Source organism: Nyctibius grandis, chromosome 2 (assembly GCF_013368605.1).
Source record: "Nyctibius grandis isolate bNycGra1 chromosome 2, bNycGra1.pri, whole genome shotgun sequence".
Lineage (NCBI taxonomy): Eukaryota > Metazoa > Chordata > Aves > Nyctibiiformes > Nyctibiidae > Nyctibius > Nyctibius grandis.
Genome location: NC_090659.1, coordinates 102669558 through 102726410, shown reverse-complemented (window position 1 = coordinate 102726410; position 56853 = coordinate 102669558). Strand labels below are relative to the sequence as shown.

At 46.1% G+C, this 56853-nt stretch overlaps 1 long non-coding RNA gene across 1 annotated transcript; it reads left to right on the top strand.

The window, feature by feature from the left end:
* The first annotated feature begins 10171 nt into the window (after window positions 1-10171).
* On the top strand, window positions 10172-42130 carry LOC137676811 (uncharacterized). Its single transcript, XR_011050139.1, has 3 exons — window positions 10172-10290; window positions 19305-19419; window positions 42078-42130. It is a non-coding gene; the product is annotated as an uncharacterized lncRNA (long non-coding RNA).
* Window positions 42131-56853: the final 14723 nt, after the last annotated feature.

The following is a 56853-nucleotide window of genomic DNA, read 5'->3' as shown; positions in this document are numbered from 1 at the left end:
ACTGACGGTCCTCACTGCCGCCTGCACCTGCACACCACGGCTGCTCCACCACTGCTTCACTCCTGCTCCCTGCAACTAAGCCACGGAAACCTGCCACCCTCACTTAAACCTAGAGGCCGCACAGCTTCCACATGGCTGAAGGCGTTGATGGCAAGAACACGCTGCTACTCCACGGCTGGCGCTCCACCGAGCACAGCGAGACGCATTGGGGCTTCCTCGTCCTCGCACTGTGCCACGCGTTTCAGCTTGCGCATCATTCCCATGGGCTGTTATAAATCTCCGTGTGGGAGCAGAACTAAGATGGAAAGTGCAACAACACTAATTTTGTTTTCTCTCAGTGCTCAGGAAGGGCAGGATACATCATTGGAGAGCTCTAGCTCTGTGGCTATTTAATTTTAAAATACAAGAGATGGCAACTGATAGGAAAAAATGATGTCACTTGCATTGCACTGGAAATGGATAAAAAGATAGGAATGGAATATAGGTTACAACCCATTCAGGAGGTTCCTCCAGTGCACTGATGATGATAACTTTCTGATGCAAATGGTGGATGAGCCAACTAGGAGAGGAGCGCTGCTGGATCTTATTCTCACTAACAAGGAGGGTCTGGTTGAAGCGGTGAAGGTTGAGGGCAGCCTTGGCTGTAGTGACCATGAGATGGTGGAGTTCAGGATCTCATGTGGCAGGAACAGAATAGCTAGCAGAATCACAGCCCTGGACTTCAGCAGGGCCAACTTTGGCCTTTTCAAGCAATTGCTAGGGGAAATCCCATGGGACAGGGTACTAGAAGGTAAGGGGGCCCAAGATAGTTGGTTAGCATTCAAGGACTGCTTCTTCTGAGCTCAAGATCAGAGCATCCCAACAGGTAGGAAGTCAAGGAAGGGTACCAGGAGACCTGCATGGTTAAACAGGGAACTGCTGGGCAAACTCAAGTGGAGAGTGTACAGATCATGGAAGGAGGGGCTGGCCACTTGGGAGGAATATAAGTCTGTTGTCAGAGGATGTAGGGAGGCAACTAGGAAAGCCAAGGCCTCCTTGGAATTAAACCTTGCAAGAGAGGTCAAGGACAACATATAGGGCTTCTTCAAATACATTGCAGATAAAACCAACAGTAGAGGCAATGTAGGCCCACTGATGAATGAGGTGGGGGCCCTGGAGACAGAGGATAAAAAGAAGGCGGAGTTACTGAATGCCTTCTTTGCCTCTGTCTATACTGCTGGAGGCTGTATGAGGAGCCCCGGACCCCTGAGGCCCCAGAGGAAGTCAGGATAGAGGAGGAGTTTGTCTTGGTTGATGAGAGCTGGGTCAGGGACCAGTTAAGCAATCTGGACATCCATAAATCCATGGGCCCTGATGGGATGCACCCGCGGGTGCTGAGGGAGCTGGCAGAAGTCATTGCTAGGCCACTTTCCATCATCTTTGCTAAGTCGTGGGCAACGGGAGAGGTGCCTGAGGACTGGAGAAAAGCGAATGTCACTCCAGTCTTCAAAAAGGGCAAGAAGGAGGACACGGGTAACTATAGACCGGTCAGCCTCACCTCCATCCCCGGAAAGGTGATGGAACAACTTGTCCTTGGTGCTGTCTCTAGGCATATCAAGGATAAGAGGATCATTAGGGGCACTCAGCATGGCTTCACCAAGGGGAAGTCATGAATAACCAACTTGATAGCCTTTTATGAGGACATAAACCGGTGGATAGATGATGGTAAAGCAGTGGATGTGGTGTATCTCGATTTCAGTAAAGCGTTTGACACGGTCTCCCACAGCATCCTCGCAGCTAAACTGAGGAAGTGTGGTCTGGATGATCGGGTAGTGAGGTGGATTGTGAACTGGCTGAAGGAAAGAAGCCAGAGAGTGGTGGTCAATGGGGCAGAGTCCAGTTGGAGGCCTGTATCTAGTGGAGTCCCTCAAGGGTCGGTACTGGGACCGGTACTATTCAATATATTCATTAATGACTTGGATGAGGGAATAGAGTGCACTGTCAGCAAGTTCGCTGATGACACAAAACTGGGAGGAGTGACTGACACAACGGAAGGCTGCGCAGCCATTCAGAGAGGCCTGGACGGGCTGGAGAGTTGGGCGGGGAGAAATTTAATGAAATATAACAAGGGCAAGTGTAGAGTCCTGCATCTGGGCAAGAACAACCCCATGTATGAGTACAAGTTGGGGACAGACCTGTTGGAAACCAGCGTAGGGGAAAGGGACCTGGGGGTCCTAGTGGACAGCAGGATGACCATGAGCCAGCAGTGTGCCCTTGTGGCCAAGAAGGCCAATGGCATCCTGGGGTGTATTAGAAGGGGTGTGGTTAGTAGGTCAAGAGAGGTTCTCCTCCCCCTCTACTCTGCCCTGGTGAGGCCGCATCTGGAGTACTGTGTCCAGTTCTGGGCCCCTCAGTTCAAGAAGGACAGGGAACTGCTAGAGAGAGTCCAGCGCAGAGCCACGAAGATGATTAAGGGAGTGGAACACCTCCCTTATGAGGAGAGGCTGAGGGAGCTGGGTCTCTTTAGCTTGGAGAAGAGGAGACTGAGGGATGACCTCATTAATGTTTATAAATATGTAAAGGGCAAGTGTCATGAGGATGGAGCCAGGCTCTTCTCAGTGACATCCATTGACAGGACAAGGGGCAACGGGTGCAAGCTGGAACACAGGAGGTTCCACATAAATATGAGGAAAAACTTCTTTACGGTGAGGGTGACCAAACTCTGGAACAGGCTGCCCAGAGAGGTTGTGGAGTCTCCTTCTCTGGAGACATTCAAAACCCTCCTGGACGTGTTCCTGTGTGACATGATCTAGGTAATCCTGCTCCAGCAGGGGGATTGGACTAGATGATCTTTCGAGGTCCCTTCCAATCCCTAACATTCTGTGATTCTGTGATAAATGAACAAAACACCAGCTGGGGCAGAATATGTTGCCCTGTCTTCAAGGGGCAACATCCAGGTTAGGATCTGCTACACAGACAGCCTGTCCCTGTAGGAAAAACAGTCCTCAAATCTCTGGAGAATTTCTCCATATGTAGCAAAAAAAGAGAGAGTAAATAAAGCATTTCTAAGGAATTTTGCTGCATTCAATTCCTAGAATTCTGTAATATAAAAAAGAACATGTAGTTACTTTAGCAATCTCTTGTATCTGTTTATTACAGCTAGTTCCCACCCTGCAGGCTGAGTTGAACTCCCTTTTCCCTTAAGAGGGCTGACACTCATATCCAGCTCCCTTTCAGCCCAGAAGAGTGCCCTGCTCACCAAGGAAACAACCTCCTTGTCTCCGGTGGAAGCTGGGCCAACCCATGGGCAGGAGGCAAGGCACAGCAGCCACACAAACCTGTGCATGCATGCTTCAGAAGAGTGGGTAGTACAAGGAGCTGGGAAGCAGGAGGCAGACAAATTTACATGGTCTTAAAACTGCAGGGGGAAACCAAATGAGAGCCTCTCATTTCCTGCAAGAGTTTGGGGCTTCTGGCCTCATGCTGGTGACACTGAGGCTTAAGGAAGAGCTTGATGCCCAGTGCGTCACACTGGAGACCTTCTGAACATTGACAGGCACTGAATCTTGCAGCATACGGAGACGTTGGTGAATGTACACATACGTACCTACTGAGCAGTCGATGTCTCCAGAGCTAGGCTGACAAAAGCCTCTGGATCTTCCTCTTGGATTCAGGCACTTCAATTTTTACTTATCACCTACCCTGGACACCAAAACAGGTAATGTAGCTTGAGAAGGTGAATATAACATTACCCATATACCTAAGACATGTTTGAAACAGCAACTGTAGACCTCAGTCCTAAATCAGTGCTCCCTGACCCCCAGGCAGTTCTTTGAGGTCCTATTGCAAAAAGAATGGCTATTTCAAACTAATGGCTAAAAATGGTTTAAACAAACTACAAAACTTTTACGCACGTCAGCGATGGTAACATTAGTTCAGAACAGCCAAAGCAAGCCAAAACAAGTATGTCCAAAATTAAGGAAAAATTATTTTTAAGAAGGAATTCCTTCCTGGATTGTTTTCTGCGCAACACTACTCTTCAGCACCGGGGGTGAGGACGAAGAGATAGCTAGAACTAGATGAGGGTTTCTTCATGTTTTATACCTTTTTTTCATTATCTGTTCTATATTGTATTATACAGTTCACACAACACTGTAAACATCCAAGAAACCAGAAATACATAAGTCATAAACAGTGCTTTTGTTTGGTTTTTGTTGCTTGGGGTTTTGTTTAAATATTTGTTTTTCCTACCATATCACAGCCACATCTTTTAAGTAAATACACAGCCAGGGACAAGTGTTGTCAGAAACATTTAGAACAACCTACACATTACTTGTGACACCAACGTTTCATCCTATCGTTGTGTGGTTCTTTCCTGCACTAGACCGTAACAGCTCCATGGCACGTCAAGATATCCTTGGAGATTCCTTAGTTCACGGATCATTGACAAGAAGAGATATTACAGACATTCTTGTCGGCATAGCTGCCACACATGGGGTCTGAAGCACACTTGTTAAAAACCCTGCAGCAGCTAGGCTAAAAGGTCACAGGGGATATTAATCTCTCTTCTTTGGAGCATAAGCTGAGCTGATCCCTATCTGGGGTCAGAAAAGAATTTTTCTCCCAGAACTAAAGCAACGCACAATTGAACAAGATCCAAAAGACAGTCTCTGTTTTAACATTAAAGCCTTATAGACACAAACACATCCACAGGCAGATACAGTGAGTCTGTGAATGGTGGGCAAAGTGGGACAAGCTTGTTTAGCACACTATTCCAAACTTGTGTGCAACACCAGTGGGAAGGCAGGACTGCCCCCCTTCAGCCCGTCTCCCACTTCACCTCGCCCCAGTGCTACCAGAGGCAATAAATGCCCTCCCCTACAGACGGGGTCTGTAGCAGGGGTTTTCCTATTACTCAATATTGAACACTCAGCTCTGCAAGTGCCAAAATGAAAGGCATCTCTTCTATCTTTACGTGTCTCATTTATGCCTGTGTGTTTTGACACAATCAGTTACACAGCTGCGTCCCACTTTCTCCACAGGCACTTAACTCCTGCACAGGTTGGATGACACTCATTAAATGAGCAGTTACTCATTTTTGCTTTACTCTCATTGTTTCAATAGTCACACCAAGCCTTATTTACTGCCTGCTCATCAGACTTTTCTCCAAATCAGTTGTTAATTCCTTACTGATAAGGCTATAGCATACCTGTTTTTTTTCTGGACGTGTGTCTTTCTCTGACCAAAATTTTACCCAGGCAGACCAAAAATTTTCCACAGCTCCCTGAGATTGCTGGACATATGGTCTCACGTCATAGCAGCTGTGCAGTATTGCTGACTGGACAACTGAACATCTGGAAAGGCCAGGACAGGCATAGATGAAGACTGGTTACTAATTCTGTTTCTCATTTTCTGTAAATCAGCCATGCAGCATGATGTCAGGCATCCCGAAATGCAACGTCAGAGACCCGACTAACATCACAAGACAGAGCGCCATGCTGTTAGGCACTGTCTTCTGAAATCCAGTGCCGAACTACGACTATACATTTTCCACTTCCATGAAACAAAGCCAGGATGTGCCTTTGCTGCTGCACAACCCGAAAACAGGTTGATGGCCACACAGAGCAAAGCAAGGAAGCGAATTCCAGTGTTAAGAAGTTTTGATTTTTGGATTTATCCACTTTTCATGTGTACCCATTTCTATTGCCAAAGTCTAAGCAGTGAACTGAAGTTGTTCCTTTCTCGAATTCTTCTTACTGCTTGGAAGCTTTTCCTTACAATAAATCTAAACTTGCCCTTCTTAGTTTAAGGCCATATTGTTTTTGTAAGCCAGCTTTGACCAGTTTTGAACAGCCGCCTCTCCCTCAATTATGCTTTCACTTAAAATAGTACAACGATCCTATTTTCCATTTTGTCTTCAAAGTTAAAACTTGTTAAAATAGAGACATAGAACAATATGACAATACCTCACCTGGAAACGCATAAACTGCAACACTAACTGGAACATTATCAGAAGAAGAAAAAAGCATTTTTTCCCTGCATGACATGCGATTCTTCCTAGAAGCCTACAGAAGCCTATTTCTGACTGAAATACAGACTGTATTTCTTTTTCATGTGCTTGATGTATTTTATTTGATTTTTAAGAATAAGTTATTCAAAAATGCAATTAGTCAAAAACATTTAAATAAGTCTTGCCTGCTTTATTAGAAAGAGTATCCCTTTTATTTTGGACTTGGGTGCAGAACAACTGGTCTTCATTTCTAATAATTAACTGTCCCCGTTCAGAAGCAATCCCTGATGCCGCAGACAATTATCAGGCATTACGTTCGCATGACAAAAACAACATTTTAACTGATCATTGTCAGATAAAATACAAACAAACAAAAGGCTTGCCAACTTCCACAGCCAAATCTATCTTTCCCTGTTAGCTTGGCTTTGTTTAAACTTGCAGCTGTGGTCCCACGCACTGGTGTGGAAGTTAACGATCACTACCTCACAGCATCACAACTCCTGTTAAAAAAATATGTATAAATAAGAATGTGGCTGAGTTCCAGCAGATTAGGATTTAAACTGGCTTCTTGAATCAAAGACGCGAAGTGTGCTACGCTTTTCTTCTTTTCTTTTTTTCCTTTTGCTGTGCACATCAGCAGCGACAAGAATGGCTACAACAGCAGCAGTGGCACCCGTGCTTGGAGCAGGTCATGTCATTGGAGTGTTCGCTCCCCATTTGACATGTCACTTCAAAGCAGCACACACACCAGATAAAACATATACACACACCGTGGTCCAGGAAACCCAGCAGCAAGAGATCTTTCGATTGTTAACTGCTTTCTGTTGTCTGGGTTTTGGCTTCTTTGCACTTAAACTCTGCTTTCAAATAGCAGACGTGTAGTTAATGGGGAAATGTGTATGGAAGTGGGAAGGAGAAGCAGCATGCACACAGGCCTCAAACTATTTTTGTGTGGAATCTTCTGAGCACTAACTTGAGACAGAGAGTTGAATGTTAATTTAAATGCAAGTGAAAAAAAAAATCTTCAAATGAAGTAAAGAAAGACATTCACCACGAGCTAACAGTAAACACAAATACATAAGAAACCACTGAACTAAAAGTTGGCCAGTGTTTTAATTAGAGATAATATACTATTGCACTGAACAGAAAGCGCCCTGGAGAACGAAATGGCCATTTGCAAAGCCTTTGAACTACAATTTTCTGAAGAACTAGAAAGAAGAGAATCAGATGGCTGTGCTATTCCCAAAACTGACGGCAAAGTGTATCCTTCTCCAGACCACCTCGCGTACCAGCTTCAGGCATATCCATAAGGTCACATAACCGTTATTCAGGGTAACGAGGTGTTCATCAGCTAGGCTGGGTGACAGAAACGAAAACAGCTAACACAAACACTGTGGGGCACTCTGGGGAGTATAACTCCATACACACACAGTTCAGGCAACGAGAGGCTTGATAACTTCTTCTCCATCTTAGCCCTGCTGCACCCAGGCTGGCTCCACACATCTCTTCTCTCCAGCACGGTCTCCAGGGCTTCTGGCATTAGTACCACACCAAACCCATGCCAGTGTTCAGGTGGCACCAGCCCTGAGGTGACCGATCCCTCCTCTGACACGATGCAGGGCCTGAAGGATTCTGTCTGGAGCTCAACAAAGCAGAACTCAGCCCAATGCAATAATCCCTCTGGCCCTTTGTGGAGCCACTCGCTTCTCCACACATCATGTGTGTAAGCACTTCTGATAGAGCAAACCTGCCACCAAAGGCTCCCAAGATGTGTCTGTGCAGAGCCAGCTTGGGTTCAAAGTGTTTATTAGGTCGGGCTCTGTGACAAGAAAGGCAGATAAACTGCTTGTGCACCTGGCCCTGGATACAGTATATCCCCGTTCCCACGCGCTGCAGCGCACAGGCCCCGCCAGACCACAGTCAGCTCCACAAAGGTTCAGTTCTGGTGCTGCTACATTCCTAGCACAGCCGATCTGCAACCCTGATACACTTTCCATGAATAATTGCAGGTTTAATGGACTCACACATGTGTTTATAACCCTGACTCATAAGGTCAGAATGTAGGCCTGGATACTTTTCCACCTTTTGAATTCCCCTCTGAATTTCAAAGAATTGGCTCTTTAGAACTATGAATGTGTATTTTTTTAATTAGAATTCTGCTTTTTTAAATTGTTCTAAAGAACAGTATATATTCTTTAAAATATACATTTATATGCATATTGCTGTTAGTGCTACAGACATCAAGTCTTCGGATTTCTCAGCTCACCCCCAGAAGAATCAGCTTTCTTCCTTGCAATTATTTACACACCAAACCAGATAAAGGCCTATTATTCTTTCCTTGTCTTCCATTTCCTTTTCTAACTATCCTGAGGTTGTGATTAGCTCAGGGCAGGATCTATTCCTCTCCATTACCTGCTCAAAAGCCCAAGTGTCCGAGAGCAAAGCACCCTGGAAGCATGCTGCACCAGCAATGATCACTTCTGCAGTCTGGTAAGTACCAGGAGCTGCAAGAAGCCTAAGCCTGCCTAGGATGTATCTGACATGGGGGTGGGGGGAAAAGAAAAAAAAAGAAAGAAAACGCCCCAAAACCATCAACTGAAATAAAAGTCAAACATCTATTGGAAAGAAACGCATCTCTGTGACATTTGAAACTGTATTAGGAATAGACATTCAATATTCGTATACAAGGGAGTACTAATGCACTGATGCTTTTAAGATACAGATTTTCAGGAAGAAAAAAATAACTCCAATATACCAATCATAAATATGTATATTTAAAATATGATATGGAACAGGAACTGTAATTTTATTCCCCCTCATGCCTGTTGGAGAAGACAAGATAAAGGATAACACTAGAACTGCCATCAGAGGAAATGGAGAGGGGAAAAAGAGACAAATGCCAATACTGACATCATGACAGAAATAAGGGCACAATAGAAATTAAGCAAAATTATTTTTAAAAGTAACACCATGTCTGCTCATGTAAGGATCACCTAGTGCAACACACTCAGCAGAGCCCAAGTGTGGTAGGACACATGAAGCTGTAAACCATGAAGTAAACTGGCTGGAGAGACTTTCCAGGGCCCCCAGCTCCTGGCTCTCTTTGGCCGTTGCCTCCTCGGCATCCATCCACCCAGCCTCCAACCTACTCTGCCTTCTGCACAGCCCTCCCCTCGCATCTGCTCAGCCACTCCTCCTCCAGCAGATCTCTCCCCTTTCATCCATCTACCCATGTCCCCATGTGCCCCTTTCCTTGTACTCATTCTTTCTTTCACAGAATCATCTTCATTGGAAAGGACCTTTAAGATCATCGAGTCCAACCATTAACCCAGCACTGCCAAGTCCACCACTAAACCATGTCCCTAAGCACCACATCTACTCATCTTTTAAATATCTCCAGGGATGGTGACTCCACGACTTCCCTGGGCAGCCTGTTCCAATGCTCGATAACCCTTTCTGTGAAGAAATTTTTCCTAATATCCAATCTAAATTTTCCCTAATATCCAATCTAATTTCCCCAATCTCCAGTAGAGTCCTTCCCTTGCATCCACACGCCATCCAATCCATCCCCCCCTCAACGCACCTCCTAACTGCATCCACCCCCCCGGCTTTCTCCCACACACCCCCACCCCTGCATTCACGCCCCTCCTCCCGCAGCCACCCACCCGCCAGCACACCCCTCCCCGGGCGGCACAGCCCTCCCCTCCCCTCGCACCGCATCCCGCCCCTCCTCCAGCACGCTCCTCCTCCTGCGCCCACCCCCCCTCCGGCACCGTGCTCCCCCTCCACGCTGCCCCGCCTTCCAGCCCCTCTGCCCCCGGCAGCGCTAAAGGGGCACCCTTGCCCCCACCGCCCGCAGCGCTCCGGCTCCACCATCCCCTCAGAGGAGGCTCCAGAGAGATGAGTCGCCTCAACGCCCTCTTTCAGGCCGAGCCTCCCCCTCCTCACAGCGGTCTCCTCTGCGGGGGCAAAGCCCCAGCACCCATCTCCCCCCCCCCCCCCAGCCGGGCGCGCTGGGGTTTGTAGTCCCCACGCGCCGCCTCGCCCCTCAGCGCCCGGCGCCCGGCGGGGGGCGCGGACTACACTTCCCAGCAGGCCCCGCGGTGGGCTCCCTCCGCCAGCCGCTCCCGCTGATACCCCCCCCCCGCCCCCGCCCCCGCCTCCCTCAGCGCGGCGGGACGGGCAGCGGCGCCGCGGCGGGAGGGCGGCCGTCGGGCCGAGGTCCGAGCCGCCGCCCGCTCCGGGCAGCGCCGTGAGGGGCCGCCCTGTAACCGGGCCCTGCCGTTACCTGGGAGAGCGGGGTGCGTGTCCGCGGACGGGAGCGGCGCGGGGAGGGGGGCGCAGCCCTTCTGCTCTGTCAGACCGGGGAGCGGGGGGAGAGGCACGGGGACGGGGGGACGGGCGGGGGAGTGGGTGCGCGCGCGCGGCGGCGGGTGGTTGCCATGGCGGCGGCGGGGCGCGGGGAGGGGGCGGTGCGGCATCCCGCTACCCCGCCCCCGCCGGGAGGGGAGGCCGCCGGGGCCGCGGGCGGTGCCGCAGCGAGGGGGCGGCCAGGCTGCGGCCTCCCCGCGGCGTCCTGGGCCTCGCGCTGGCGGGGGGAAAGGGTGGGGCTTTTCCCGGCGAGCTGAACACAAAGGCAGATCCCGCTGCACCGCCGGGGGTGGCGGCGGGGGGGGCCTGCCCTCGCCACGGCCGCCACGCCTGCGTTTGGGCAGCCCGTGGAAGGTCTGTGCGTTAAACATCCCGGCTGGAGGCACGCAGGGAGCCTCCCCCTTTCAGCAGGAGCAGCAGCTGAAGTGGCGCAGTCGCTGGCGAGGGAGGAGGGTGTAAGTGCAAGAGAAAAGGCCACGACGTCCCGGCTGGCTGCCGAGCGCCGGCTGTGCAGCTTCCCCTGGTCCTCTGGGTGCTGTATTTCATCTGCGTTTGGGGTTTAGTGCATGAACACGCTTACTCTGAATGCAAACCTCATCTGCTTCCACTTCAGCTAGAGGAGTGGCTAGGAAGGGGGAAATGTGCAGTTGTCCTCTATGGGCACGCAGAAGGGGACTCGACAGGACTCTTTGCTAGCGGGTTTCATTGCTTTATATAACAGTAAAGGACAGATTTGGGGATTTGCCTGTTCCTCGGACCAAAGTGATACCTGGTGATCACGGGCAGCCTCACGGGACCACCACCCAGTTCGTACCGTCTCCTGAGGGTGAATGTTACCTGGCATTTCTGAAGCGTGCGTCTCACAGTTAATATGAACAGCCTGGTCCCTGTAAGGGGTGCAATGCGGTTATAAACCTCCCTAGGGATGTCGTTTCGCAGTTGATGCAAGCCAGCCTCTGTCTGTATTGTCACCAAAAGGGGCAGTCCTGCCTTCCTCTCTGATCACAGCTATGCTTTCCTGTTTGTTATTTACATGGCAATAACGCTTATGTTGCCATCTGGCAAGGCAAGCCTGGGATCTGATCTGGTGGAAAGCCAGCTATGCCCCTCCAAAAAATTACCAGTATTCAGCTGAATCAAGTTCCTGAACTAGCTGACCCTGTAGACTGCTGCAGGCACAAGAAGGAGGAGGCAGAGGAGACGCGGAGGCAGGAGCAGCCCATTGAGATCCCAGCAGATCTGAGCTGTGTTTCTGTGTGCAGCTGCACCACTGCAGTGATTCCTTATGCTGGAACTGCCTTCTGACAGCTCTGCGAGTGTCCCACTGATGATCATCTTGTGATTGCTCCCGATAACGACACAGGATTTCTTCAGAAAATGCCAACTGTAGTTACCTTAAGGTAGCAGCATGATGTTGTATCTCACAATAAGGTTCTCAGAAATGTTGACTGACACAAGTGAAAGAGCAGAGATTGAAGCGAAAAGCTCAGTATGCCTCTTAAACAATACAGCATGTGTGAATGTGTCACTCGTATATCTACAGATATTGCTTCCCTCAAAATCATGTGGAGATTCTTATGCCTTTGTGAGTATTTTAGAACTGGAGCCAAAATCGTGATGAATTCATACCAGCTGCAACTCTGGCATCCCCTTTTTCCAGATTTCTTCGAACTTGGCTGCCCATGACATCAATTCCTGCTGGTTTTTCACATACCCAAAAGCATAGATGCTGTGCAGACCTTTCAGAGCCCAACACTTCTTGGGGAGAGCAGGTCATAAGCAGCCTGCTCCCAGCACCACCATAGTATCCCTTCCCACAAGACTATGTACTTATCATATTAGGCAACACGTTAACTGCTTTGCCTGAGGATTGTATCCCCCAGCTAGGAAACTGTGACACAGAGAAGGCTGGTAATTTAGTCATAATTTCTTATTTGTTTGTTTTGGGATTTTTTTTCCCCATCCTTTTTTTTAGTAATGCTTGAATCGAGTGGGGCTGCTTCCTAGTGGCACAGCGTACCCATACTACCCCTGACCTCCCTTTGAAAAGTAGTTGCTCAACACCAGAGCAATACCAGTGTCACCCTAGTTGGATCCCTCAGAGGGAAGGTTTGGAAAGCATTGGTCTACACAGTTTACCAAGATCTGCTAATGACTGAGTCGGCAGGAAGAGAACCACATCTCTAGGTTCCTAGCCCTACACGTTAGGTATACGTAAGGATCATAGGATAACTCAGGTTGGAAAGGACTTCAGGAGGTCATCTAGTCCAGCCAATCAGAAGTTCATGAACTTGTTAATAAGGCAAAAGAATGGTAGCCACGAGTGTGAAATTTCATAGCCTTTTTTGTTGCTGCAGTCAAACTCCAGCAAATCTAGTTGGAGTGATGCAAAAAATACTGCTTCCCTGACCATCTATTCTGCCTCCTTACTGAAGGTTGCTGCCTCCACAACAGTTCCTGGATTGGAAAACACTAGTGTTTCTAATCCATTTTAATACAAAATATGACATTAAAGTAATCTTGAACAGCAGTTTAAGCTAATTTGCTGAACCTTGTATTGAAGCAGCTGGGACTAGTGCATGTGTTTCATTCCACCGACTCTGCTGTGAGGCAGTAATCTCAGGCAAAGAGAAGGTAAGAAATTGCTGAGAGGGCGGGTGACACCTTAAGCCACTGAAACTTGTTCTACTATGAGTATATTCTCATTGCTCACATCTTTTTATTTTTTGATAGAGGCTATAAACCTAGCAAGTCTGGATAAGACATGATGGTGGGTGTCAGCAGCTGTGGTTAGGCAGGCTCCAGCTGTGTTGGTGGAAGAGGACATTACTCACAGCCAAACCCCAGAGACTTATCATGCCCCTTTCCAGCGATCTGCAAATCTGCCAGCAGAGCTGATTGTGTGCCCTCTCTCTCTGATTTATTCTAGTCAGTTCAATCAGAAGCTGATATAAATTAATATAACTCTTTTGCCATGAACATTTGATTTGGTTCAAAAGTGTCTCTTGAGCTAGAGTAATTGCAGACACTGTCAGATAAGTTTAAAGCTAGCCACTCTTAGGGTCTGTGTCAGATTAACAAAGCTGGTTTCTGAATTGATTTGGTTATTACATAAATTCCATAGACTGTGTCTAACTCAGATGGCTGGCACAGGCTTTTAGCACAAAGTAGCAGAGAGCTTCATTTGTAACCTCCCACACACAAAGTTCTGCAGGAGAAGGTTGAAAACATACGAGATGTCTATGAATTATGAACTGCCCTTTGCTTTTGTCTTCTCTTCCTCTTGCAATTATATTTAATTTAAATTTTTAATTAATTTAATATTTAAGGAATTATTGTGCCTTCATAATAATCTTTAATGCTCACATGCAAACATAACTCTTTCCCAAAGGTCTTACAGGCTACGTTCAGAAATGCTGTAATAATGGAAGGTGAAAAGCAACAGGGAAAAGAAGGTGCATGTTACATATCCATGGGCATTAACGTTCCAAGGGAAGTTACGCACAACTTGGTAAAGGCATCAGTAGACACACACTCTTAATTTTCATACATAGTAATTGTTCTCCTGTGTAGATATTTTTATGGTATGATATTTATCAGTATGACGCATCCACCAGTTTCTTTCGAACCTCAGAGTCTGAACCTTGAGAAATTGTGATGGAGTGGCCACACAGAAGGATTTAGTCAACATCTTTCACACAAGGTGCATCTCAAAATTCTGTGAATTGTTACTAGAGAACAGTTCAAGGGAAAGCAGTTGATTTTCAAATGAGATTTCAGTTAAGCCAGAAAATGAGAGTAGGAATGGACACAGGTGTTTGTATTTATCTGGTCAAATGTAGACATCTGTCTTGTAGACCTCTGCCTCTGAGTTAGCTTTCTTCTAAGATTTTTCACGGTAGAGAGAGAGATAGATAGGTACTTTGGGGATACAATTCTCGCTTTAACCAAGGTGGTCTGGGCCCTGAATGTGTTTAATTTTTTCCAGTGCTGATTGCAGATTTAGCTGATCAGCATAAATACAAGTGTTTGCACTGTAGATGCCTGAAGGTAGGTGAGAGGAGTCCCATCTAATGTGTTTTTTGCATTGTTGGAGCCACAGAGAGAAAAAGCTGTCATGGCAGTTATGATTGGGTAGATTAAAGTGATGAAGAACAAACCAATGCCAGATTAATGGAAAATACAAGTAGAAGAGAAGACAGATCTTTCAGATGGGTTGGAGCAAGCCCACGGTAGGTTGGAAAAAAACCAGTTCTGCTTTGAGTCTGTGGACAGAAATTAGAACAATTAACAGAAACTAGGATATCATTTTTCTTTTCTGTGTATATTTAACAGGCAGAAGGATTTTGCATATGTTGGAGCATTACTCTTTGGAGAAGGAATAAGAAAGTAGCTTACAGGAGTCAAAACAAAGAGAGAGGAAGACTTGGACAGAAACTTCAGAGAAAGTAGAGCCAGACCCAGGCAGCTGTGTGTCAGCAACTGTTAAGTGAAAACTGGGACAGGGAAAGAAAAGTTTATTCACATAATCGCAGTCCTGTGGCAGATCACTAGAGAGTATCAAGCGGCAAAGTTCCCTTAATCTGTCTGCCAGGGTTGACAACTGAGAGGAAATCTCCCGTGATGCACAATTAAGCAAAAAAATGTTAGGCAGTATAACTCTTTCATAGAATCATAGAATAGTTTGAGTTGGAAGGGACCTTTAAAGGTCATCTAGTCCAAACCCCCCGCAATGAGCAGGGGCATCTTCAATTAGATCAGGTTGCTCAGAGCCCCGTCCAGCCTGAGCTTGAATGTTTCCAGGGATGGGGAATCTACCACCTCTCTGGGCAACCTATTCCAGTGTTTCACCACCCTCATTGTAAAACATTATTTCTTCCTTATATCTAGTCTGAATCTAACCTCTTTCAGTTTAAAACCATTACCCCTTGTCCTGTCGCAGCAGACCCCGGTAAAAAGTCTGTCCTCATCTTTCTTATAAGCCCCCTTTAAGTATTGAAAGGCCACAATAAGGTCTCCCTGGGGCCTTCTCTTCTCCAGGCTAAACAACACCAACTCTCTCAGCCTGTCTTCATAGCAGAGGTGCTCCAGCCCTCTGATCGTGTTTGTGGCCCTCCTCTGGACCTGCTTCAACAGCTCCATGTCTTTCCTGTGCTGAGGACTCCAGAGCTGAACGCAGTACTCCAGGTGGGGTCTCACCAGAGCAGAGTAGAGGGGCAGAATCACCTCCCTCGACCTGCTGGCCACGCTGCTTCTGATGCAGCCCAGGATACGGTTGGCCTTCTGGGCTGCAAGTGCACATTGCCGGCTCATGTTGAGCTTCTCATCAACCATCACCCCCAAGTCCTTCTTGGCAGGACTGCTCTCAATCCCTTCATCCCCAGCCTGTATCAATACTGGGGATTGCCCCAACCCAGGTGCAGGACCTTGCACTTGGGCTTGTTGAACCTCATGAGGTTCACACGGGCCCATTTCTTGAGCTTGTCCAGGTCCCTCTAGATGGCATCCCATCCCTCAGGCTTGTCAACCACACCACTTGGGTTGGTGTCATCTGCAAACTCACTGAGGGTGCACTTAATCCCACTGTCTATGTCATTGATGAAGATACTAAACAGTAGGGGTCCATAGGTCCATATTGGGACCAGTGGGATCGAGTGCACCCTCAGCAAGTTCGCAAGTTTTGCTTTCATGGTAGGATGTGAATTTTAGGCTGGTTTGCTAAAGATGTGACACTTCTGGAGTTGCACACTGTCCCACTGCAGTAATTTTGAACCTCATTGGCCAATTTCAACTATACTTGTAAAAGAGTGGAGGTCTTAATGGTAACGGAATTCCTTTTAGTTTTGTAGTAAGTAACATGGTAGAAAAGATGGGCTCCGCCGGTGCTCCTGCTGAGCACAAGGTAGGCAGAACTTAGCTGTTAAAAATTTCATCTGGTGACAAGCTGCCCAGTCTACATGCATAAAATGACTGACAGCTCCACGCTTAGTGCTGCTTGTGGCACCTACTTCTGTGCACAGCTGCAATACCATGTATGACCCATAGGCAGCTGTTATACTGAAGTGATGAGGGCTAAGTGAAATGGATACAAAGCCATAGGATACTAGGCTTTGATAGTTTGAACCAAACAGTTACATCAGTTGAGCCTGTTAACTTAGGCACAGCCATTAATTTTAAGTCATGCTGATATATATTATTCTCTTTCCCCTGTAGATACTTCTTGGACTTAAAAGTGGCAGTTTCAAATAAGGGAGCTGTTGGGCAGCTTTTTGCACACACTGTTTAGGTGCCCAAACCACTGGAATAAACAAACCACAGTCTAATACATATTAATGGCTTGCCCAGCGCTTTTGATTTCTTAGGCGTGTTAGTTCCAGTTCTGCAGTATGAGATATTAGAAGATGAATTGGCTTTTAATAATCCACTCCTGTAAACTCATTCATCCAGAACAGAAGATAGCTACATTTAAAGAGCATTCTTTAACGTATCGGTAATCCTTTCCAGAACTGCCTCGAACAGTCCTTTGAATAGTGCTGTGATCAATGGCAATGAAGGTAGTTATGTTGAAGAAAGACACGCTGAACATTTGTGTTCTGGTGTGTGCCTAAGTATTGAGATTCTGCAGGGCAAGAGGGCAGGAAGTGGAGGCCATGCATCTGCATTGGAAGAACAACTTCTGTCATTTAGCAATAACTTCTTAAACCCCCATCATTGAATGTGTAAAAAGTTCTGAGTAGGTAGGAGCAATGTCGTAAATGGCAAGATGTAATTATGGAGGAAAGTTTAGCCAAAGTTCCTAATTGAAAACTTTAAAAAAATGTTTAAGGAGAGCAAGAAAGTTAAATAAGATATCCTGGTGAACATTGTGAAGAATCTCTTTTCCCTTTCTGGTCCCCTAATGCGATTACTATAGGGAACACACAGTGGTTTCCATGTGAAAAACTTAATCTGGTTCATATTTTGAGAATAAAATTTGGAATCTTTTTTTAACTTCAAAATTTGGACTGTCTTTGGATGATGTGCGTTTTGTTAATGTTGTTCATTTATCTAACAAATGAGAAACATGATTGTGTCAGTAGAGGGTCAGTGGCACAAAGAACAGTACCTCATAAAAGAACAGACATTGGTATCACAGCTTTGGTTAAACATATTTTAAATTATTATAACATCCCATTCACATTCTCGGGGGGAATATTCACTGCCTATGTTTGAACATCTAACTTAGATGCCTAAATTAGGAGGCTTGTCTCCCTAGATGCCTTGCATAGTTGAAGGAGTGAGAGAGGCTCCTCCAGAGAGCAATTCAGACTATGTTTGTTAGGCTTCTGCTCTGAATTATCATCTGGAGGAGCCTCTTCAACTTTGAATGCTGTTCTGTGCTATTCTTTGCATCTTTTCCTTGGCAACAAAATGGACTTAACTGGTCTCCACCCCTCAATGCTTGTTCTTGCCCTCTGCTTTTGAGTATCACTGTCACTTGTGCCTGTACAGCTGTTGATGTGGTGGCACTGTCAGCTAGGTTGGTGAAATCATCTGGGTTAAAAGGAACCCTGAGAAAGAAGGTGTTACTTTTAACCTAGATCACGTCTCTGATCTGGTTTATCGCATGACCCTGTAAACAGATTAACCTGCATATCTGAGGAAGTGATGAGCTTTAGCAAGAGACAGAAATGAGCTGTTGAACTCAGGGACCTGTTTGCCAAGTGTGCCACCAAGAAAAACATACGTTCAGCTTCGGGATGTAAGTTAAGGAGATTGAGACTTGTATCTAAGCATCGTTCTGCTCAGGTACATGATATTTATACCATTACAGTTTCACAAATATCATGGAAGTATATTATGGTTAGCATCACTGTAAGAAAGAGATAATCTAGCCTTATATCTCTGTAATGTATGTAAAAATGGTCATAATTTAAACAAAATAACTTACAGGATTTACAAATATACCATGAAAAGGTATGCTAAACTTTATAAGTAAGCCTAAAAGCATGGTGTTGCCACTAACACAGAGCAAATGCAACCAAGTTTGAGTAGCTTGAGTAGTTCCCCACCAAGAGCTGCTAATGTTTCAACAGACACACTGGATGCAATTTACCTAACTTTTGAATGGTTTACAGTGCAGACATCTGCACATATCATAGAACCACAGAATCACAGAATGGTTTGGGTTGGAAGGGACCTTGAAGATCATCTAGTTCCAACCCCTCTGCCACGGGCAGGGACACCTTTCCACTAGACCAGGTTGCTCGAAGCTCCATCCAACCTGGCCTTGAACACTGCCAGGGAGGGGGCATCCACAACTTCTCTGGGCAGCCTGTTCCAACATGAGCTAGTTGCCTTAGATTCTTTTCAAAATCATTGTAAAATCTGGCCTTTTAGATGGTGCTTCATATGAACTGTATGAGATATTCATATTAGATATGAAATATCTGCATTTGGCCAGCTGAATCCCACCCACAGACTGTGCGGCTGCTCCTTGTACATAGGGAAATGCAGACTACAACAAGCTAGGTTCAGTTGCCTTGTGTACTAACCTCTAAAACCACTCGCACACAGCTGCACAAGTGACAGACTAGAACTTCGTTTTCTGATCATTAAAAGCCATTCCAGTTCAGAGAGATTTGATGCCACTAGTGACCACCACTAGGACACTTTCCCAGTCTCTGGCAGTTAAAATATTTCATGTTGTTACAGAATTAACTATCCTCTTTTAAAACAGTATTCTTTTAAAACCAGCATGTATTAGGAATGCTGGCCACAAACCCAATGAAGTGAGAGAACTGCTGACAGTTTTTAATAGTTATTAATTTTTATATGGCATCTTGTGCTGCTTTTTAAAGTTCAGTAGTCATCAGGTAGGCTTCGTAATAACCTGTGAAGAGATTGTTTAATTGTATTTATCTGTGACCTTCCATAGCTCAACTTGGCTAATTCCTTCTTTTAGATGAACTACTCACCTCTTCCTGGTCCTTCTCCATGAAAGTAAGAATGAAAACATTCCTAAAGAATCAAGTAAGGAAGAAGCTAAAATCCACAAGGAAGCGTAACTGAAACTAAAGGTCTATATGCTAAGCTGAAGCTAAACCTATGTATGCTGTTGTCTTCTTGTGTGCATTTGCTCATTCAAATAATTTTTTCAGATTACCTTAAAAGAAAAAAAAAAGAGGAGAGGGGAAGTGTTGTGTTTAATTTTCATGCTCGATGCATTTTTAAATGCAATGAAGTTACAAAATGAGCCTGTTGTGGTTTAACCCCAGAAGGCAGCTCAACCCCATGCAGCCGCTTGCTCACTCCCTGCCCAGTGGGATGGGGGGAGAATTGGGAGGGTAAAAGTGAGAAAACTTATGGGTTGAGATAAAGACAGTTTAATAGGTAAAGCAAAAGCTGCACAAGCAAGCAAAGCAAAACAAGGAATTCAGTCACTACTTCCCATCGGCAGGCAGGTGTTCAGCCATCTCCAGGACAGCAGGGCTCCATCGCGCATAACGGTTACTTGGGAAGACAAAACACCATCACTCTGAATGTCGCCCCCTTCCTTCTTCTTCCCCCAGCTTTATATGCTGAGCATGACATCATATGATGTGGAATATCCCTTTGGTCAGTTGGGGTCAGCTGTCCCAGCTGTGTCCCCTCCTTGTGCACCCCCAGCCCACTCACTGGTGGGGTGGTGTGAGAAGCAGCAAAGGCCTTGACTCTGTGTAAGCGCTGCTCAGCCATAATGAAAACATCCCTGTGTTATCAACACTGTTTTCAGCACAAATCCAGAACATAGCCCATACCAGCTACTATGAAGGAAATTAACTCTATCCCAGCCAAAACCAGTACAGAGCCCTAACTCTCCACATTCTTTTACAGTGGAGAAATACATGTGTGATGAGGGTACTTGTGCATAAGAAGGTATAAGATTGGGGTTTCCATAATTACAGGTTACAAAAGAAGAACAAAGGTTATCAAAAAATTGTTCCAAAAGCACACTAGAATAATATTCTACAGTTTTCTCAAGATGGGGAAGGTGATCCTGTGCTATTTTTCTGGGTCACCTTTGCCATTTGTATTCTGGGTTTCTGTTTTGCTGAGATACCAAAAAAATCCCCCTCCTACTGAGACAGTCCTTGGCACCTTTCTACATTATGAAAGCAGCCTCCAGAAGCACTGTTCAGTGCAGTGCTGGCTGATACAGGCAGACTCCCTGGGCCATTATTTGCAAGTGGCTCCAAAGTGTGTATCCACACAAGAGAGGGAGCAGTTTTCCATCCCAAGGCTCAGTGGTGCATGCTGACTCACACCCAGGCTGCTTGGGTCTACTACAGACTGCTCTGTCCTTGCCACATAGCCCTGTACCCTAGATCTCGTGTGTGCACCTTGTGGTGTCCCTCCTCTGCGCCTTCAAGGGTGCGGAGCCTGCGGGAATAGTGTTGAAAAACAACATGGGTCTGAGGGAGCCAACTATAATGTTCTTGGCCTTACTGCCATTTGGGGGGAATCGTGAGAGTGAACTACCCAAGATCTGTGCCTTATCTTGAATGCATGGGATGTACCTAAACAGGTCCCCAAGGAGAGAGCTAACAATTAAGCAGAGGGGACAACCGGATGCTCCGGCTTTTTCCCTTGACTTCAGTGTAGGACATAGTGTAGACATGTCTTAAGTGCCCAGTTTTAGTCCTGTGGTGGGATGAGTGAATGTAAACACATAGGTTCATACAGGTTAGCTGAGCACATACATTAATTGTATACAGACTTTGAAAACAGGAGTAGTTAATACTGTATGTCAGAAGCAGCTTTGTGTTTCGTAAATACTGCTGAAATAAAGCTGCTTACATTCCTAGTTAGCAGCTCTACCCGCAACTCTGCAGAGCTTTGGCTGGCTCTTAGATCTAAAAATAAAATTTTCCTTCCTGAGATACCATAAACTTCAGTGATATTCTCAGTAGGAATGGAACGCAGAAGTGGAATAGATTATATAAATTGTTGTCTAGAAGCTTTCTATCCACTGCATAGGAAACCTTCATTATATTCTTCATCACACCATATGGCATCTAAGTATAATGTGATAAAATTACTAATACAGGACAATAAATAACATTATGATTATGTGTTGTGGGTGCCACCTCATACTTGCACAACAAGTAATTATAGTTGGAATGAATAATGGAGATTTGAGTGTTATATCTAGGAATATATTAGAAAGGACACAATTTGTCATTAAGGGTGGTAATTGTCTCATCTGACTTCAGGGATTCAATAAGTAGGTGTCCACACCAAGCCAGTCATCTGTGACTGCATCTGTGATCAGCGGAGAGGAACAGGCACTTCAGAAGATAAATGGCCCCTCTGGTCTTAGACAAATATTTCCAGAGGAATGCATCTCTCATCTCACACAGACAGAAAATCTTCAACAACCTCTTCCAGGGGGAAAAAAGAGAATACATCCAGGAAAACCTGATCACAGATTGTAACCTTTCTCAGATGAATCTCCTTCTCCGCTTCAGTGGATGATCATCGGTAGTGAAACTTTTCATGATGTTTATTGAAGCCATTTTTGACACATTCCGGTGATGAAAGTTTCACCATTTTTCTAGGCAGCCTATACCAATGCTTACTTTTCCTTAATCCTGTCCAGTGGTTTAGTGTAAATCTTTGCTGCAATTTATCCCCAATGCTTGTTGTTCTAATAGACACAAACAACAATTTATTTTAATCATCTTTGCAAATACTTTTTACGTATTTAAAGATTCCCCACACACAGTTTTCTCTGTTCTTGACATCATTTGTGTCTTAACACTGAACTAAAGTACTAGTAAAGTGATACTAGTAGGATTTACGTACAGTTAAACCTTGCCTCACCTACCCCTTCATGGCCTCCAGTAACCTCAGTGGTCCACTGACACCATGATGGCACTGATGATACATCTTGCTGCACTCGTAGCCGCAATACCATAATGCTGTTAGTCTGTCACCCCTGGCTAACTTCAGGTGAGCCCTCCCAGTTTGATCTTGTCCTTCCTGGTAAATCGGGGAGAGGCGGGGGTTAAGTGTTTGGTTGTTTCTGTTACTCTTCTATGGACACTAACTGGTTCACAGCCTTCGAAGACATGATGCCCACACTCAATAGTGAAAATCTGGTGGCTTGTTAGGGCAGTGTTTACAAGCATAATGTAGTTTTGGACTCATATCTGCCTTTTTTTTTCACTTGCCCTTTTCACAGAGTTTCCATGCTTTCTAATTTCTTTACAGTGATACTTTCATAATTTCCGCAAAGCATTAAACAGAAATCCAGCCATTTAGTTTGTGTGTACTGAAATATGCTTAAGGATCTTGTTAAGTTACCCTTAACACAGAACATTTCACAGGACTATACATTATACCACAAAATTATTCTTAACATGTTAATTTAAAACATATTTTTCTTTAGATTAGTTCATAAAGAGAGAGGAAGGAAGATATTTAGCTCCAGACAGCACTTGCAATAGGAATCCGTTATTTCTGTACAGCGTCTTTCCTTTGAAATATCACTAAATGATTTCCAGAGAGAGGAAGAATGTAATTTAATGATCCCTTGCACAGCTCGAACACCTTTCATCAGAGCATCTCAAAGCGTTTCAGACAAGCCTGAAAGCTTGTCTGTTTTTCCCCAACTATTTCAGTTGGCCTAATAAAAGATATTGTGTCTTCCTACACACCTTGTATTGTTTAGCACTCAAAGCATTATCATACTTGTTTTACAGATAACTAAAAAGGGCACAAAGAATCCACATAGTTTTATTTCAAACAGTGAATCTAAGATGAGCTCTGTGGGGTCCCGTTTTCACTGAGTCTCCAGGACTTGCAGAATACATGCTCTCAGATTACAGGCAGACATGTGGAGCAAAGTCTTCATCCCACTGACATCAGTGGCAAAATTCCCATTGATCTGAATAAGGCTGAAATGCGTCCTAGCTTTTCTAACTGCTGCCTGCCAAAATCGACTTCAGACCCATGCATCCTTCCTGTCTTATGCGTCACCATTAGTAACGAAGGTTCTGCCATTATGTTCTCAAGAAGTGATCAAGACAAGTGTAAATGAGGACTGAGAGACCCCAGCAACAGGAGGGGTCTCTGCACAGTGAGCGTGTGCTGCGTGGTTAACAGTCTCCTTGTAGTTACTGCAGATGGATCCATCTGCCTGTTATGCACACACTCTGTGCTGACAAAAGGAGCCGTACGAAGAGCCGTTTGAACCGGCTTGCCCTGACGTGGACTTGTGCTGTCCTCGCTCACAAGTGTCCCAGGTTGCAAGTGTGCTGCCTCCACCACCGCAAAGACTCGGTCAGGTCTCTTCTATCTTGTCTGACCTTTTCTAATTAAAGGACAGTCTAACTGTTTTGAGAAAACCTGGAGGTTTCTTCCAGCTTCATTTTTGCCTAATTAAGACTGTGGATTTGGGCACACAGCACCAAATGCACCCAAAGCAAGTGTTGTCTTAAGGAATTAGAGTCTCAAAAAATGTTCAATAAGTCTTTCTACTATAAGTCCATGGAGTATGCACTATCATCAGAAGCCATATTTTACAACAGAAATATAAGCACTTTAAAATACTGATTAAAGAAAGGAATTTGAAGGGAGAAAATGCCTGTGTATGCAGTGTACAGATGTTGTCTTCTGCTGTTGAGGATGGCTGAATGCGGTCCTGGTGAGAAAAAGAGGTTTTGTTCATTCTCACTCCCTGTATTGTCCATTTGTCCCTTGCTGCAGGGGTCTTCTCAAGCTTGAGGGAGATGCAGCCACCCAGTCTTAGTATAGTCTTGATTATTTTCTAGCAAAATGCTCACTGAATCCTCTGGCTGTTGTGCTAGACTGAGAACAGAAAGCTCTTGCTCATCTGGCATTTGTTATCTACAGCTGCCTTTCCTCTTTCATAGGTATTCCAGATTATGGATAAGCTAGAGGACAAAAGAGAGTTTTTCATGCCCCCAGTTTCAATTTGAAGCTAAAGAACACCAAACAGCCAAGGTCCGAGACTAACTCCTAGGCTCACAGAAACATTCTCATGTCTTTTTGGCTGAATTAAATGTTGGTCTTTCTATTACATCTTGTATTACGAGTTGCTTGCAAATCTTTCTATCTGATCATTCTCTCATCGTGTTGGAAAACAATATGTGGGAGTTTCTTTCCATACTAGATCTTTGTGGGTTACTTGCTAGTAAGCTAATTTTACATGACTCAGATTTAAATAATAAAAAGGCTTAACTCCAGTCTGAGAAGAGTTTATTGTCCACAACTGTAGCCTAGAGACAAACTCCAGCACCTTTGGGACTCAGCTGAGGCAGCAATTAGGCAGCATTTTATTGTGAGGCAGTGAGTGAGCAAAAGATGAAGCTGGACTACTCTCAAGAGCTTAGAAACAAAATTGGCTTCCTGGAGAGAGAACATAAGAAATCTGGCAACCTAAAAATATTTAAAGAGCTTAGGGCTCCCAGGGGAGAATTTCAAGCTATTGAAGTGGAAAAGACTGAGCATTTGCTAAGATTGAAAAAAAAAAGGGGGAGGGGGCTACATGAAAAACGACAAAGTGTACAGGTTTTTTTTTTTACTGTAGCATGTTTCAAAGGGGAAAATATAATAAACTTGAAATCAATCAGTAGCAGAGACTTCAATGCAGTGTTCCAAATCAAACAGCCCTGGCTTGAAAACAGGAGTCAAAAGAGATTTTTTTTTCATTTCAGAATTATAAGGGATTGAGGCAAGAAACCATTAACAAGGTGAAAGGTCTAGGCTAGAGGGCATCTTGAAGCAAGTCTAATGAAGTTATGGTTGCTTCAGCGGCCACGTTCCCAAAGGGTTTTGCTGTGTCTGTCGCGGGCGTCTCTCTGTTCCTCCTCTGAACCCGGCTCCCTGGCCTCTGCGGTTGCGTGCCCCACCAGGCACCCTGCGGAGCCCTCCCTAGCAGCCCCATAGCGTGTAGCATCCCTGTGTCCAAAACAAAGCTGTGCAAATGTGATTTATCTCGCCCGTTATTTGATGTGTGTCATACAGAGTTCACCTCTAAGCTAGTTGTGCCTGGCTCCATGTATTGTCAGCGGGGAGCAGCAGGAGCTTACAAGGCACAATTTAGCTCAACTGAGTGTAAATTTCTATTGTACGCCAAAAGTGCCTGTTTCTCTCTGACTTAAAAAGGTGTCCTAAGGTGACTAACTCACAAATGGACACCTACGGTTTAAACATCTACATTTGCTCAATGAACTCTACCCACACAACTAGCATTATGCCAGTGCAGACTATATATTAGAGGTTTCTCTGCTGTGTTCAGGCTACGCCTTCACGCACCCTGTATTAGGACTGAGATGAATTAGCTGAAACAGTTTAGCTTATGTCCCAACAGTAAACGAGAGGGCTAGAGCGTTGCAGAGTGTTTACCTGATTGTTGCTCTTCTCTTTCTTGCCACCGTTCCGCTGCATTATGCTGATGGCCCTGCACACATCACTGCTCCAGCCAGGTCTGAGGGCTGAGGGGTGGCTATCTGTAAGGAGGGAGGGATGGGGGACAGTGCAGAAGGGGAGCGGAGGAGGCTGGTGGAGGGAAGGAAGCATGCAGAGGGAGGGAGGGACAGGGTGCTTTATGTGCTGTGGTAAGTAATAGCAGCTCAGTCTGTATCTCGGGCACCCGCAGGGCAGTGCAGTTCGCAGTCCTGAGTTCTGCGTGTGTAATGTATCTGAGGGATAGATCACCCGGGTTCTCCACCTGGCTCCCAGAGCTGTGCTGCAGGTAGGGAGCACGCCACATGTTATATAGCTCTGGCATGAAAGAAACCCTGCCACACACAACCTAGCTGCACCTAGTATTGCCTAGCCTCAGACGTACAGCTCCACTCACATCATTTCCTATGTCAGAGGCAAGCCCATCAAATGACAAAAGAAAACCCAAAAGATGTCTGAGGGATTTCTGCACCAAGGGACAGAGCCAGGTGACTGATCAAAGTGGAAAGTCTTGCCCTGCTCTTCTGTACCTGAGTAAACTTCATCTGCACAAACTTTTGATGTCTCTGTTGACTTTGACAGAGATACACTAGTAGGCAAAACTAGTCAATGATTCTTAAATAGTCCCCTGAAGAGTACCCATTCTGTGCTGAAAGTACTCAATTCCTTCTCATAGTCCCAAGGCTTCCCTTTCATGTATTCAATGTCATAGGCTTCCCATTCAGTTGTTCTGTTGCCAATTTGGAGGTTTCTATGCTCTCTGACTGCGATTTGCAGGGCAGGCAAGGTTTGTTGCTGTTACCATTAATGCGGCAGTGTAAGGGCCAGGGCGTCAGCGGAGCTGCCCAGCGTTGCAGGCCTTTCTTGAGCCCTACACACAGCGCTGTACATATTGTAAAGCCATCCCTGCTCATCCTGCTCTTGATTATTGCTAAATTGCCCAGAATCCCATCTCTTTTGTTTGTCAGAAATTAGGCACCTCTGTTAAACAATAAACAGCAGGGAAAAGGACAGCATTATCCTCTCTGAAGCATAGCAGCATAGCAGCCAATTTCTGGATACACCATTCATAGACAGGAAAGCAAAGTGCTGGCTGGTGTGCAAATGTAACAGCAAACACAGCGTTCCCTGGAGAGGCTGAGCTGTAATGTGCACAGACAACGTGGAGCAGCTCTGTACGGGCAGAGACCATGCAGACGATCAAGGCTCTGGTACTGCACGGTGCAAGGCCAGATGTATATTTAAGGCATTTCCTGCTTCAGCACTGTCTGCTAGGAACATGATACACGTTTTCTATACATCCAAAAGACCTACTATAAAGGCAGTCACATCTGCGGGAAAGGAGGAATCAGACTCTATGCCCAGGACTGGTGTGGAAGCGCTCCCTGGCCACTGCCGTGTCAGTGATGAGGAGCAATGCACACTGCACGGCACCCCATGATGCAGAAGAGGAGACAGTCCTGAGGACCTGCTCAAATGCACTCATCCCGTACTTGACGGGCTAACCTGCTTTGTGCTGGAGATCCTGTTGCTTTGCTAAAGTGATGCAGAGGAGAAAGCCCATGGTGGAGGTTGGGTTCAGTGGTACGTGGGAATGCACAGCCTGGGCTACGAAGGGAGGTGGGTATACCTTAAATGAGTTCAGTTGCTGACAGCAGCAATCTGCAGCCTCAGAGTCAGGGCCTTACAGTAGGAATCCAGAGCCACGTGCCTTCTGCAGTACACCTTTGTTGCTGGAAGAGCATCCACAGACAAAGCACATTTTGCAGCAAGACTTGAAAGAAACAGATATAATCCCTTGTCATATTGCTAGGTGACAAGAAAATAAATGTTTTTATGCCTACCAAGATGTGACTAACTCATCAGTTATTTAATCCGCTCGTTCATGCTGTTGTCATGATCTACAAGTAGTTTTTCTGACAAAAGACCTTACACAGCTTCTGGGCCTTTGGGAGCACTAAGGATCTGGGCTATATTGCACTAAACATGATGCATACCTATGGAAAGGTCAAAGAGTCTTCCATGAACTCTGCTTGTGGCCATACATTTGATGTTCTCAGATTAGCCTAAATCTGCTATATGCAGCGATGTAAAAACAAGCAGCCTCATTCAAAAGTCTTTTTTTTAATTTTAAAGTTGCATATTTAGAAAATAGTTAACCCAAAACACAGCTTATTTTACACTAGAGACATGATAGGGGACCAGAAGTGCAAAGTGTCAGGTCAGAAGCGTTAGTTTAGGACACGCATCACACACTTTAGAAACACCGGTGGTGCTTTGTACTTTTGTTGAGATGTGCTTTGACCATCTCAAAGTGTTCCACAAACTGAAGTAGCAGTTGTGCCTTTGCCATAAGAGATATCACTATTACTCCCATTACAGATAGGAAAATGAAAAACAAAAGCAGGGATTCATCTCTTATCAGTGGCAGAGCTGGGATTGGATTCACTTGTCCTGATTTTTTGCTCTAAGCACCAGCATTGTTGCTCAGGTGTTATCTCAGCCTACCCTTAGCTGATGAACAGTGGGACAGGAAGCGAAGTAAAGCCTAATGACGCCAATGTTCATCTCAAAGTAGATCAATACTAATGGAACTCGAATATCTGCTTTGAAATTACTGCAGGTTGACACCTCAATAAAGTCAGGAAGATCAAGACCTGTGCATTTTGGGGAGGAAAGAGGTCCTATGGTCAAAAGTCACACAAACTAAAACCAGACTGTAGCTGGAGGACTAACGTCTGATTATGGTATCTATTTATCTGCTCTTCATGGTATAACCGAGTTTGATAAATGGCATTACTTTCCTTGTTTTACAGTTATTTTATTTTGTACCCGGAATCCCCAGCTAAAATGAATCTGTGGTTCACTAAGTGCTCTGAAAACACAGTGAATGTCCCAGGGCCCTGTGACATTCCTGAGCAGCAGATACAATGAACCTAGGCAAGGAGATGGCAGAGGCAAGGGGACTTGCCTCAAGATGCAGAAATGAGATGGCACCACATGAAACACAGCCCAGGTCTCTGGATCCCTGGGCACCATCTGCCTCTCTGCAGACGTCTACATGGACAGACTCGCTTTCAGAATTACAGGTTTCAGGGCATGGAATAGAGGGAGAAGAAACCAAATAAGATCCCTTCTCGGGCAGAGAGAAGCCCAGACGAAGTCCTTTGAGCACCATTCTGGTGGGGAATGCTTTTTTAGCTTCTGTCAAGTGATCCTCTTGCAGGAGTAGACTTCCTCAGAGCATCCCCCTTGGCTTCCTCTCTGCTGACCTCCTCACCCTCTGCTCCTCCTGCTCCTGGGCAGAGGCTGATGCCGTCTGGACATGCCTTGTGGAAATGAGCTTCTCTCTGGGACCGAGGACTGTGTGCTCCCTTTAGGAAAAGAGAGAGACGTGATTATTGCTCCCAGAAGAGCTGGAATAGCTATTTACCCACAGCAAGAAAATGTTTTACTGGGGCAAAAGGGAGCTGTAATGTTTTCCTGTTACAGTAGTTGGCAGCATTTCTCTATAGCCCAAATAGTTCTTTCTTAATGGGTTCTTTACTCATTGCTGTAAGTTTACCAGAGGGAGAGAAGTATATGAAGAATTTTGGAATTCAAACAAAATAAAACTGACAGTAAGATAGGATTAAACCCTGGGAGCCCAATAGTGACCAAGCAAAAGAACAGCAGAGTGGGATCCAGAACCAGGAACCTGGGTTGAGGGGAAACCGGTGGCTAGATCCAGAGAAGTGTTTTATGTAGGGTGATTTTTCAAAGCACAGGCTGTTTGGAATAGATAAGGTAAGGGCATCACTTGCAGCTTTTCTGGGTTTCAACTTACTAAATTTGAGTGATGGCACGGGGAAATGGAAACGCAAATGAGTTAACTGAGACAAACTGCACGTGGAGGCTGAAGTAGCTGAGTGAGCTGATCAAAGACATGAAGGTGCATGGAAATACATAATGAGAAAGTTAGGTAGCGACCTGCCTCTCCTACAGAGCTGATTATAAGCCATCCTATGACCCTGATTTTCCTCTCCCATTAACATCTTGTCTCTAATCCTCCTTTGCTTCAGGGGAAGGTTAGTGGAGAGGCAGCTGTGGGTTAACCCTGGCAGAACTTGTCTTACCATGTAGCTTCATCTTACAGTGGCTGCACAAACCTGACACACAAGGGAGAATGAGCTCTCGCTTCAGGGAACGCGGGGGGACCTCTTGTTCAACCAGTTGCCAGTGTTTGCCCCCATTTTCCCGTATCGCAGTGTGAGCACTAGGTCCTTTTGGGCATCATTTTGTTCCTTGGAGAAAGTGTCGCCCATGTTGTGGCACTGGTGGCTTATACAGCCAGGGTATAAGCTGCTGTTGTAGCTATAACCAGGGTGTAGCAGGTTTTAAATCTAGTGCCTGTGTTGAACTCAATGCATTTGAAGGTTGGGTGCATAGCTGGATGCTAAAATAGCAAGCACCTTAGGCCTAAATACCACAGGAAAACCCCTCACTTACATGTATATCAGATGTGTTTTCCTCATGGCACCATTCTTTCTTTAACAGATGGTTGTTAAACCCCTTTTCTCTGTGTTCAAAGGAGCAGAGGAATTTTCACATCCCATCCCAGGGCAGCTGCCTGCCCTGATCCCCCCACGGCATCTGGGGAGGTTTGCAGGTTAGCGCAGAAGCCCACTGCGGGGGCGCAGCCCTCAGTGACTCCTTCCAGCCGGTGTTCACACTGCTGTCAGAAAGGCCAGTCTTGCACTTTCCATCTCAGCACCCCACACTGTCTCCTTGTGCCAGCCCCAGCATGCATCCGGCCACTCAGCCGGCCAATTCAGCAAACTGAGCCAACTGAAAATTAACCCTACCAAAAGGGAAAAAAAAGAAAAGGAGAGGAGGATTGTACGGAGACCAATCAGCCCCTGGCGCTGCCAACCCTACAGCCAAAGGAGCACAAGTGTCAGCAGAGGCGAGAGAGCTGCCTGTTGGCAGGAGCCCAGCTGTAGGTCAGCTTCGGCCAGTTGTGAAACTGCACATTCACTCAGCCCCGGAGCTGCGGAGGGAGCTGGCATGCTTGGCACCAACCCTGCCAAACCTCGCCGTGGCAAGTGTCGCTGCTGGGGTGTGTGCTAGGGAACCGCCAACACCTTTAAGGGATCCAGGTACTTCTGCAATTCTGCCAGGCTCTTCTCAGTGGTGCCCAGTGACAGGACGAGGGGCAATGGGCACAAACTGAAACATGGAAAGTTCCATCTCAATATGAGGAAAAACTTATTCACTTTTAGGGTGACAGAGCACTGGAACAGGCTGCCCAGGGAGGCTGTGGAGTCTCCTTCTCTGGAGATATTCAAAACCCACCTGGACACGACCCTGTGCAACCTGCTCTAGGGGAACCTGCTTTGGCAGGGGGTTGGACTAGATGATCTCCAGAGGTCCCTTCCAACCCCAACCACTCTGTGATTCCATGATTCTCTGTCTGAGACCTTGAAGAGTTAATGCCCATTTTCCCAAGCAAGAAAGGAGCAGATTCTTGACACACGTGCACTGCGAACACGCCACGAGGGTGATTTAGTGTTATCCCATGAGAGTTAGTGCCTTGGGGCAGAGCTGGGGCTTGTTCTCCTCCAAAGTGGGAGGCATAAATAGTTAATAGAAGAACAAAAGAGGACAGTTATATCACGGTTTACACCAGGGAAAGTAAGAACACGAATTAACCTTATGGCTTGCCTTTTGAAGAACGACACAAAGTTTTGGACGTTTTTTCAGCAGTGTTGCAGCGGTGATGGAGTCTGGCTACAAGCAAGGCAGAATTTGTACGAAGAGATTTTCCACCAGTCTTGCCCCACTGCTGATTTAAGGGTACTTTTCAGGCAAAAGTTTCAGCTTTTTGAAAATCAAGCTGTTTTCAGCTGGGCATCCTATTCCTGATTCTGGAAATTCAGTTCTCACCCTTGAAGTGTTAACTGGTAGGTCCACATCGTTAAAGGCACATCAGAGGCAGGACTGCAGCGCAGCCAGTTACACACTGAATTCTTCTCCCTTCTCTCCCCCCTGCCAGGCACGGCCACACGCCATCTAGTGAAGTCACAAAGAACGCTGCCTGACATACCGTGCTCATGTAGGTTACGTTTATCATATTAAGCCATGAAACGATGCCTACTGGAGAGCAGGCTGTTTTTTTTAACTCAAGTTATTTGTTTTAAGGTTGCTATCCTAAGGAAAGGGCCTTTCCCAGGCTTTGTTTTTATGTAAACTGGGGCACTTATCAACCACTGCTGTGATGGGATAGAAACAAGCAAACCACAAAATTTACAGAAAAATTGCTTAATACATGTTCAATAACCTTGAAGGGGCCTGTAAGGTAGCAGTTGCCTAAAATACTTCCTGGCTAAAGGTAGCTGCTGTTATAAAAGTAACTTTATCATTGTGTAACTGTGTCGCAAAAGTGAAGTGGACTCCTTGCACCCAGAGGCAGATTCCTCCCATCTGTAAGGGTGCAGCCTGCGCGAGGAGCCAAGGGATCCCTCCAAGCCCTTCCTGACCGGGCTGTCGCTCTGTAGCTGCAGCCAGTGCTACAGGAAGCAATGCTGAGCACACACCCTCCCTTTGTGCTTTATGAACCTCACAAAGGCAGCAAACACTTGTCTTTTGTCAGCAAATAAAGCAGAGAGCGTAAGACACTCTTAGAAAGAAGATTTATAGGTATAACATCCCAGCACTGCGTGCTCGGATTTACCCTCAGTCAAATTCCATTTACCTTAATAGGAATGTTGCTGCTAAAACCCTGCATGATGTTTAAAATATTTACCCCATAGGGAGCAGATAATCTGGGAAGTAACAAGGTGCCATTTCCTACCGAATGTGTTCTCTGACTATAACCACATGTTAATGGTACAATTCAGGGCCATGCTAGAGCGAAGTGTCGATTTACCACTTACGGCACAGTTAAGCTGTCCCATCATGTGAACTGGAAAGGTTCTGTTTGCTGTCATGCTGATATTTGTCAGATAGGAAAAAGAAAAAAAAAATAAGATACCAAAGCTGGAACATCAGGCTTCCTTGTGTGGTTTGCTTTTCTTATTTTTTCTTTTAATCCTAAGAGCAAAATAATTTTATTTTGGAGTCCAGCTCCGAAGTTTATTAGATTTCTGTGAGTGCTGCAATGGTGCTTCTCACAGATGACCGACCCAAATGGCGTGGTGGCTCTAGAGACCATGTTAAGCATGGCAGCAGGATGCTTCACGTCAGAAATTCTGTCTTCCTTTCCAAGAATGTCAAACTGCTGCCTAGCCCTTCATTTTGTCAGGATTTTGCCCATTCTGGTGTGGACATCATCAGATTTTATTCTGTCCTTTGCAACGTGAAGCAAAGACAGGAGCTGAGCTCTCCCACCGTGCCGCCTACCCCTTGCTCAGCTCTGAACGAAGGCATGTCAGCACAGCACAGCTTAAAACCTCCAAAGAAGCCATAAAGCCAGCAGTCCCCATGAAGCCCATCAGAAACTGTAGCTCCTCTCCTACCCAGACTAAAGCAGTACTTGACTGGCGGACAAGGAGATGCGTTATGGGATGTATTAATGAGTGTGTTGGGAGGGATTGACCACAGTCCCTCACCTTGAAATGGCTTCAGCTTGATTTGTGATGGAAATGAGGGTCTGTGATTGCATGGGCAGCTGTATACATATGTCTCAGTCAGTGCTTTTCTGCATATCTGCCCTTCCCCCAGTAACTTCTGAATTCACTGACCAATTCCAGCAATCTGTAACAGAGGAGTCTTAAAGATAATTAAGTTGCTAAATGTTCATTAAAGTCAGCAGTGAACTACAGGAGAAAGAACTTGCTTACTGTCATTTAAATAACAATGTGGCTCAACACTTACTTGCCCCAGAGAATCCCCACTGGGGAGGATATTATGCAAACCCTTTTTTCCTCCCCACAGGTGTGTTCTAGCAGAGCAGGATCCAGTCCTACAAACTGCAGTTCCTTTCTAGATTGTTTCTAAGGTGGGGATCCCAGGTATGTTATTCCATAGACAATTAACCACCAAGCACTAATGAATTCCTTCAAACATGATGCAAGGCTTAGCAGAGAGTGTGCCATAACATCCTGCCAAAGGAAGCAGTTCATTCAAAACTGTAATGGGATCACTAGCCTAAACAGCTAGAAATAATCTAGTGGGATTAGAAAAGGTTATTTTCATAGAATCATAGAATCACAGAATGGTTTGGGTTGGAAGAGACCTTAAAGATCATCTAGTTCCAACCCCCCTGCCATGGGCAGGGATGCCTTTCCACTAGACCAGGTTGCTCAAAGCCCCATCCAACCTGGCCTTGAACACTGCCAAGGAGGGGGCAGCCACAACTTCTCTGGGCAACCTCTGCCAGTGTCTCACCACCCTCTCAGTAAAGAATTTCTTCCTAATATCTCATCTAAATCTCCCCTCTTTCAGTTCAAAACAATTCCCCCTCATCCTGTCACTACATGCCCTTGTAAAAAGACCCTCTCCTGCTTTTCTGTAGGCCCCCTTCAGGTACTGGAAGGCTGCTAGAAGGTCTCCCCGGAGCAAACTGACGTGTACATGGTAGCATCCAAACCATTTTCATCAGGTCTTTGCGTTGAGCTTAGCGTGCGTGTTGTCGTTCACCCATTTTGTGCTCTAACCCCATCCATTTTGCGCGTGGTGGTGCAGCAGCGGCAGCACCTCTGTCTGCGGTGGCAGAGGAGCAGCTGTGTTACCCAGTTGCTGGTTTGCAGGGAAGAATCGTCTCACCTTGCAGCCCTGCCCCACAGATAAAAGACAGCAGAGTCCCGAAGCACAGCTTGAGCAAGTGGGTGACACTGCTTCTTCGGGAGCCCAAAACCCCTTGTGCCATGACACAGAGAAGGGGTGGGGGGTGACAGGCGTTCCCTGCTCATCCCCGAGCCCAGAGCTACCACTTAAAACAGATGTCTGTGTAAAAAGGCCCCACACCTGCCAAACCACCAGCCTCAAGCTTCCTTCCTCGTTTCTTCAGGCCTCAGAATAACAAGAGCATTTGTGCAATGTGCAGTGCGCCCTGTGGTTTTCTCTTCTCCCTGAAGACATGCTATCTCTAATCTCCCCGGAGCAAAAAATCAGACAGCAAGCCTTACAGGAGGGGAGGAAAGAGGTGAACAGCGAAGCAACGTGCACTTTGCTCAGCTGGCTTCACTTTTCAACATCAAAAAAAAAAAAAAGGGAGAAAAAGCATGGGTCAGAGTTGCAGACCTCACCGGAGAGGCATTTGAATCTGATTAAAACTACGAGTGCCTCATTTGCACGTATTCTGCCGTGCGGCGCCCAGAGCACTAAACTAGAAAAAATCCGTTAACCGAAAAGTCATCTTGAATCGGAAACTTTCAAGGGTTCAATTTTAAACTACGGTGAGAATTTAGTGTTTTACTGCTGCTTTGCTTTTGGTTCCTGTTTTTGCTAGCATTGAGAAACGAGGTGCCTTAGGAAGCTGCGTGGTGTGTAACACGCAGTATCAGCCTGTATACAAAGGAAGGAAGATGATGTGGCAGAACATTGTTGAGGAAAGATCCTGTTTGTACAAGGAGCTGGAGAATAGTAAACCAGAGCAGAGCAGGGATGCAGAAAGACCTGAAATGAAAGGAAATCAACCCAAAATGCTCGTGAATCCTGTTTGTGTGCAAGAGCCCGCTACAGCCACTGAAACAATTTAAAAACCTGGTTTATTTGTGTTTTCTCAGATTTCCTCTCCTTTAGTGGAGGGGAGGAGAGAGGAGACAAGAAGGGAGACACACTTGGTTGTGTTCCCCTGCCAGTCTTTTCTCCCCTGGCAGTCCTGCAGCAGTTGGGTTTGCATCAAAACTGCCAGAGCCGACCAGAAGTTTCTTAACAGTAATTCCTAACCGTGTTTTATCCCAGGGACACTTCCTTTCAGGAACAACTTCTGAAAAGGTCCTGTCTACCTTTGTGATTTTTTGAGATGTATAAAAAGCCATCTCTTAGTTTATTTCTGTGAAACAATCAACTAATTTGATGAGCTTCAGTTCCTGATAACCATTTGCCTGTTCTGCAGGTGCTGTATGTGTAACAGAGGGACATGACTTCCCTGTGATATACGCCCATTTCAGGTTACGTACTCTTCTGTTAGCCTTTTTAAAGCACAGCCACTTAAAGTCATTACACTCTCTAAATAAGTCTCTAATACGATTTTCGATAAACCCATCTTTTCAAAGTCCTATCAAACATCTTGATAACAGAGTATCTTGTCTCTGCAACAGGAGGATTAGCCTGTGAGCAATCTGGCGGTGCTGCAGCAAGTGTTTTTCTTCTGAATTGATTCAAGCAGTTTATGGTCAAATTTAGAGATGAATACGTGCACAACGGCAAAACCCTGTGTCCAAATACAAGCATTTGTAGTTCCTTTTTGCTTGTGTATAACCTTCCTGCACTGGTGTGAGCAACTTTGATCTTTGATACAGTGACCAGCTTCCTGCTGTAGGCGGAAGAGACATTCTTCACTGTGTCTGCAGGCTGCGTCAAGAATTTATCAAAGTTGCTGACTCCTAAAATTCAGGCGAGCAACGCCATGGCGCATATTATAAATGACCCTTTTCTCCTGGCCCACCGTCTGTAAACAAGCTTGATGTAAATTTAGGCAAAGAATGCACCATGCCAAGGTGTTTATTGATTTCTTTGTGTTGTGACTCTGGTGGTTTGGGTGGACCTCGTTAAAGCCCTCTATAAAAAGGCAGTGCATGAAAACGCCTCCCCCATGAAATTAGTAATAATTTTAATTGTAACAAGCCAGAGACATTCCAGTACACATCAGAGCCTTCCTGGACCCGAGCAAAGAATAACATGATTCTTATCCCAGGGCACCCAAAATGCGGTCAGCCAGTGCTAAGTGAGGAATGAATCACAGGCCTGGGAGAGAAGGAACTGGTCAGGGATGTTCTTCTAAGCATTGAAACAAGCCTGTTTCCTCAGGTGATTTCCACAGGGAACTTGCCTGGTTTTAGCTTTTCTGTGGCTGATGAGTGACATCACTGGATAGTTTTGGTCATTCTAATAGCAGGTGCAATATGGGGGTGCAAAGGGAAAGGAAAGGGGGGGTAAAATCCCCCCCTTGTTTTAGATACCTCATCTCTCCTGCTCCTCTGTGATGTGGCTGGCACCACTCACTCTCTGCTGATAGGGTGGGTTGAGAGGAGCTACTGGAGACAACTAAAGCTCTTGTGCACAGCTGCAGCAAGGCAGGATGGTGCCATGGGCTCCACCAGATCTCTGCCAGGTACAGTTGGGTGCCTTATGGCTAGGAGGTCCCGAGACACAGTTAGATGCCATATGGCTAGGAGGTCTCAGGACCGTGAGGCTTGTGGGCAAGTGTGGGCTCCAGGCAGCAAGTCTTGCCTTCCCATGTGGTTCACATATGAAGTGGGAGTAGACCTGTTTATATCAGGGATGTGTTTCATATATATCCACATGATCTCTCCTAGAGGTCTCATCCTGTGCCAGGGACACACAGGGACATATGCCACCCCAGCACGCATGCAGGCTCTTTCACCATTAACAGTAAATGACCCAACTCTATGAGGCAGCAGTGGTGCTGCAAATTTTAAATCAAAAAATGCCCCAGCAGCTAAGTGCTGATGTCTGAGTACGCCAGGTGGCATCCCAGGAGGGATGGGAGCTCTGGACACAAAGTTCACGTAGCCATCAGTGCCAAGTTTCATATCTGCATGGTGTGGGTGCAGGCACCTGACAGGACATCAAGGAGTATTTGGCCCAGGTCTGCCCCTGCTGCTCCAGTGTTGACTAGGCACATTAAAAGCTTCATTGTGGTAAGGAATGTCCTCTCTTCTCACTGTTTTGGTACATTTGTGCAGCCTCTCTGGGTCTGTATGATATGATGCACGTCTGAAAAGGAAACGGGAAGGAGCTGCAAATGGAAATTTCAAGCCATCAGCAATGAAGCAAACCCCAACCAACTTCCCATAGCGTGAGCAGAAAACCCAGGCTGTGCACTTCAAGTGATAGGAGACGCTGAACTTTACGCGAAGTCTTGTGAAATCAGCAAGTGCTGGAGATGCTGTGAAAGAAGTGACTTTGTCCTGGCTGTATCTGCCCCAGGGGACAGGCTCAGGCCTGGGTTCAAGCATCCCCTGGCATGGCTCTGCCCTTTGCCTCTGAGCCCTCCCTGCAACACTGTTCCTCTGGGCTGGGCACCCTTTTTTATTTGGGGGGTGGCTGTGGGAGGGGAGCTTGCCGTGTATAAGAGCTCTGCTGTGCCACTTGCTGACGAGCGAGAGAATACGCCCTGGACTGTTTTGTTCACAACATAAATCACAGTGTCAAATTTGTCTTTAGCTTCACTAGAGATACACCAGAGAGAGTTTCGGCCCGCATGTCCAGCTGCCATGAAAACACACGTGAATAGAGCAGGGGAAAAGATCTATGATATGAGAGCTTAATATCTGTATTGTCTAGTTTTTCTGTACGCCATCACCCCAACAGAGAACTGGTCACCATGAGCAGACAATGCACAGAGGAGTATTGTTACAGAATCCACGCTCGTCTCCAATTAATTAGTTTCTCACCCAAGGACTGCTGGATGTGCTGGATGTGTTGTTAGCTCATCCCAGGAAAAAGTTACTCCCACCAGCAACAGAATTTAACAAAATTCTATGACCAAATGAGTTGCCAGCCTGCAAAACCCTCATACCTATGGGATTCTCATTCCCCATGAGGTATGGTTTTCAGGTGGGCACTTTTGGACCCTCAGATTACTTTGCTAGGCTGGAGGAGTTTATGCAATACATGTGTATCTATAAGTTGATATAAACCCATCGGAGATTTGCCTGAATAAATAGTTTAGCACTGAAAGTGTACAAGTTTTGCAGACTGGCAGTGTCCCACGCAGGAGGTGCTGGACTGCATTAATACAGGTAAAGGCTTCCTTCTGTGCATGTACGAAGAGGAGTGAAAATGTGATTGTCCCATACCACTGCAGGTTTGTAAATACAATTTTCTAAAGCCATGAACTCCAAGACTAGACTTGGTGGAAGGGGAGAGGATAATTTCCCTTGGAAAGGCTGGAGAGCTGAATAGGTGTTCACGTGAATATGCTGAAAGTAAGAGAGCAAGGGATGCTGATTGTCAGAGTGCTTCACAGTACAGAAAAAAGAGTGAGCATTTTCAGCCCACGGGGAGATGGGTGGAGAGAGAGGCCAAGTCCAGCATATGTGAAGGTAGGAGCTTCATACAGCCTTGCTGCCGGGCTTGTTTTCTGTGCTAGTGGCCCAGGGAACTGGTAAAACTGGACTGGGACAGTAAAGGCTGTAATCCCAGTTCATCATTTATAGCCTGCTCGTGTCCAGGCAGACTCATCTATCCCAGCCTTCTCAGATACAGCGAGCTGCTGCATTTCACAATCATGGGAAGGGCTCCCCAGCTGCACGATCTAAATGTTTTGAAGTGAAACATGGTGTATTATATTAACTTGGTTCAGACAATCAGCTTTAAACATCTGAATCTCATTTCTTGATGCTAATTCCTCTTGCTCAATCTTCATTTCAGCTGTGTGGAATTCTCAGACCTTTCTGACCCCAACTTACCATTTCCTGATGTTTTATTGCTAAGTCATTGAGGTTTGAGGGAGGATGATGTTTATAAAATGTGCACACCTTTGATTGTACGCATGGCCAGTATGTCAGACCGAACTTTTCATATGCTCTGTATATATCACTGTCTCCACTGCTGTCTCCTCTGCAGTTTCACCATTCGGCGCATTTATCTGCATGCCCCATTGATGCAGTCCTCCTTAAAATGTGGTTATTATTTAAGGCTTTTCAAAAGCTCAGCCCCTGCACACTACAAAACTTGATCTGAGCCTACGTCCGCTCTTGTCACTCATGTACAGGTTCCATCTGTTCCCCTTTTCCTCTCCCGTTGCTGCTTGCCACATCCAGACCACATGCTGCTTATACATTGTACAATAGACATTTCTGCACACACACACTTTTGAAAATGTGGCTCTTAGTGCTTTATTCTTCACATGTGTCTTCTTGCTTAAGGCAAGTTTTATCAGTAATGATTTTGTTGTTCACTGACACGTAGAATAAAATAGGGTACTGTTAAAATGTGACTGGGGGAGAGGAGAAGGGCCTTTGATACACCAATTACACAATTTCTGCCAGCTTTCTGATCATTCCCCCCTGCCACCACTTCCTCAAATTCTGTAGTTGCCCAAGGATAAAGCCAGATCCTAACATCACTTACAGCAACATAAAGGCTGCTCCGCTCTACCTGAGTCTGCTCCATGGTGGCAAGGGTTCACCAGCACCTCCTACGCCTCCATGTCTGGTGAGGAGAGGGGATGGGACCTTCCAGCACTCCTTTCCACCAAGGCAGCCCCAGCTTCCGTTTTAGAACTCCTTTACAGGTCCCCAATGGCACCTTTGCATAATAGCTATATTCTTCCATTTGGGAAAAAAAAATCCCTACAGAAACTAGTTCTGGAAGTGAAATCTGTGCTAGGAAGGTCTATGAAGATGCTTCTCTTGCAGGAGCTGAGCTGACCTCTAGCAGCTACCCCAGTGCATGGACTGAAGCAGACCCAGAGGTATGAAATGACAAGGGAATGAACGCAGGCAGATCCCTTGGGAGCTGTCTCAGGTCTTTCCCATCACACCTTGCTCCATACCTGTGGTGAGACCAGAGTATCTGCAAACAGATCACACTGGGTGCAACTCTCAGTAATGTTCCTGGATGTCTGCAGCAGGAATGGCACAGAGCCCATTACACTGGATTATTGCCACACGGGAATTTCCCACACCAGGAAAACCCCCAGCTGCCCAAAACCTCTGGTTTCCCACCTGGAGAAGGCCAAGACCTGCCTATGGTGATGATAATTTCTGCTACTGGGGAAAGTAAAGGCTACAGAAACCCACATACAGTAGGAACAGACCCAGTTTCTATCAGAGACTTGTTCTGATTAAAGCTTTCCCTGCCAAAGACGGTGTCTGCTTCTGACACAGAGACAGTCCGCTACTCCCCTCCCAAGAAGGAGGCAAGCAGCTACACCACTTGGTTTGCAGCCCCCGTGTGCAACCAAACACTGCGTGCTTGGCACTCGGTCTGTGGGGCACGGCAGAGAGCATACCCTGAAGTGCTGGAGAGCTGATGGCGAAAGACTCATTTGGGAGGGCTGCTGAAAAGAAGACATGAGCACAGGAACATAAAGACCCTTCCACGTCTGTCCACGGACTACAGCCATGGCTCATAGTGTGTCTCATGGCTCCTGTTTCACCCCGTGCCCCCCATCCCACCCAGTCCCCTCTGCAGGTCAGCAGAAGTGTCAAGGAGACACAAGGTCTCTTTCCTCTGAAAAGAGGTGGGCAGGAAGAGCCAGCTTTTGTTTGCACCAAAATACTCATCATTTTCAGATACAATATGATATTTTGTGTACCGCCCCGTATGAAAGTTTGAGGCCATCCATTGGCCAGAAGGATACGAAAGAGGAGAATGGAGCAGAGCTCTTGGCAAGCTGTTGTAGATTAGAAAAGGGACAGGTAGGAACAGAGGTGTAGCAAGTGCTTAAAAGAGTTATTGAGGAGAAACAAGGGCTTTAAGTGACATTTGAGTATGGGAAAGAAATCAGTATCCGTGGTTTCCATTGGTGTTTGGAGTGCTAAAAGCAGAAGTGGTTGCTGGAGTCTGAACAGGAATCTGAGGCTGAGCTCTCAGTTTCCTCCCAAATTGGATGAGAAACTATTCACTTGATTTACAGACTCACTGGCAGAAAAGGTCTTATTTCATAGAATTTTCTCTTTTTTTTAAACAAATTGCTTTGTGAGCAGTGGAACTAATGGCACTTGGTTTCCTTCTCCCTCTCCCCCTAAAATAAAATAGCTGCAACAAGCCCAACTCTCCCCTCCCTATAAGCTCTAAGACTCCTCATTGGGCAGCAGTCAGGTACGTATATATTGGCTGACCAGCTCATGCATACACGGTCAGCCAGCATGCACACACTCACTAGCCGTTGGCTGCTGGCTGCATTTCTCTGTTTAAGGTCTCTGTCCCTCAGCCAGCCATCAATTTGAACAAAATTTAGAACGGAAATTAATAGCTTTTGAAACTTCTACCTTTCTGTCCTATGTGAAATCAGGTAAAAATTACTGATGGAGCTGGACAGACGGATTGAATCTGAGCTTAAAAAGTTCTGTTGTATTGGCTTTGGATGTACACGCAGGATGTCAGTCTAGGTTCTGGAATTCATTTTTCTCTCTTTCTTTTTCAGCTATTTTTAACCTGGATGTGTTCTGCAATTTGTTTTCCACACAGCACTGAAACTGGCACAGCTGAGGGGGTGAGTGAATGGTGGGAGAGGGGAAGGGGAAATCAGGGGATGCTTATGTTGGTGCTGCTGCTGAAAGAAGTTCTCATCAAACGATAAGACTCTCAGATCTGTATAACGTGGAGTTCCACACTGCCCCACGGAAAAGCTGTGAAGATAAATATATTCACAGTCTTAAAGTGCTCAGATATAGGGCAAAAAGAGCTAGAGAAATCAAGGCATCCTGTAAAAAACCCACCAGAAACAGTGGCCACTTTTGAAATGTGACTTTTTCTGTCATAGTTCAACATCTCAATACTCCCCACATTCCTGGGTGCACATCTGAAGACATCCCTCTGTGTAGGGTCTCCTAAGAAAAGTCCTTTTTTGTGGCAGCCCAGTCACTGTACAGAGTGCACATCAACTCACAGGATCATTTCTAGAAACCCTTTATCCGAGTTACTATCCATAAAAACCTAGGGCTTGTAAGAACAGAAGTTTTATCTGGAAAATACATAGGAAAAAACTTCTTGAGTGTTAATTTACAAAATGAAACCTCTAATTGCAAAGCATTTATTTTCTTCAGTTGACTACAGATGATTATAATGTGTGAGATCTGCCTTTTCCCTCTGTGTTCTGTTTAACACTGTTTGTTAGACATGAAAGGAAAAGAGGATTAAAAGGGAGAGATGGTATCATAAACAGCCCTTCAGGGAAGGTGGGAGAACAACAGTAACTCTCTCAGCCAGAACACAGGGATGCCCTTAGGAAGAGGTTTTGAAAGTGTCCTGCATTTGGAAGTTAATGAGTAAATAGATCTAAACGTTACTTTAAAGACTGACAATGCCAGCTTTAACATCTCAAGCATGCACCACAACTGAGAAGAGACAAAGGGAATCCTTAATGGGCAATAAATGGACTAATATTTTTGGATGCAAAGCTGAAAGCAGGTTAGTTCTGATGGGATGTGGGTTTGTTCTGTACTTCCTGACACAGCGGCTTTACTGTATTGCGTTTGTTTGCCTTACACTATCTTTTGATGAGGCACCACTTTTTCCTTTAAAAAGCAAAAAAAAAAGGTGATCTTAGTAAATAATCCTCCTTTGAGCTACAGTAAATCCATTGGGTACAGAGTTTGCTGGCTCTGGGGGTTGTGTAGGCATGTGCCAGACCATCTCACCACTATGCTGTGATGCCTTTCTTCACACCTAGCTCAGGTTGCTTGGTCATCTCTGCCCCCTCAGTGTTGCAAGATCACCTTGCGTAGACATCGCCATGTGGGTGGGAGGCTGGTGGGCCGGCAGCACCACCCTTTCCACCAGCAGATAACAGCACAGGCACTATTAGCCCTGCTGCAGGCATGCCCCCGTCATGCCCGGTGGATCACAGCTGAGGTCCCAGACTTGACATCTCTCTTTGGAGCAGTCCCGTACTGTCCCATACTGTTGCATTTCAAATGAACAAACTGTAGGTTACTGTGTTCCTGGATGTCAGGCATTTTGGAGGAAAGCTGATCTTATCTAGAGCTTTTGTACAGCTCCTGACCCTCAGGGTCCTCTGCCCATGGCTGTCATGATCATTCAATAGCTGCAGTGGCTTCCAGAAGCACGACTTGGAACAGTTGGACTTGATGATCTTAAAGGTCCTTTCCAACCAAAACGATTCTATGATTCTATGACTGTGCCTTTGCAGCCCCAGGAGGAGCCCCAGCAGGAACTCCGAAAAGCAGGTCTCCCTTTCCTTCACCCAGAGCTGGCTCAATGCATAGACGAAGTCACCTCCTGAGATGGAAGAATTCCTATTTTGCTTATACCCAGAGAGACAAAAACTGATGTTTCTGATGTAAACAGCTAATCTGTGCCTACTGCCCTCAGCTGAAGGGAAGATGCCTGGCCCCTTGCCTATTCCGAGCAGCCCACGGAGGGCAGCAAGAGCCACTATGTGGGGAGGAGGAAAGGGAAACAGAGTGATCTTGCTGGGGAATAGGGATGGGAAGGATGTGTAGGTTGGAATGGAAATCTTGTCTTAAGGGAACTGGCACCAAGCAAGGGTTGGGAGAGGTGGGGAAGGAGAGAAACAGACAGAGAATCTCTATTTCCAGCCAGATGCCAAGGCTGTCAAAATCCCTGCACATCTGGGTATGCCGTTACCTGCCTAGAATCATTCAAAACCCCACTGATGTCCTTCGGACCCTTTACCCACCCAGGGTCCCCAAAACCATATCACCTGTTCCCAGCTGACTCTCGTTTATCCTCACACCTCAGAAATGCATGGGCCACTTCACAAGCCTTCTTCCTACCCCCCGTTTCCCCCAAAACTCCTCTGCCATTACCACAACATTGAGACAGGCCTGCCTTCACCAGCGTAAGCTGCCAGCCTAAAAAAAGAAGAGCGAATCAGCTCCCTAAGCTTTAGATATGCAGACATGAGGGAGCACATGCCAGGCCTTGACAGTACACATTAATAGCACCTCCACCCCCTTATCACAGCTGTCTTCTGGCTCACTTGCCCTGTTCCTAAGGGTCAGTCACCACCTCAGTTGGTAAAAAACACTTACTTTAACTTTTCTGCTCAGTCATTATGTTCTACCTCTTCCAGAACGACTAAAATCCAACTCTGCTCACACCTTCATGCCAGACCGAGCCCTCTGAGAGCTCTGGGTTGTACTGCTCCGTGGAAACCTTCCACCCTTCTCCCTGCGCTCAGCCTCTCGCCATGTGACATCCCGACCTAGTGCAGCATCTGCCCTCTCTGCAGGAGAGGTGCCTGCGCTCCTGCACAGATCACTTGACTCCCCGTCCCTGCAAGCTTGAATACTTCAACACTTGGACAGAGGGATAGGCTTGGCTCCTCTGTCTCCTCTTCCTCCATTCTCAGGGCATTTTTCAGTACGTTCCCAGTCTCCTCATTAGCTTCTGGGTTAGTCTTCCTTGAGCTTCTCCCTATCTGAGTAAGTGACAGGCTGCCAAACAGGCACATAACCTTTCGCTTGACTTCCACTAGCGAATTCAACTTTGAGCTGATAAGGGTATGACTGAGGCCGGTTCTCCTGCTCCGTCAGTGATGACACCATGTGGGGTCAGCTCTGCTATGCCTTCTCTTTACCCTGTGGAAGTTACCACTAGCCAAAATACTAGCTTTATACTATCCAAAAGCAAGAACTGTGTTTAGCCCACCTTTCATACACAGATACATACCTACCTATGTACCTATGCAGATATATATATATATACACACACATATAGGCTCTACTGAATCCTGTCCAATTTCTGGCATTCTTCTGAGCAACTGGAGCATGGAAGTACAGAAGGAAGAGGATACTGAGCTGCTCTATATGTTTACGAGTGAGAGAGACTGCTGCTTGCACCAGTGGCCATGTTCTTCGGCGCAGTCCCAGCCCTGGGCACTCAGAGGACACAGCCAACTGGTGCAAGGCTCTATCAAAGCTTGTTGTGAGCCTACTCAGAAAAACTCAGAGAGTTCAGCTTTCTTCTGGTTGATAAAGTCGGTATTGTGAAGAAACCAGAAATACTAGTCCTGCTCAAGAGCTGTGCTGTGCCCCAGGCAAGAGTACAAACACAGTCTTCTCCCTCCAAATAAAAGTGAAATAATCAGGTATTCTCAGTGCAGCCCCAGGTGGAAGGTCCTGCTCACTGGGGGTACATACAGCATGTGGCCCCAAGCCTGACGATGTGAGACTAGGGACGGGTGGAGCAAGGAAACATAAACCCATCCACATAAAGGGTTTGCTCATGGTGCAAAACCGAAGTGGAATTTCAGCACTGTGCCTTCCCTAGGTGAAAGTTAGGTGGTCTCGCTGCCTTGTTGGATTTGACCCGCTGAGAACAGCATCACATTCAGCACAAGATGAAACACAGGCGAGAGGAACTGCATGGGCAGGTATATGCAGACAAGCAGATGGAAAAGGTGTTTGCTCTGATGCTGTTAAGACAAGCATTGAAAAAAAAGGGGGAAAGTTCAAAGAAGGCTAGAAAAAATCCCCAAAATTCTCCTTACCATGCATAAGATCAAATAATAGAGCAAGGGGAGGTCTGGGACTTTTCAATGGGAGGAGGAAGCTCCTCAAGCTAAAAAGTCTGCTTTCATTTCCATCCTCATACACTGACCAAAGACTCATGGCAAGCAGCAATATCATGCGTGAAACACTGACCTTAGTGGGTATCAGTTTCGCAATCTCCAAATTCAAGTAAACACCAAATCCCATCATAGCCCAGGGGATGGCCAGTTTCCCTGCTTGTTTCCTGCTCCGTCTGTGCCTTGCCTCATGCTAAACATGGATTTATTCTTCAGAAAAAGACCCTTGAACTAAACAAAATGGTCCTGTTAACAACCCTGAAAAACCACAGTCCAACAACCCTTCCCTTCAGTCTCCTCGCTGCAGTGCAGTGCAGGACATAAGTCATCCATCCAAGTGCAGGTGTCAAACTCAGATATAAAGCTCCCGGGACTCCAATAACTGCACTGACTGCATCTCCACTGACTGTAACGGGCAAGCTGCACTCCAGGACTCACCGACACCTCCCGAAAACCCTGTGGATGCACAGTCAGAGACCAAAAGCCAGACCTATAACGTGCTACAGAAAAGTAACAGACATTGCGAGTGTCTCACATTATGCCATATGACTGTTTGGCAGGTATTTTAGAGTGAACACATCTAGACCCCTAACTCTATTTCTGTCCAAAAATGGTGTGTATTTTTCCTTGGACAGTGCCCAGTCTGCAGAGTTAGTGTTTTCCACACAAAAATGCCTGGTTGGTAAACTTCCAAGAAGTTCTATTTTTGATTCAATGAAGAATGGCAGCTTTCCATGGAACTTACTTTTCTTTCTTTCTTTCCTTCTCTCTCCTGCCCCCTCCCCCCCCACCCCCACCCCAATAAGATTGCTCAAAAATCCATAAATTTTCATTTGGAAATGCTACGCAGGGGCCCCATGGATGTCAGAGTTCAATTGTCCTGTTCTGCAGGAGGTTGGATGGTTTCTGTAGTAGTCCTTTTTTACCTTGAAAAAATACGGGGGGGGGGGGGGGGGGGGGGCTGTTCCTCATCTTTACCTTTTAATTGAACTGTTTTCCCTCCTCTTGAAGAGAGAGCAGCAGAGGCTCTGCCATAGACTTCTGAAAACTGTCACGTTTTTTTAACCCTATGCTGCTGTTCCTGAGGCCATATGGTCACTCGTGACCATGAAGGATGAGGAGCAGAGTCACAGCTGTGGAGAAGCCACTGGAATCCACCACTCCATGGTCAGAATAAAGATCTGCTGATGTGCAATCACTTCAGAGCGGGAGATACATGCAGATCTGGCGGGAAGCCTCTTATTCTCCTGCATCCATGTTCACCTACTTCTGCATACAAGTTGTCCTACAGCCTGCAGACCATGTCCTAAATAGCTGAAATTTGCAGGAGCATGCCATCTCCTTACCGGCTCCCAGTTCTGATACATTTCTGTACTTTTTTTGTCCCATTCTGTGTCTCCAGAGTCCTCAGTGAGCAAGAACTGAGCTTCTTCCAAGTCATAATGATCCTCACTTGTTCACTCTCTCACAAACAGAATGGCTTTGGCCAACAGCCAGGACTGCAATAAGGGCCAGGCACATACACGGGCAGCTTAAAAGTACCTCAGCTTTGGGAAATCCTGCTGGGCTGTAAAAGCTGCCCACAAACCCAAATCATATCAAGCAAGGCCTGTCTGATAATTCTTTGGCACAATCCCCAAACTCGCTGACTGCTTTTCCATACAAAGTATTTCCAGGTGGGTTATTAGGTCCTGTATCCTTTCCACCTCATATCCTCTTGTGGTTGAAAAAGGCACTCCTTAGAACAAGCTATTTTTAAAAGAAAAACAAAATTCTCCTTTACATTTCTGGTTCCTCCAAACCAGGATACTTTGCAAGACACAAACTCTTCCTGCCAAGTAGTGCAGGGGTCTTATGTCCCCACAGTGCTCGTGCCCGTACAAGACTTTCAGTTAGGGAGATAATTTATATTTTCACAGGGAGATTGATGCTGGTACGACTACCAATGTGAACAGTTATGCTAGTACGAAGGTGCCATACTCTTAACAAACTAGTTTCCCTACCTGTATTTTTATAGCAGCATCACTGTAGCCCCGTTTGAGTCTGTGCTGCTTTAATTGTACCAGAGGAGTTAAAAGGAAACAGCTGAGCCAAGCATGTCCCACAGCCGGCTGCTGGCCGAGCCATGTGAGGAGGCAAGAGTCCGGCCCCGTGCAGCACATGTATGCTGGTTTACATGAGTGCACACAAGATTCATCACTAAAGCTTAGGTTTGACAGGAAAAGCTGCATCTACATGAGGACCTCATGGTGTAAGACAGCAAAGCTTTGATTGCTTTCTGTCTGGGAAGGCTGGTTTGCTGCACTCCCTGCAATGGAAGAGGCAGGTAGACCGTTCACTGACCTTCTGGTGTTTTGGCCTATTGCAATAATCTATGTCTAACATGGCCAGGATTATTGAAAATGGACTGCAAGTGTAAGATCTGCAGATCTGTGACCAGATACTGCATGAGAGAAGTTGGTAAAGAAAAGATAGGGTTTTCATTTGAAAATTGTCAAAACAACAAACTGGTTTGTTTGTGGATTTGGGTCTTCGGGGTCTCTGCCTCACAGAAAATGAAGAGAGGTGGAGACAGAACAGTATGAAACACAGAGGTTTCTGTGAGTTAAAACAAACTGTTTCACTTTGAGACACTTTCAGACAAGATGACTTTGACATGCATCTTTGGAAAAAAATAACCAACCGTGACCAGTAAAATCTGACCAGGCGGTGAGTGATCTGGTTTTAACGCAGCCATTCCGGTGAGCCTGCCTTGCTGCTGGCAGCAGGATGCACGCACCAGCCAGGATTGCTTTCGTACCACTGCTGAGAAGAGGTGAGGGTTGATGGGAGCCCTGTCAGCTGCGTGCCACCTCTGCAAGCTGGTGCTCCTGCCTGCAGTGAGGTTGAGAGGGCTGCACCATTGCACAGGCACAGAGCGTTGGCGTGACTCAGGTTCGTGGTCGCACAGCTGCCCTGCACAGCCTTCCTCCCAGCGTCCCTCCCCGGGGCTGCGATCTTGACACCTCCCACTCCTGATACCTTCATCTTTTTCATGAAGACAACCCAGCCAGGCACCGCTGCCTGCTGCTCACGGTTGTGCCAGGCACTGAGCCAAAGGTCCTGCTCTCAGCTTACTCCAGCTCAGCTCAGTCGCTGATACCTGGTGAGACGGTATCGAAGCCAGTTTGGGCTGCAGAACAACCTGGGGTCTGTGAGTCCTGGAAAAACTGCAGCATTACCAGCCCTGTTGGAGCCCGGAGAGCCCCATGCTTTTGAGGGAGAGCAAAAACAAGGCAGGAGCTGTTGCAAAGACTTTATTTTTCCTCCCAGTTAGTAGCAGAAAGCCCCACCCAAGTTTCACTCCTCACTCCCACTTTATATTAAAAAACAAACAAAACCCCCCAAAAAAATCAACATTCGCTACTGTGTGTTGCCTTTGCTGCCATGTGACCCAGGCATGTGATTAAGTTGTTGATACTTGTTTTTTTATAAGGGCAAATTCATAGCTGCTATAGAAGCCTGCGTAACTTGTCAGAGCAATTCTCTAGGCTGGCAAGTTACACAAGCTGGGGAGCTTCTCCCTGCCCCAGGGTATCCTACCTATCTCTGCCTTCTCCCTTCACGCGTGGCTCCTCCTCTGTCCTTTGCAAAGGCATCGCTGTACTCATTTTGGGAAAACAGGCAGAATTCCTCATAGCTGCACCGTGGAGCTAGGAGAGAGGCCCTGTGATGAGGCAGTAGTTTCTCCCAGCCTTTCTTCCCATTGGAAGTGTTGCTTAAATAAAAGTGAAGGATGAGCCTCCGCTCAAAAAAAAAAAAAAAAAAAAAAAAAAAGACTGGGCTTGCCAATGTGCGGCGTGCTCTGTGTTTGATGTCCGCTCACAGTCTGCACGGCTCTGCCTGGGCAGATGCGTTTAGTCATGCTGCATGGCTGGACTGGATGGGGCTGTTTGCTTCAGGACTGGTGTTTGTTCCCAGCTCTCCTAAGTGATCAAATGTTACTTGTGCTGGGGAGCCACTGTGTTGTAATTGCCCCCTTCCCTCCTTGGCAGGCAGGAGCTCCAGAGGATGAAGGGGGCCATGCAGAGCCTTTGTAGGAAAGCAGGTCTTAGCAAGAGGACACGCTTTTACTGAAGGAGCAGAAGTAACCATGGCCTTTGTATGACCAGTGTGCACTGCAGTGGGCCAAGTCCCAGTCTGTTTCTCAGGTGCTTCTGTGAATAACAGGGGGAGCCCCTGTTCAGTGACTGCCTTTGCTACGAGAGAAGGGGCAAGCCTTTGAGATCCCTTCATGGTCCTTTGCTGCTAGAGTTGGCCTGGGACCAGGCCAGCACCTGATCTCAGATGAAGTATTTACGATCCTGGAGCCCAGTCCATGGTTACACAGAGGCATGAATGGGAACCAGTGCTGCACTGCTTGTCCTCAGCACCCCAGCAAGGAAGCCCAGGAGGTGTTAAATGCCCATGTTTACCATGCTGGTAATTATCGATTACCACCTCTGTGGCTTATTGAGGCAGAAGTGAAAGTGTCAACACTACTGATTTCCCCAGTTTGCCCCAAATCTACATGTGCTTCCAAGTGATGCAACACACACCCTTCCTGGGATTTGACTTTTAGTACAAACTTTTTGTTCACAGTAGTAGGTGCCAACCTTTCTTACAGGCTTTAACTGCTCATGCAGTTGTTCCTAGCAGCCTGGGGTGGCCCCTCCACTCTTTCTCCAGGGCTCACTGCTGTCAGCTTGCTGTTGGTGGTTGCACCTGCAGACACGACCACACTGCGGAGACAATACGTGGTTTTTGAAGAAGGGATCAGGTGTTACAGTAGTACAATGATTGTGATCTATATCTCCCCTGTGCAGAGAATGTATCTCTGTCCATCCAAGGCCACTCTGCAGAAAGCAAATGCTGACCTGGGCCATATGACAGGGATACAAACTGTTGCTGCAGTCTCCCACTGCCCTGTGGCTTTAGCTAGGATGTTAAGCTGTGTATTTCTCACTGGAAATAAACATACTGTTTTCCTAAAAGTGGTTTATTTTGTTTCTGTCAGACATAAAGACTGGAGGCAACAGTGGACAAAGGGCTTGCTTTTCCTCTTCCCCTGTGTTTCTCCTCTTCCGTACTTTGCCACTCTGTCTTCTCTTTTCTTAGAAAGGTGTATCTTTGATCATAACAATTTATCATCACCTCTTTTCATATACTGCCTGGATTTTAATAAGTCACAGACTCTAAAACTCATTGCAAACTCCCTGAGTTACTCCATTCTTTCTAAAAAAAGTGATGCTAGTGCTTTTCAGTTAAAAAAAAAAATCAGAGATGATATTTGGAAAAGCCATATTGATTTTAATGGTAGTTCAAATTGTCAGAACCAGCAAATTTCAGGCTTCTCACTTCAATGCTTAAATAGGAAATCAGAGAATCATAGAATTATTTGGGTTGGAAGAGACCTTCAAAAATCATCTAGTCCATCCCCCCTGCTGTGGGCAGGGACACTTTCACGGGATCATCCAACCTGACTTTGAACATTTCCAGTGACGGGGCATCCACAACTTCTCTGGGCAACCTGTTCCAGTGTTGGGGTGCCACTCAGCATACATCATACACCCAAAATATCTCTATTTCTAGCTTATTTATTTTTCCTGTATTCTGGCCCTTTTGCTCATGGGCTACCTGAGGACCCAGTTGATTCTCTGGACTCTAGAGCTCTCTCCTATGGCACGTTTGTCTGAAATTCCTTCTCTCTGAGGATCTCAGGCAGCTCATGTCTGGTTTGCATCTGAGCTCTTGTGTCTCTGACATGGGTAAGGGTCTCCATGCCCCGTTGGTTTCTTTTTCCTAAGCAGGAGCCTGTGATTTTTTAAATCTTATTCCCATGGTTGGAGAAGGTTCTGTTTTGCTGGATCACAAAACTGTCAGCATGGAGATGCCAATTATCCATATGTCCCTAAGGAATTAGCTGGATAGGGTTCAGTGTGTAGTATTCAAGAGCAGTCAGTATCATTCCTTGGTTTTGTCAGATTGGTGTAGCTTGTTGTTTCTTGTTGAAAATTATTTTCTGCTTTTAACAACCATCTCTCGTCTCAAAACTATTCTTTTTCCTTAGTTTCCTTACCAGCAGGAAACACATTTATGATGGCAGATATGAATATGAATAATAGACCTTCAGTTTTCCAAATTTCAACTTAAATGTCTACTTTTTACATTTCAACAAAAAAAAAATCTAAAATATTGTGAGAAGGTCTGTCATTGTCTGAGAAACTCTGTTAAAAAATAATTTTCAGCTCCTCCCTTTTCTCCGTGCCAGTATTCTCTGGCAGGCAGGGTTTTTTGTCTAGCAGGGGGACACAGAGACGTCTGTTTTCTTTTTAGACTGCAAGGCCTATGGGCCAGGGATTGCACAGACTTTTAAGCTAGTGAAGGGGGAAGCATCAAAGACACTCCTCAGTCGTCCTCACAATTAACCTGAAGCTGTGAGCTGGAGCTGCGTCCCCTGAGCACAGAGCTTTGCCATGAGGAGGCTTTGGCTGCAGTGAGGGGTGTCACTTCAGAGACAAGCTGCCAGGCTCTAAACAGCCAGTCTGTTGCAATAACTCTGTTGATCAAATAAAATTTCTCTTCACGGTGCAGAGCCAGGAACAGTTTTTGATTGCAGCCTAGAGGGGTATTTCTTGGCTCGTGGTCGATGTTTTAAGCAATGTGCAGCTCTACAAGTCATTACCAATGTTTGAAATCTCTTCCTTCTTATTGTTATCCTTGGAGATGTGGAATGAAGACTATTTACCTTCCCCTCATAGTTCATTATGATTATTAAGCCATAGGAATGAGGACATGTGCATGAGAGTTGGATAGAGCAGGCCTGTTCTGGCTGTGTCAACATTATTTCCCGAAGAAGAGAGTATATTCAGAAATATGGCCAAGTTTTCCTTTTATCACTTTCTTCTCCTAACTGTATTTGTGTGTAAAGATTTCAAGATTTCATAATACCATGTTATATGTGCACTGTTTGCTGAAGCAGTAATACGAGGTTTCTCATTGCCCCATTACCAAGACACTTAAACAAGTCCTTTCCTTAATAATCTGTTGCCTTATACCTTCAGATTCTTGCTATCTCAGCTGCCTTCCCCCACCCCCCACTGTATTTAAAGCTATTTTAGTTGTCCCACCTGCCTCCTGGGGCCCTACCAGCTCCTTTAAAATGGATCCCCTGGCTACCTCGGTGAAGTAAGGAGTGATGGAGGCCCCAGCGTAGATGGGGTGGTGTAAGCGCTTGCAGATAGACCACACTGCACCCCACAGCAGCCGTTGTCCAGCTGGTATCATGCCGTGCTGCTGTGTAGTGCCATGCAGAGGTGCTCATGAGGGTAGGAAGGGGAGTATCTTTGCAGTAACACGTGGCAGCAAAAGAGCAAAGCTTGTTCAGCCAGGCTTTGACTGACCTGGCTGTGCTGATCCTAGCCCCGGGGGCAGCTGAGGCTCTGCAGGCCACCTTCACGTGGTGCGGTGTAGGTAAGTCCTGAAGTCCTTCATGGCTTTCTAGCTACATGGTTCGGCCCCGTTTTGAAAACAGACTCATTTGCTTGAGACTTCCACACACTTACAGTGACATTCAGGCTCCTCCATGCCAAAATCTCTTTGGAAAATGCAAGTTACTGTTATAAATCGCCAGAGGCAGTGGTGGGATTTATTGTCACATCTGAGGTCTGCAAGTGTTAGTTCTTTTAGCCCCTTTCTCAGAGGATGGAGAGATCACAGTGGCGAAGATGCTGCTGTTGATGGCAGTGGGAACAGAGAGCTTAAGCTGCAATGGGTGCAGAGCCTGAACTGTCCTCTCCTTCCCAGCTACTTTTACATTTAGGCTTGGCAGGTTGCTGTGGAGGAACGTGGCCACCTGATACATTTGTTCTCTAGATGGAGAGGACTGAAATTTCTTAGGCTATTTATCTGTCTCATTTCATAAGCACTACATCCACCCTTAAATAGAAATGAGATGTCTACATAGCCCATGTGCACTTCCATGCCCTACAATTTTTCTTCTGAAAAGTAAGATTTTGCCTACTCTGAAGTATGTGCTTTTTTTCTGGACACATCAACTTGTACCCTCTCCCCGTTGTACACATCCTTTATCCTCTGCTTCCAGGTCACTGTGACACTACGTTGGAGTCTGCAGGAGCAGGGACTGTCTCATGACTTGTTCATGTAGCACCTACAAAACTGAGGTTTTAATCTAAACACACATCCCTAGTGCATAATATGCAAAAACTGGCATAATGAAAATGGATAAACTGGGAACACAGCTCACTGTGGAAATAGTACCTAATATGGGAATAATTCCTAACTCCTCAGGGTTCCAGTGCTCCTTTCTGCTTTGCTCTGAGTGTTCAAAAGCATTCTCACCGCAAGATGGTTTGTGTTCGGAATGATGACATTTGCTTAATTAAATTTCAAAAATATCTAAGTGGCAGCCCTACTGGGCCAAAGTCAAGAACTTTTCTTTTCCATGTTTTCTGGTGCTTAGACAATGTTGTTTCACAGAATCACAGAATCACAGAATCACAGAATGTTAGGGATTGGAAGGGACCTCGAAAGATCATCTAGTCCAATCCCCCTGCCGGAGCAGGATTGCCTAGACCGTATCACACAGGAACGCATCCAGGCGGGTTTTGAATGTCTCCAGAGAAGGAGACTCCACAACCTCTCTGGGCAGCCTGTTCCAGTGTTCAGTCACCCTCACCGTAAAGAAGTTTTTCCTGTTTGTTGGTGGCTAGTGAATTTTCAGTTCATACATTTAACATCACATTGCTGATGGCAAATATAATTTAACTCTTCGCTCTAGAAGCCATATCAATACAAATCTATCATTATATCCTAGTTACGCTACCCTAGCAAAAAAGACAGCAGCATTAACTAATAATTCTATAGATAGGTGGATAGCTTTTATTAATAGTATTACCAGGTATTTTGTCATAGGGGTTCTACTATCTTCATTAATGTCACTGCTACAGTCCCCAAGAGCCAATACTCGTAACCAGAATCATGCTGCATGGGACTCTGAACAAGGAACAAACCACACATGCTTCAAATGAGTTCACTGTAAGAAATAATGGGCAGGATCATAGCACCAGGAGCAGGTAGAGCCAAATGTAACATATAGTGTTTAATTGGGCTTTTTCCTGGTAGCATTGCATTCTGACCTACCCATTGCTTTAAAAAACAATATCCAAGATCTTCTCTGTAGGTAGGACATGACTGAGTTGTCTTTTAAGCAGTAGCTTAAAACTGGTTCAGATACCAGTAGGACCATGTAAAGCCGTGTGTACATTTAAAACCTTGTCAGTTCCCAGCACTGGATGAGTACTCCTCTGGCTCCAAAGCATGCATACAACACAGTACGTGTAGCAGCTCCCCCCAGCCCTCATGCCAGTCTCCCTGCCAGCTGAAAATGTGGTACATGCAGGTGGGCTTTCTGATTGCAGCACATTCCAGCAATGTGCAATAATTGGTGCTAGTGCAGCCCTACGGGAACTGTGGCTGCTCTGTCTCATCCTTCCATGGTGCCATCTTTGCCATTCCTTTTGTCTCCGTTCAGTCTGTTTTAACTAGGACCATCATAGATAGCTACCACAATACTGCTGCTGCAAAGAGCTCCCCAGAGTGACTGGCCCTGTCAGTCTACCTGGGACAGTGAGCAGAGGTTGTGGGGCTACTGTCTGCCAGGGGAGGAGAACACCTGCAGCTGCCAGGAGCAAGTCATCAGGGGATGAATATAGTTTGGAGTGAGAAGACTAGCACAGGCACCTGGGATGCCAGCATGCTCTTGGGTGGAGAGAAGCCCTGAGGCAGCACTTTTGTGCCATGTCTTCACTTTGAAGTCTGGATCTGGACTTGGGGGCATCTCAGAGCCCTGGGAGGCATTGAGGGTGGTATTGGGGCTGCGTATGCATGTGCTGTGCATTGAATACGGAATTCAGGAGGCAAAAGTAAAGCTGTTGGTCAAGGAAACGGCAGTTAGCAGGGAGGTGCTTAAAACTGTGGAGAACAGACTGACAGAACAAGTAAGCCAGATGCATCCAACCAGGCAAAACAAGTTGTGTATAAACAGTCTCTCAAACTATTTACAAAGTAAAAAAAAAAAAGGGAGAAAATACAAAAGATTGTTTTTCTGCCTGAAAGCAGAGGACACAGGCGCTAGTTTTTTGTCTCTGCCACCAGTGTTGGGCAGTTTGCTACTGGTGGTGACCTGGTCTGTGCCTGTGATGCTTTGTGGTGTGGGGCTCCTCATACAATACAAACACTTCCATTAGTCCTCTAGCCATTTCTGCAGCCTCTGCCAGATACATCAGGAGAAGCATAACCAAACACAGGCACCTGCTCGTTTGACTTCTTTCTCTTCTGCTCTTTTCCCTGTATCAAGAGCTCCACTGCCCTGGAGCAATCAGTCATTAACAACAACCTTGCTACTGCCAGGGTGCTTCTCAAGCCATTGTAGTCAAGGATACTTCTGGGAAAGACAGAAAACAAATTTGATTTTCAGCTGCTGAAAAACCCTATGTTTTTATTTTTACCCACTACGCACTCAGGGCAGCACTGTAGGGCTGCAGCCAGGGATGGCTTGTCAGAAGCTCTAGCCAGTGCTGCCATGATGAGTTTACTCTGCAAATAG